The 70528-nt window shown below is 50.5% G+C and overlaps 2 protein-coding genes and 1 long non-coding RNA gene across 6 annotated transcripts in view; 2 read left to right on the plus strand and 1 right to left on the minus strand.

Annotated features, from left to right (window-relative positions):
• Positions 1–14783: 14783 nt before the first annotated feature.
• LOC106827081 (zinc finger protein 77-like) lies at positions 14784–36059 on the minus strand. 2 transcript variants are annotated; one of them, XM_070491687.1, is made up of 4 exons: positions 35598–36059; positions 18044–18170; positions 16824–17001; positions 14784–16416 (listed from the first exon to the last, which is right to left on the minus strand). In XM_070491687.1, exons 1-4 carry the CDS (start codon positions 36042–36044, stop codon positions 15222–15224), a joined length of 1947 nt encoding a protein of 648 aa, XP_070347788.1. In that variant the 5' UTR covers positions 36045–36059; the 3' UTR covers positions 14784–15221. The 2 variants fall into 2 exon arrangements, with proteins under 2 accessions (XP_070347788.1, XP_070347786.1); XM_070491685.1 differs by having other exon boundaries at positions 14784–16437.
• Positions 36060–40811: 4752 nt separating this feature from the next.
• LOC106827083 (zinc finger protein 57-like) lies at positions 40812–58492 on the plus strand. 2 transcript variants are annotated; one of them, XM_014834729.3, is made up of 4 exons: positions 40812–40980; positions 50518–50644; positions 51074–51209; positions 51807–58491. In XM_014834729.3, exons 1-4 carry the CDS (start codon positions 40978–40980, stop codon positions 53413–53415), a joined length of 1875 nt encoding a protein of 624 aa, XP_014690215.1. In that variant the 5' UTR covers positions 40812–40977; the 3' UTR covers positions 53416–58491. The 2 variants fall into 2 exon arrangements, with proteins under 2 accessions (XP_014690215.1, XP_070347789.1); XM_070491688.1 differs by lacking the exon at positions 50518–50644 and having other exon boundaries at positions 51807–58492.
• An 8896-nt stretch (positions 58493–67388) lies between these two features.
• Positions 67389–70528, plus strand: part of LOC106847653 (uncharacterized) — a 12673-nt gene continuing 9533 nt past the window's right edge. Inside the window, exon 1 of one of the 2 annotated variants that reach the window (XR_011496095.1) lies at positions 67389–67544. This is a non-coding gene — a long non-coding RNA (uncharacterized lncRNA). The remainder of the gene's footprint in view (positions 67545–70528) is intronic. The other variant, XR_011496094.1, reaches the window with a different exon arrangement.

Below are 70528 nucleotides of genomic sequence, written 5' to 3' on the forward strand. Positions count from 1 at the left end.
ATACCCAGAGAGTGTTTTCCTTGTGAAGTTGTGGTCCTCTCGTTTCCAGTGCCCATAGAATTTGAAGTTTGGAGGGACGCCCACTGAATGCTATTTGGAGTTGTGATGCTGCACCTGTCCTGTCGGCTTCTAGGGGATGACCAGTCACAAGGGGTTTCGGGAGGGTCAGGGAGATATTTTATCATACTCAGGTCCTAGAGAGTCACTGCAGCCCAGGAACGGGTGACAGGGGAGCATCAAGGGAATGGTCGTGACCAAGCAGGTGGGGGGCGGAGAGCATGAGGACCCAGGGGCAGGGGCCTGCAGGACCTGGATTAGTGTACAAAATAAGAGTCTGTTTTGAGCCTCGAGTGTGTAGCTGTGATGGATGCTCAACATTTAGCACCCGACGAAGATGGACTGTGAGAAAGGAAGGCCACATTTGAGTCATGATCTTTGGTTGGTCCCTTCTTATCTGTGGCCTCTGGTAAGTCACCTCCATCAAAGCCTCAGTGAACTCATCCAAGGAGATAAACGTGTCTGCCTTACAGAGTTTGCTGAGGAGGAGCTAGATTTATATGATAACTTAGTCACTTTACAAAAAACACTTAAAACAGTGCCACATGCATAGTGAGAAATACGTCAGCGTTCACATAGTCAGTGAGAAAGACAGAGGCAGCCCCAGACATCTGGAAGCTGGGCTGACACTGCTGGGCTGGGACTTACGTTGAGCAGAAACAATTTCACCAGCCCCACCGTCAGATGAGGCAAATCCGTGACTGCAATGGGTCAAGACAAAAGGAAGAGCAGGTTATAATCACGTCCACAAAATGCAACCAATGGAACAGAAGCCAAACCACACTATTGACCAAATTTTCCCGCTTCTTACTATTGTGACCTCTGCCTCTTTACCAACTAGTGTTAGCTACATGCCATCCTTTCTGATTTCTAGACAAGAACCGTTAAGATCTCCAATCATAAAGTTACATTTACCTCCTGACAGCATCGAATCAGAGCAAAGGAACTCTTGCTGGAACACTTACTCAAGTCACCTCACACAAGGCTGAATGTGTGATAGATTCTTGTCCAAATATGTCCTCACGTCACATGTGTCATATTCCCTCCTACTGACACGCCCACAGTCCTGCACGGTGTGTGCACCCCCAGTGCTCTAAGTCAGTGCACCCCACTTTCTGTGACTGCAGGTGTGATCCTGGAGGTCTTTGGCTAGAGAGCAGTGGCCCAATCACTATTTTACTTTCCTTATTGTATTACAAGTTAATTTAATGACAGAAGTTTCAAGTATATAGGAGTAAATGTTTACCTGAAAGAAAAAATTCTCTAAACTCGTATGCATGTGGTACTGTGGACTAAGAATGCATGAGAATACTGACTAAGAATTCTCAAGTTGAGAAAATTGCAAGGCTGATTGGACAACCCACAAATGCAGACATTTTAACATAATCTCTCAGCCAGGGAAAAGCACACAGTGACATTTGTTAATATACAACTGATTTGAAAACACCACTAAAGACTTTCCTGGGAAACGTGTGGAATCTTCTGAGTACACAAGTGTTTTATTCACACATAAATATGATAACTGAACACATCCTGAGGGCCTGCTCTCAGCCCCGAGTTCAGGACACTCCCACCATGTCCCTGACACATGAGGAAGGTGCTCACTTCTCACGTGGAAGGACAGGCAGTGCAGCCACTCAACGGTGCAGCAGGGAAACAAGCCCCCGTTTTCTTTGGCTGCACTGCTGTGTCCGTCGTGGAATTAGACCCCAGATCTTCTCAACATAAAGGGAATGGGTGTTCACCGTACAAGTAACATCTGGTACAAATAAGGCAAGATCCAGAGCAGAGGGGAGTCAGCGTCGGTCAAGCTCAACCACCGTGACAGCCTCCATGAGGGGCCTGGAGGGCACACCGGGGCTTTGCACAGCCCAGACCTGTGGGTCTCTGACCCTAGAGTCTGATCCACAATTGCAGAGAACAGGAGCACATGTGTGGAGGCCAGGGCCTCTAAGAAAATGGAAAGGGGAATTCGGTGTTTAGTTTGACTTGACTGACTGGGCCGGTGATCAGAAAAATAAGCTGGAAGCTGTTGCCCGTCAAGCCACTATGCATTGCTCCATCCGTATGGTGGCTCCAAACCCTGAGAGTAATGGCTGCTTCATGTGTACCTTCCAGTTGTGACATGAGTTAAGGAATTGGTGAATTCTAACCCAGAATCATAAAGACAGGGATTCTGGGACATATACCTCCATGCCTTACCAACAATGAAATGACACCATTCAGCAGAACCTCATCAACCTGTAGATTTCATTGACCTTTCATCAAACATGGGAAAAGTAGCACAGTGAGGGGATGAGAGGGAGATGGATAAGATGGATAGGGAGATTGCATGTGTATATGGGAATAATAAAGCAGAACAGTAAGATAAGTATTTCATATAACACTGGACATTAATACCTAAATTATAAAATATATACAAGGCACATAGAAACACATACACTGGGTTCAGGAGTCTGCCCCCGAATTTCATGTCTACCTGGAACCTCAGAATACAACCTTATTTGGAATAAGGTCTTTGCAGATGTAATTGTTACAGAACGCAAACACAGGTTTGTTACCCGATGAGCAGGAAAGCCAATAACTGAAATATCAGGCTTCTAGCAAGGAAAGAGGTTTCTTATCAAAAGAGCCAGATGAGGAGATAGGAGTTAAAGCTCCAATCTACCTCCTGGAAGGGAAAAAGGTAGAGGTTTTTATTTGGGGTTTTAGGAAGAGGAGGGGGCTGTGGGCTGGCGTTGTAGGTGGGCGATGGGGAGCAGGTAGCCTTGCTGGCTGGCCTCAGCCTGTGTTTTGTTTTGAAGGTTGAATCTTTCTTTCCTCAACCATCTGGACTTTTCTGGTTAGTTTTCATCCTCCGCCTACATTCGGCTTTGCGAGGCTGAATCTCCTTTCTTCTTGATGTCTGGACCTTGACTTCTTGGGGAAAACAGCTCACTCACGTGCTAAGGAGGGACACAAAGGCCGGGTTAGTTTTAAACAGCTGATTATGCTGAATCTGCACAGATGCAGTTAGCAGAGCTTAGCTCAAATTTTTCCTCTTTTAGCTCATTCATTCTTGGTTTCATAATCAAGATGAGGTCACAGTGGATTATATGAGGTCCTAGTATCCTTAGAAAAAGGGGAAAATTTGGACACAGGGCTGCACAGAAGACAGATATGTCTTCACCATGTGAAGACAGAGGCAAAGATTGGCGTGACCTGCCTACAGTCAAGGAAGGTAAAGGATTCTTGGCAACCACCAGAAGCTGCGAGTGGCTGGAACAGATGCTCCCTCTGAACCTCCAGAGGGAGCCAACCTGCTGACAACCTGATTTCAGAATGCTGCCTCCAGAACCCTGAGGGCATCACTTCCTGTTGTTTCAGCCCCCCCCCCCCCCGTGGACTTTATTCCGAGCAGACCAGTGCTGTTCCTAAGGAGGGCGTGGGCCTTGGATATTAGGGGCACAGCCAGAGGCCAGTGCACCTGGAGCAGAGAGAGGAGGAGAACGGCAGAGGAGCGTGATGGGCTGGTGCTCACATCGTGTCATGATTCACTGGCCATGGGAGACTGATGCTGGTTGTGAGTGACTTGGAGCCTACAAGTGGCCTGAGGAGGCAGCTTCACCGGATCCCTCTGTACCTTGAGAACAGACACGGGGATGATGCTGCCATTCAAGGTGCGGGTCAGACTGGGCTGGTACCTGTGACACTGATGTGCCAGGTTGGAGCCCTGATATAATCTGAAGTTAGAGCCGTCAGAATTTCTTGATGGCTTGAAGGTGGGGTGAGAGGAAGGGTGAGGAGTGACTCCATTGTTTTGTTCAGAAAAAACTGGCATGATGGAGTTGCCATCAGTTATATGTGGGTCATCACCCATGGAGAAGGAATTTGGTGAAGTGTGAGGAGTTCAACTTGGAGCCCGTCAAGATGGAGATGAGATGAGGACAAACCAAGGCAGAAGAGAAATGTATAAGGATGTCACTAGATTTTACTACAACTTACAAACTTACTACAAATTTTAAAGAATGTCACTAGAAACATTGGTTTTAATAGCAATAGCAGCCAAAAGAGCTGGCTGCCAGTAGTGGAAGGAGGACACTTAAATGGTGTCATCCTATAGGGTAACAATGGATGAATGAAGTGAACGAAGTGTGAAGGTATGGAAGACTAAACACTCTTGAACAAAAGACATTTGGTATAAAATGGTACATACCGTTTGATTCTACTTACATGCCATATAAAACAGGTGACATTGTGTACATAGGTGATGAAACTATAAAGAAACAAAAGGAAATCATCTTTTAAACGTTTGGGACGTTGGTCACTGTGAGAGGACAGGGTGGGGTCCTGACGGGCCCTCAACCTGAGTGGGATGTGGCTGGGACGGCAGCCTCTCCATCTTGTCCAGGTTGGGAGGTCATGGGTATTTATTCTGTAATGTTTCAGTCAAATGCACGTTTTATGCATCTTTCTGCAGATATATTTTACAGTAAAATGTTAGGATATCGACTAATATAACTCAGTACGATACCATGTTGAAAAAAATTATCTCAAATTATCTCAACAGATGGAGGAAAAGCATTTTATACATGTCAACATTCACCCATGCAAATATTTAGTAATTTAGGAATAGATGAGAACTTTCACCACCTTTTCAAGGGCATCTTTGAGAACATGTTTATGAAAGAACGCATGTGCAAGTGGTCAAAATTCACTCGTTCAATAATATTATGTACAAAACAAGAATGCCCCGGCCCCAGCCCCCTTCAGCATAGACTATTCATCCAGCCAGTGCCACGAGGAACAGGGGTACGCATTAGAAAGGAGGAAAAAGTCACTTGTGCCATAGCTGGAACAACTGTGTGTTTACAACCTCCAAAGTATCTAAGGGGAAGCAGAGAAAAAAGATGATCGACAGCTTGTCAGGATGCGAACCCAATAGAAACATAAACGTCATTCCATTTCTAATCACTGTCGAGAAGAAGTTGACCGATTTGAAAGACAACGTGTACGAAAGCACAAAGAAGTTATTAAGTACCAAGTAAGTCTAAGAAGGCTGTAGGAGAAGTGGACCTAAAAATTTTAAAATGAAACTGAATGACATCAAAGGAGGCTCAAAGAAAGGCAAACATGGAGCAGGTTCCACGAAAGGAGAGAGCGGCGTCAACACGGTGTCCGTATTTAATAGATGTATCGTTTTCACAAAATCCTGTTACTACTACAGTTCTTCTTAGAAAGGCCAGAAACCTTCTAAGCTTTATAAATAAGAACAAATGTTCAGTGACAGCCGTGCTGTTCTGAAGAACGAGGTGGAGGAGCCCTAAAAGGACAAAGCATTAAAACCTGTTATGCCGGGAGCATCATCATGAAAGCACAGAAGTATAGTGGGAGCACGTTCACAGAGGCAAGGACCATTATCACTGAAAGTGGAAACTGTTACTTTCAACTTCATGGCCTTTCATGTTAACACAGTGTCCAGGGACATGTGATTTATCAGAAGCTTCTTCCCAGGTGCAGGACTTGAAAGTGGCTCTGCTGAGAAGCCCCCCAGCAGACTGTCCTGGGGACCCAGTGAGGGAAGGAAACACGGACAAACCTTCACGAATTTGGATTTGTTAATGATTTCTTAAACATCACACCAAAAGCAAAAGCAACACAAGGAAAAACAGATCAATTGGACTTCTTCAAAATTAAAATCCTTTGTGCATTGAAGGACACTACACAGAGAGTAAAAGGACACCCCACAGAATGGGAAAGTCATATATGTGGTAAGGTTTTGTTTTCCAAAATACATAAATAACCCTGACATCCTCACAACAAAAATGCCAACAGCTCAGTTAAAAAATGGGCCGAGGACTTGAATTGACACTTCTCCAAAGAAGATAGACAAATGGCCAATAAACTCTTGAAAAGATTCTTGGCATACGAGTGCTCAGAGAAATGCAAATCAAAACCACCAGGAGATACCACTTCACACCCATGAGGAAGGCTAGAATAAAAAAATCAGGTAACTGGGGCCAGCCCCTGGGGCACAGCGGTCAAGTTTGCATGTTCCACTTCTCAGTGGCCCAGGGTTCGCAGGTTCGGATCCCGGGTGTGGACATGGCACCGCTTGGCACACCATGCTGTGGTAGGCGTCCCACGTATAAACTAGAGGAAGATGGGCACGGATGTTAGCTCAGGGCCAGGCTTCCTCAGCAAAAAAGAGGAGGATTGGCAGCACTTAGCTCAGGGCTAATCTTCCTCAAAAATAAAAGAAAAATCAGGTAACCACTGTTGCCAAGGATGTGTGGAAATTGGAACTCTTCTACTCGGCAGGTAGGAGTGTAAAATGGTGCAGCCACTGTGGAAAAGAGTTTAGTGGGTCCTCAAAAAGTTAAACATAGAATTTCCATATGACCCAACTATCCACTCCCACCTATGTTGAAACAGGCACTCACATTGTACATGAGTGTGCTGTGCATCACTGTTCAAATCAGCCACAAGGTGGAAACGTCCCAATGTCCATCAAGGGCTCAATGGAAGAACAAAGTGCAGCACATACAAAGGATGGAATATTATTCAGCCATGAAAAGGAGTGAAGCACTGCCACATGCTGCCCCATGGATGAACCTTGAAAACATTACGCTGTGTGAAAGAAGCCAGACACAGCAGGCCACGGAGGGTATGATTCCATTGATATGAAATAGCCAGAACAGGCAAATCCATAGTGACAGAACGCATTCTGGTGGTGGCCAGGAGGTAGGGTTATCACGGATATTATGGCCTTTAGATTTGTTTTTAGAAATGGAGAAATACACATACGATAATGTTCACAATTTTAAGTATAAAACTCAGTGATTTTTTGTACTTACACAAATCTGTGCAATATCACATTGTGAAAGCTGACCTGTGTGGAGTCACAGTGAAACAGCGGGAAGAGTCATGTCAGAGTAATTGCCTTGCATGGCTTGTTTTCTGTATCTTCAAAGTGGCCCAAACCATCACCGTTCCAAGAAGTCAGGAAGGACGAGAATACCGTGTCTGTAGGGGCTGATGAACTGGGCTTTGCTGTTGACCGAATCTCAGGCCAATCTATGAAGCAGAAACCCAGCCTTGCTCATCCAGCGCCAATGAACTCGTCTTCACTACAACTCACCTCGTCTTCCTCCCTTTTTCCCATAAAAACCCTGAGCCCGTGTCCTGTGCTCGGGACACAATTTGGGTTTCTACCTGAATCTGTGCTCCCTGAATTACAATTCTTTGATCCCCAAATAAACGCCTCTCTGCCTCTCACTTTGACTCTTGATTTTTAGGTTAACACTATACAATCTGAATAAGGAAACATAGCCTTTTACATTTCAAAATCCTCTGGGGACCAAGTGAAAACCTGATGTGACATCAGTTTCCTGGCAGTAAACGCACACGCGAGGATTCTAACATCTCACACCGTGGCTGTGCTGAGACGAGTCCTGGATGCAGCTGCGGCCGCGGGGTTCCAGCCCCAGCTCTTTCTCTTGGCAGTTTTCTCAGTTTTCGTTTCTAGTATTTTCACTCTGTTGTAAGGTGCATGCACACGAAGGATTGTTCGGTACTTTTGGAGAATTGGCCCCTTTGTCATTATGCAACACCCCTCTTTATCCCTGAGAGCTTTCCTTCCTCTGAAGTCGGCTCTGTGTGAAGTGTCATGTATCTTCATCCCTTTTCTTTTATGTGCCCTTTTATATTTACAATGAGTTCCTTGTAGACAACACACACTTGTGTCTTTTTTTTTTTTTTGAGGAAGATTAGCCCTGAGCTAACATCTGCTGCCAATCCTCCTCTTTTTGCTGAGGAAGACTGGCCCTGAGCTAACATCCGTGCCCATCTTCCTCTACTTTATATGTGGGACGCCTCCCATGGCATGGCTTGCCAAGTGGTGCCATGTCCACACCCAGGATCCAAACCAGCGAACCCTGGGCTGCCGAAGCAGAACATGTGCACTTAACTGCTGTGCCACTGGGCCGGCCCCTGGTCTTTTTTTTTTAATTAGTGAGGACGATTGGCCCCAAGCTAACATCCATTGCCAATCTTCTCTTTTTGCTTGAGGAAGCTCGTCCCTGAGCTAACATCTGTGACGGCGTTCCTCTATTTTGTATGTAGGATGCAGCCACAGCATGGCTTGATGAGCAGTGTGTGGGTCTGTGCCTGGGATCTGAACCCACAAACCCCAGGCTGCCAAAGCGGAGCGTGATAACTTAACCGCTATGCCACTCGGCCAACCTCCCTGGTCATCTTTTAATTATATGAGCTACAGTGATTGAATACATTATTGCTGTTACTACCGCAGACCATTTATTATGTTAGATCAGTCCAAAATAGTAAATACATAATTTGCTTCTTCATTCTCTTCCTTTATGCAGATCTGGGTTTCTGACTTCTATCATTTTCTCTCTTTGAAAAACTTCTAACATTTCTCGTGAGGCAGGTCTGCTGTCTACATATTCCCTCAGTGATCTGCCCAGGGGTAGTTTCATGACATTTATTCAGGTGGATGTCCTCTGAGCTTCCTGCATCTGGGGTTGGTGTCTGACTTTATGTAATTTTGTTGCGTTAACGTTTGTCAATTAGAGCCCCCAGGGTGTCAAATGGTTGGTGAATTCAAACCAGAATACCCTCTGTGGGGGTCCTGTCTAAGGGGCACACACAGGGAGGCCCTGGGACGAGGTTGATCACAGGGGCCTTTGGGAAGTTGCATCAGGAACTGACATTTGTGTGTGACTCTGGGGGTTGCTGTCTAGGGCACGTATTCCAGGAGGGGCTGGTGTCCCTTCGAGGCCCCCGGAGGCTGCTTGACCAAACAGAATGGGTGTCAAGGCAGCAATCCCATGGAGAAGTTGAGCCAAAATGTGGACAGTCCACCCCTGATGCCTTGGCACCAGGAATAGCAACCACTTGTGAAGTGAGATGTTGAAGGATGTCGCGACTGTTTCCTGAAGCCATGGGAAAGCACTTTTCATGAAGGCGGCAGTGACGAGGCCTGTGAACAGACTCAATGTTTCAAATCCCTCTCTCAGCCATTGCCCCTGGTGGAGGGCTAGAGCTGTGAGGACATCTTAGGGACCTCAGGGAGTGTGGGAATGAGCTGACATATTTTAGTGATATTCTGCCCGACCTGTATGTCTTGAGACATCTTCTGGAGGTTGGCCTGTAGCTGTCCTGAGTTCTTAATGTCCACGCAGCAAGAGGTTCCCTGCAGAGAACAGATTCCATGCCACCATAATGCCCGTGGATTCTTTTTGTGGACAGCGGCTTCACAAAGCAGAGATCACCCTGCTAAACTACGAGAGGATGCTTAGAGCGCAACCCTGCCAGGCACATGCGCTGACTTGGTTACAGCGGGATGGCCATTCAGCCTGGGATGGAATTTGAGGCGTGGTTTAAGGAGGGAGCTATTCATGTCAGTGTCACCTCCGCTGACACCATTTAATGTGGAGGGAGGTGAGCTCGGGGCCAGAATCTGTGCCCGGTGGCATGCTGGGACCTGGTGCTCGGCGTCCTGTACTGCGCTGGAGCATCTGGCTGATTTGTCCCAGTGCTTCTCCTGGGGCAGGGTTAGGGCCCAGGGGTCCAGTAGCAACCCTACTATCCGGATAAGAGGAAGAGCCACATCCAGGGAGAGTGTTTGCCTTTGTCTGGCTGGTGGGGCGTCCCTCGGGGTCAGCAGTCTGCACACTGACGTGGGGCCGAGCGTGGCCGCCGTGCAGGCTGACGTTCCTCACTCTGTCTCTGGCAGGTGGGGGGGCCTGGCCTGAGTCCGCTGATTGTGGCTGCTGGGCCCCAGGGTTTCTGTTTAGATGACATTTCCTAATGGGACTGGCATCCAGAGGTGGAGGGCGTCTCGTCCTCTCTCTGAGATGCACGTGGTTTTGCTAGTGGGTCCTGGTGCTATCATTTCAACTTCTGCAAAATTTTTGATGAATCTGCTAAAATTAGCTAGCTGTTATAATCCGAATGATGAGGCAGTGCTCCTGGCCTTAGCTTGGCGGCCGCTGCTGAGCCACCGTCTGGGACAATGAAATCCACGTAATCAAGATCTCTAAGCAATTTCATAGGGGAGTCCCCCTTGGCTATTATAACTGCTTCTATTGCACAGTCCGCCCTCCATCAGGTGGCCAGTGTGTGGAAGGTGGCGAGACAGGGGGCAAATCAAGATGAGAAGGGAGCGTTCGTCCAGGGACGGGATGTGAATGATGTCCTCCCTGGTGTTGGGAGATCCGGGATTGATGTGGGCGGTTCGGAGACCTGAGGGCTGCGAATTGAGTGCTATTAGAGACTGGGGTAACCCTCTGTCCACTCGGGGGACCACAGCTGTTTGAAGCCCGAGGAGCAGGTCTTGAGTGGGCCCGTGTGCTTCTCCACACATCCTGCCACTTGGGGCCCGTGAGTTGGGTGGGGATTACAAGGCGGCATGTTTTAGAGCCCAGGACTGAACTTGGGAGGTGAAATGAGTACCTTCATCTGAATCTGAAATGTCTGGTGGGCGAAAGGGGATGAGCACACACCCGGTCAAGAAGAGGACACGATGGGAAGCAGCGTTTCTGGAGGAGCGGCCCGCAGGAGTCCACTGAAGGTGTCCATGATGGTGCTTGCGTACCTCCTCGCTCCAGCAGAGGGTGGCAGCGGTCCAGTTCAATCCATTTCCCTTCCAGAATAAGGTCTGTCGCCCCAGGGCACATATCCTCACCTGGGAGACTTCCAGAATTTCATTTGGGAGCAAAGGAGGCCATTATCTGCCACCACTTTGGCTAAGCCAAGGTAAGGAGGACTGTCCGCCTGTGTACCCACTGAATGCTGTCACCCACTATGGTCTGATGTCACATGGACCACTCAGCTGAAGGGTGTGGTGTCTCTGGAATAGTTGAGACAAGAGCTGTGTTTGGTCCTCTGGGAGGTGGCTCACGTGGGGCCTTGGAGCAGATGCACGGTTTGGAATAAGGAGCCTATAACGTTATTATTGTCTGGTTCTGGTGTGTGGTGGCGTGTGTGTGCAGTCATGAGTGACCACAATCGGTGTGAGTTGGCCATCTCTTTCCAACTGGAGACACCCCAGACAGGCTTTCCCTGAATCATGAAATGATACCTTGGCCATTGTCCAGTCCACACTGCAAGCCCACTGGCTACTGCTCAGGGGTCCACAGAAACGTGTGCCCTTGGGAGCCTCCTTTTGATGACCTGTCGTACAGCCAGGCATACTGCCACCAGCTCTGCCAGTTGGGCCGAGCCAGGAGAGCCCTCCTCCACGAGGGATGTGCCGCCAGCATGGTGACATGCCCTGGGCTTCCAGTAGACTGCGCTGTGCACAGTGCTGGTGCTGTCATCGGGAAAGCACACCAACTCCCTTTCCACGTCAGGCAGTGGTCCCAAGGGCCTCCCCAAACTGTGAGAGGCCAGCAGTGGGGGCACCACAAGCCGCAGCTCCATGTCAGAGGGCAGGGGCTGAGCGTGGGGGGTGCCACATCCTCCTGTCACCCGGAAAGGCCCTGACGACAGGTTTAGCCTTTTCCTGGAGGTAGGACTTCCATTTTAAGTGCGAGGCCTTGTGGCCACGCCAAGCCTCTGCTGGGCTGAACCCCTGACCTAGGGCAGGATGGAGACTTGTCTGTGCAGCAGTACGGCCTGTTAATGCCTCTGTCTCTGAAAGGGCCCAGCAGGCTGCAAGATGTGGGGCTCGAGTGGGCTGTACCAGGCCGCTGTTGGGGCAGGTGTTTGGTCCAGAGCCCACGGACAGCCAGGTGGGGCCATGCTGAGTCCAGAGACTCTGTGAGGCATCATCAGGCATCGCCAATAACTCAACTCAGACGTCTGAGCCCAGAGGGACTGGGAGCGGGCTGCTGTGTGGCTTGCTGCACCTGCTGTCAGGCAGCTTCTTGAGGTCTCCCCAACAATAGAAATGAAGAAGCCAATTTGTGCGTAATGGCATAGATGGGCCTGAGTAGAATGCATAAGTGTGGCATGTGTTGCCTCCAAAAGGTAAAGAGACCTACTGGGTGCTGTGTCTGCCAGTGTTGTGGGCAGCCCGACTGGGAGGAGTTGATGTCTTTTTTTTGTTTTGCTGAGGAAGATTGGCCCTGAGCTAACATGTGTTGCCAATCTTTTTTTTATTTGTTTCTCCCCAAAGCCCCAGTACATAGTTGTACATCCTGGTTGTAGGTCATTCTAGTTCTATTATGTGGGGCACCATCACAGCCTGGCTTGATAAGAGGTGTGTAGGTCCATGCCCAGGATCCAGTGGACCCCGGGCTGCTGAAGCAGAGTTTGCAAACTTAACCACTCGGCCATGGAGCCGGCCCCCAGTAGATGTCTCATAGTGAGAGGAATTTCACGGCCCTCAGCTGACCACACAAGGCCAAGAAACTTGACAGAAGTGGCCGATCCTTGGATCTTATGTGGGGCAAGGGCCCCTCGTCTCTGCTGTAAATGTGTTATCAGGTATGTCTTTCTGGATGGCATCCTCACAGGGCCCCTGTAGTAGAATGTCATCTATATAATGTCAGTGGTGGCCATGGGCCAGCTGAGTGAATTTAGATCTTGGCCACATAGGTTACATGCGATGGGAGGCTGTTTAGATAACCATGGGAAGTGAGGAAACCCTGGGCTTCCCGAAAAGTGAGAGCAAACTGAGGTGGTCTTCAGTCATTGGGACCAAGTACAACATGTTGGCTAGATCTAGGACAGCAGTATAGGGGCCCTGAGCCTTCTGGGTGTCACCTGTCATCTCCCTAATATTGAGAATGGGAGCTGTAATGGTGGATCCTGTGCATTGAAGTTTCCAGTCGTTAATCTCCATGCATGGGTGGCTGGTTCCAGCAGTGGCAGACAGATGGGGCTACTGCAGGGCGAGATGGTGGGCCAGGGACTCCAGTGTCAAGCCTATCTTTAACCACACACCTTGCTCCACCTGACGCTGTGGCGTATTTCCTGTTTGTGCTGGAGGAAGCAGTTGGTCAGGTTCCCATTTGGCATTGCTCCTGGGCAACTGCAGGTGCAACTCAAGCCATCCTGTTGGTGATGCCAGTTGTTGTAATTTTGTTCAATCAACATTTAAGTGGAGCCCCAGGTCAATAAGAGAGCACAAGGGAACTGAATTAGGGAGGCTATTTAGTCCCATTAGGAGCTGGAGGGAGAGGGGCCCCACAGGAGGGCAGGGCAGGTGCATGCAGAGAGTGTCTCCTGCGGAGGGAACACAGCTTGTGTTCCATTCTGACCCTCTGCCTTTGGGGTGGGTTGGGATCCATCTCACTTCAGGTTGGTAGTGACGGTGGCACCTGCTCCCTTGGTGCTCCCCCAGTCACACCCTCTCATGTGCAGCAACTGTCTCTCTGGGATTTGGGTATAACACACTTTTCCAAGCCTTCCTGCGCCCCCTGTGGCTGCACAGACCTGGCCATCTGGTAAAGTAAACAGAACAGGTACAGAGTCACAGCCTCTAAGCAAATATTCAGTGAGCCTCCTTCCAACTTCATACATTCTGAAGAGCGCTGGAAGCAAAGAACTATAACTTCACAAGGAAAACATCCTCTGGGTATTTAGAAGGGAACTATTTGGAGAAAAGGTTTGAATTAAGGATTTCATGGTTCTGATATGAAAAAGCAAGAGTCCCATGGAAAATGTCAGGCAAGGGCTCTAAGCTATCCTCTCAGTTAATGAAAATGAAACATGACACTTGTAAGTAAAAAACAGATTTGAAAACCTAGGTAATGAGCTTGCTAAGAAACAACATAGGGAACTATATTTGACCAAAACTGCACATTGTTCTGAATCACATATACAAAAAGTGAAAAAACACTGAGTAATCACATATAAAAATGGAAAGCAAGAAAGCGTACATTCATCATTTAGACAGAAGTCAGCTGTAAGAGAAAACTATTACAAGCTGCCAAATATATTTACACTGTTGATTGCAACCATGGAAATATCCAGAAACAAGAAATGCAGGGTCAGTGCAACCAAAGAGGGTCCATGATGGGGGAGCTTGTGGGAAAGTCTGTGGAACCTGCTGCCTCAGAGAGAACCAACGTCAAACATGGTGTTTGGCTGGGGCTGTTCCAGATGGGCAGAGCCATAAGTCAGAAAAGTGTGCTGTGACGCAGGCCTCCGAGGGTCCCATGCACTTCTGTCTCCTGATGGGACAGGAGAACTGAGAATTGTGGCTTCTCTACTTCTGCTTTCCAAACCTCATGCGTCTTCCTCTGCTCGTGAATTTTAACTCAGAGCCACAAACAGAAGGACTCTGGGACACATGGTTTCCCACCTTCCCCAACGTGACAGCACAGTTCAGTAGAAGCATCTGGACTCCAGCTCCATCTTCATGCCACAACTCTCTCTCCTGAACTCAAGGCATTGTGACAATTTCCAAACAAGATCAAGGAGAATGACCACAGGTCAAATTATGAACAGAACCAGATGGGACTGTCGATCTTCCCACAGTTACAAACTTCTTTGAGGAACACAGATGAGGTATCCACTAACAACAAACAAATGTGGAAGAATCACCTTTCAATAATGAAGGAAGAGCAAATATTGAGTCAGAAAATTCCAGTATCAGCAGCAGACACTGTTAAAAGAGAATTCAACAATACAGGTCTCACATCACGATTGCATACTAGGAGCATAAAGTAAGAATGAAAACATAGTTCATCTAACATCATATCAAGTTGCACATGAATAAAAACAGAAAAAACAAAACCCACTTATCTCCCCTGGATCCAAAAGACACTGTAATGGAAATGAGACAAGTTTTATATAATTGTACAAATATTTAAAATCCAAGATGAGAACACATATGTAGGACAGATGAAGGGGACATAGATATGTATTACCTTCAGAGTTCAGATTAGCAACACGAACTGGCAGTCAACACACTGGTGATCCCTACTATGGATGACGAGACACTTACAAAGGCAGAGCCATATGTATATCAATTAAAAGACTTCCGTCCTGCAATGAGTCTTCATGTACAAAAGAACTGAAATGGTACATGTGACGGTTTCCCCACAGTTTTCCTATTTATAACATTTCTCTCTAGTGTGTCTGCTCACATCTACAGCAAGCTTTTAAGGCAGAATAAAGGTTTTCCCCCAGTCTTTGTATTTGGATTTTCTCTCCAGCATGTGTCCTCATAGGTTTCAGGGATACCTGTAAGCTCTGCACCTTGCTGACATTCATAGGGTGTGCCCTGTGTGTGTTCTCAAATGTACTTGAAGGTTGGAGGAAAACCTGAAGGCTTTCCTACACTGCTTACATTCATAGGGTTTCTCCCCACTGTGGATCCGCACGTGTCCTCGAAGGGAGGAGTGACCGGTGAAGGTTTTCCCACACTGCTGACATTCAAAGGGTCTCTCCCCAGTGTGCGTTCTCACATGTTCTCGTAAGGACAAGGAGTAACTGAAGGCTTTCCCACATTCCTTACATTCGTATGGTCTCTCTCCACTGTGGGTTCTCACATGATCTCGAAGGGCAGTGTGACGACTGAAGGATTTCCCACACTGCTGACACTCATAGGGTCTCTCCCCACTGTGGGTCCTCTCGTGGACTTGAAGGAAGAAGTGATGGCTGAAGGCTTTCCCACAGTGCTGACACGCATAGGGTCTCTCCCCAGTGTGCAGTCTCACGTGCACCTGCAGGGATGCAGAAGAGCTGAAGGCTTTGCCACACTCACTACACTCATAGGGTTTCACTCCACTGTGCACTCTCACGTGCCTTTGAAAATGGTGAGGCCTCTTGTAGGCTTTCCCACAGTGCTGACACTCATAGGGTCTCTCCTGACCGTGAGATCTCACATGTTGCTGAAGGGAGGAGTGACAACCGAAGGCTTTCCCACAGTGCTGACAAGCATAAGGTTTCTCTTTATTAGGAGTTCTTACATGTTCTGTACGACAGGAGTAAGACATAAAGACTTTCTCACATACGTCACACACCTTGGTTTTCTGTCCATGGTGACCTCTGTCATGTTCCTGTAAGGATGAGATATAAGTACAAACTTTTCCACGTTTCTTACACTCGAAAGATTTTTTACTACAAAGACTCTTCACGTGTCTCTCAGATGCTCTCCCAGTATCCCAATGTCTTCTACAGGGTTTCTCCACAATGTCTGTTTCCACATGAGTGCTAAGGCACGAGACACAACTGCAGGCCCGTCCACATTCCTCACATGGATGAGCTTTGTGTCCAGTGTGAGGTCTTTGCCGATTCTTTAGGAGACAACAATCTGTGAGGGCTTTTCCACACTTCGTGCATTCATCATGTTTAACTCTAGTCAGAGACTTCTCACACACAGGAAGGTCTGTAATCTGGTTCAGGGTTTCTCCACAGCCATCACCTCCACTACTTCCATGGAGACTCTCCAGCAAATGGCTCCTGTTCAAAATAGGAAGCACCCTGTGAGGGATTGATGGTTATAAGTGATTTCTTTATGATTGATTTATTGACGGTTGTTAATGATTCTTTTGATATGCATTTGTCATTTTCAGTGAAAAGGAAGGTTTTTGGCACTGTTTGCATTGTTACAAAGTAGAAAAGGTTAATACTCTGACTGAGGCCTCAAATACAGCAGTAACTTTCAGTGTTTACTACACACGGTGTTTCCTGATCACTGTTTCCAACTGAATTCTATTTCAGACGCTCAATATCTACATCTCATTTATGAAAATCTTTGTGAAAATTCTCTCAGGACACAATTGTTTAGCTGGTTCTACTTTTTCTTTCATTTCCAGTCAGTCTAACCCACTGCTGAGACCCCTTCCTCCTGTGGGAATGCCACTCACCTCACACGCCTCTCCTGGGTTTGCTGATCTCCAACATTCTGAAATGTCCAATTTCCTCCAAAAGCAGAGCAGAAATCATTTCTGATGAATTTTACTTTTTTCTTTTCACTGGATATTTTATTCTCCGAAATATTCCACTGAGGAACTGATCCACTGGTTTTAACTTGAGTGCAACAATCTGCAACAATGGGTAGCACAGTTTAATTTCTTGGGAAAGAAATGGATACAGGAAAGAAAAGAGACCATATGTGGATTTCTTTTCATACGCTGACCCAAAAATGTAAACAAATTTTATGAAGAAGAATGGACATGCCAGGAAAGAAAAACTCTGCGGACCTCGGCTATCTGGGACTTTGGGGAGAGCAGGGTCAAAATGGAATGAGTCAAAATGGCAGCCTGTTCACTAAGAAATACTTCAAAAGACATGGAGAGGGATGTGGAAATAAATATTATCAGAAAAGCAAGATAGCAAGGAACTGGGCAAAGGCAGACCCCCCAATGCTCCCTGTATAAGAGGAGATACAGAAGGTCTTCCCCGGGGGGCGAGGAGGGATGACAAGTCAGCAGGGAAGCCAGGTAATAACAAACGTCACCCTTCTCAAACAGTGACAGAGTGACCTTTCTAATGTACGTGTCCAAATGTCATTCCCTCCTCCAGAGCCTGTTCCTCCCAAGGGTGGCTGCTTTCCTGGTGTGCGCAGGCACACGGACCCAGAGGGAGCCTGTGTCCACTGCCCCAGCTGCCATGGGAAATGGATGGCGTGTGCAGCAGCTGATGCACGGGGAAGAGCTGACCGTGAGAGAGGACGGAGGGGAACAAACAGCCCATGAGACGGGGCCATACGTTGGTCTTCAAGGCCAGTGAGGATGGATGAGTGCCAGGTTAATTCAGCAAAATGACCATGTCAACTGTGTATTAACACAGTGTAACTGGCACAGGGGTGGAAACCATAGAGCTGCACCAAAGGGACACTGGAGACTATATTCATGCTCATAAATTCAGACACCTCTGACTTTTGTTCAAGAGTAATAAAAAGTCCACTTAATACACGAAACTTTGTTTTCCTGGAAAAGCTGTTTGACTCTAGGTGGTTCCATGGAGGCTTGGACAGTGTCTCTCTTTTTTCAAACATGTTCCCCTTTCATGGCCCCAATAAGAAAGAAGTGTGAGAAACACCTGTTCCCTCCCAGACTCAGTGAAGGCGTGAAGCCGTCCTCACCCACGGAGGCCAGGTTCCTGCAGGTCTCCAGCATCACGTCTCTGTAGAGCTTCCTCTGAGCACCATCCAGCAGAGCCCACTCCTCCGGGGTGAAGTTCACAGCCACGTCCTCAAAGACCAGCGAGTCCTGAAACAGCCCACACGTTCTACTTCAGCCAGGCCCCATCTGCACCAAGGGGTGTGGGAGGGTGACAGCCGGGGACCTGGACTCAACTCCTAGGACTCCTGAGCTCTCACTCTCGAGGGAAATGACAATGAACGAGCTACTCAAATGCAGCATGCTCAGTGGTGCTAAGTGCTTGGGAAGCTGCAGCAAAGTGCGTCCACAACAACTGATGTCGACCCATCCACACCCATGGTTATGAGAGTATTTCCTGAGACAGAGCAGACTCTTAGGTAAGGTGAAGACTGAAAAGTGAAATCACCTTTCAGAGAACGTGGAAATGGGTACGTGGATTGATCACAAGTTACATCCTTGTCAGCTCCAGAACTGCAACCAGAACGTCAGGATGTTCTGAACCCTGAGACGTGCAGTGCGGCTTGAGCTGAACACTCTCTCCTTGGAGGCAACAGCATTGAGGACCCTGGTCTGATCCCCTCACGTCTGACAAAGGCAGAGACACGACCCCTCCCCGGGTGAGGTGGACGCTGTGGGCGTAGACGTGGGCCAGGGCCTGGGACGCCTGACGGGTAAGAGGAGAGCCTGGTTCCTGAAGAATCTCCCAAGCTGCAGGGCCTCTCCAAGAAAGAACCGAGCACTCGGAATGCGAGGAAAATGACCCAACAAAGGAGTCTCTGAAAGATCTGAAGCCAACAGAGCCAAAGGGGTCTTTAAAGAGGAAAAATAAACCTAATTAATATCTTTACAACAATATGTGGTGACACCACATTCGTGGAATAACAAGCAAACCATGATGAAGTGAAATTCAGAGATTTTTTTAAAACAAAATATATGTTCTTATGCCGCAACTAGAAGGACCCACAACTAAAATATACAAGTATGTACTGGGGGTTTTGGGGAGAAAAAGCAAAAAATATATATATATATATATATGTTCTCAAAATCTAAAGAAAACAATTCTAACTACATCAGCTACAGAGACAATGAGGCCACGTCACCTGGGACAGCAACTGGGGTTTGCCAACCACACACCTGATAGCAGACTTGTGTTTTCACTGTATTTAAGAAACTCGGATGACAACAACAAAAAATAAAAGAGAACAATAGAAAGACAAATAATACAATTAAATAACGGGCAAAGAATGTGAGCCGACGTTTCTGCTAAGAAATACAAGTGGCCACTAACCCCGAACAGATGCCAGACATCACTCACCAGGGAAATGCAAAGGAAAACCACAAGCAGGCCCTCCCCACGCCCTCCAGGATGGCTGTAAGACGGACAAACAAGCACTGGCGGGACGTGAGGAAGGTGGAAGCTCGTCCATTGCTGATGGGAACGTAAACGGTGCAGCCACTTGGGAAGACAGTCTGGCGGGTCCTCAGGGATGAACACAGAGCTACCACATCACACAGCAATTCCATGCTAGGTATCCATCTCCCCAAGAAAAGCGACAACAAACATCAACACAAAAACTAATACAAAGGTGTTCCCAGCAGCATGAGTCATAACAGACAAAATGTGGCAACAGCTCAACAGTCCATCAAGTGATTTGGAGAAGCAACATGTGGAATATTCTTACAATGGAGCACGATGTCGCAATAGGAGGAACGAAGTACTGGCCCATGGCACCAATCTATGAACCTGAATAACGTGAATGGGCTTCAGAAAAGACCACACAGAGCACGATGGCATGTACGTGAAATGTACAGAATAGCCCAATCTATAGAGGTGGAAAGGAGAGTAATAAATTGTCCAGAACCCAGGGCGGGCTGGACTGGAACACGGAGTGACTGCTGGCACATACAAGTTTTCTTTTGGGGTGATAAAAACGTTCTAAAATTAGACTACTGGGATGCCCTTTAAATAAACTTTGTGGTATGTAAACTATCTCAATTACAGTTGCTTAAAAATACATTCAACATGCTAAACACACACCCTTCTTCAACCAATGGCAATTTTATTAAAAAAAAAAATAGAACTTGGGCAAATAACAGAAAGTGTGGAAAAGGAAGAAAATGACAGATGTTTCTGAGATTCAGCAGATTGCGGAGATGTTACAAACCACGTGTGGGAGAACTCCTTCGGATTAGACACAATGGGACAAGTGTAAGGAATCGGTAAACGTCCCTGAGATGACGCAGTGAACAGAGCATCTGAGGACGTCTGTGGGCATTAAAGAAACCTAACCCATAGAGCCAGGTGTCCCCACCATCTAAATGCCAGGTTCCCGCCATTCCCAGCCCAGGGAGCAAACATTCAACAATCGGCGACTCCACACTGTAGAAACTGCAGAGCGTTACCAAGACCAGAAAGGGACAATCCTAACAATATTCACAGACGATGACATCCACACTTATACAGGTGAAAGGCTTTTTAAAAGAAATCTAACACATAAGCGCATAAACAGCACAACGCGTCAAAATCAGGTTCAGGACCAGCCTCGGCGGCCTTGTGGTGGAGTTCGGCGCGCTCCGCTTTGGTGGCCCGGGCTCAGTTCCCAGGTGCAGACATACAGCACTCCTCTGGGAGGGGCCATGCTGTGGTGGCCCACATCCAAAAACAGAAAAAACATCAAGTTCATTTTATCCAGAAAGGCAAGATGGACGAAATGTTGACTCTTCAGTGGGTATACTGTGTCCCAGCAATGGAAAGACATGCCTGTCCCCGTCAGTGTTCATCTGTGACAAGACGTGAGAGACTAGAAGGGAACACGCATTATCAGGAAAAAATGGCATCTAGAGAGACCCAGAGCCAACGTCCTACTTAACGCGAAATGTGACAGCTGTTCCCTCCGAGACCAGGAAGGAGGGGAGGCGGTGCCTGTGTGCAGCTCTGCCCCGCGAGGCCAGGCCAGCGCTGCAGCGGGGACAGGAAACGGGTAAAAGCTCTGCAAAGGGGAGAATCGACACTGCGTGGTTAGAGGGCAAGATCGGTAGGGAGAAATCCCCAAGTGCTAAGGACACATTATTAACACTTGTAACGGGCTTAGCGAGGGCGCTGGGGAGAAGTCTCACATTCACAGGTCACTTTCAGCTCCGCGTGCAGTGACAGGAGGAAAATGACCTTTTAAAGGAGATGATTTAGTCTGTTTCTCCCACTCTCCCGGGCACCCAACCTGCCGTGGCCACCAACTGTCAGGATGTGACATGTGCTAAGAAGGACCCGCAGATGGAACTGGAAGCCTTACGTGCTATTTCTCCAGGAGAGGGCAGTTTCTGGGAATTCAGTCCAGTTTCCTTTCAATATGGGGTGAAAATGGTGCTCCCAAGGCCTGAGGAACAGACATTTCCTGGGCAGAAACAGTCCAGACGCGCCCACCGCGTGTCGCCGGCGGAGCAGAGCGCGGCGGCTCCTCTCGGAACTGACACAACCCAGGGACTGTCTGAGCTGCCAAGGACAGTTCCTGAAGGGCCACCCCACTAATCCTGCGATGCGTACACGCAGCATCTCAGATGCGACTCCTAACGCGGCCCCACCACGTGAGAACAAAGGCAAAAAGAAGAGCTTCTCGAAGTGCAGAATCGTAAGACGGCAGATAGAACCGGGGGAACTGGAAGGACGGCCGGGCTGACGAAGCCTCGTAAGCACAGTTTTTCCTTTTCTGTGTTGGGAACAACCCAGCCCTTCCCTCCTGCGAGTTGTCCTGTGTGTGTCTCCTCCGCCTCCTCAGGGAACACTTCACTGCTGACTTCTGCTCACCCACGTGCGGAGGTTTGCCCCACATGAAGCAGTTCTCTGCGACACCAGCGGAGTGTCCTACACGTTAACTCAGTTCTGACACCATGTACCCGGAGATAGCGTCAGATCCCACAGGTAAGGGCTCAGGACCAGGAGGCCCCCAACCTCCCCAACGCACACTTCAGAGGCCAGTCACGAGCCTAGGTTGTCACCTGTGCTTATGACCAACGGGCTAAAGATCAGAGGTTCCAAGGACCCCTCCTTGGCTTTCATTAATTTGCTAGAGCGGCTCGCAGAACTCCGGGAAACATTACTTACATGCAGCAGTTTATTAAAGGAAGTGATGAAGGATGCAGACACACATCCAGATGGAGGGCGTGGAGCTTCCATGCCCCGTCCAGGCTCAGCACCCTCCCTCCACCTCCACCCCTCACCAACCTGGAAGCTCCCTGAACCCACACTATTGGGATTTTTATAGAGGTTCATCATGTAGGCAAGATCGACCATTAACTCCACTCTCAGCCCTTCTCCCCTCTTAGGAGAATGAGGGCAGTGCTGAAAATCCCAACCTTGTATTCGTCACTTGGTCTTTTCCGGTGATCGCACCTCATCCAGGAACCAGCCGGGAGCCCACCCAGAGTCACCTTATTAGAACGAAGGACACGCCTATCACCCGGGAAATTACAAAGGTGTCAAGAGCCGCGTGGGAGGAGCTGGGGGCAGAGACCAATATGTATTTTCTATTTTCTCACAAGCCTTTCAACACCAACTGGCTCTAAAGGTGGTGAATTGTGTTCAGATCTGGGGACAAGGAAAGAACATCCTTTAAAAAGTAACTAGTTCATAATCCTTCATGACTGTTTCCTAGTAGGGAGGGGGCTTTCTAGAAAATACGATTCTTGGTATATTTCTCAGGTAAAAACTGTTGTAAGCTGACAGTTCATAGAGAGACGTGATTTTATTAAATTATTTTCACAAACCTGCGTCATCAAAGGTGACCCTGTCGTGTGCGAGAGTACTTTATAAAGGCTGCTGAGCTCTGAAAATGGACATATATGAGGAATAATTAATAATCTGTGTTAATATATAAGATCTTATTCTACTGGGTCTATTTCTTTAAAGGCATAGGGAGCCTTTTGCAAACATTCATCCCAAAGCAGCAAAATACTGAGTTTACAGTTATCCCACCGCATGGTCCCTGGTGATGGACTCTCATCTTAAGTCAAGTCTCCATCTCGTCTTTCTCTTTATCACGGAAGCAGAAATTGCCCCAAGAAATTTAAATATTGGTACTGGAACTTTATACATTAGTCTCTTTGTCCCTCCTTTTCATTTTTCAGAAGTAAATCGCTCCTCTATAGTGAATATCTGCTTCTATTTTCTCTAGGTTTGGGTCAAGAGGTGCTTGGTGATAAGAGCTTTCAATGGCATGTGGAAGAGGAGACTATAAACGCGAATCTGCCCGATGAGCAGAGAAGTGCTGGCTCCGATTTAAAACACATCTTTCGGGGCTGGCCCCGTGGCCGAGTGGTTAGGTTCGTGCGCTCCGCTGCAGGCGACCCAGTGTTTCGCTGGTTCGAATCCTGGGCGCGGACATGGCACTGCTCATCAAACCACGCTGAGGCAGCATCACACATGCCACAACTAGAAGGACCCACAACGAAGAATATACAACTATGTACCGGGGGGCTTTGGGGAGAAAAAGGAAAAAAATAAAATCTTTAAAAAAAAAGTCATTAATGGAAGAAAATAATGGTGTATTTTGATCAGGAAAAAAATATCGTAAGAAAATAAAACGTTTGCCTTTATTCATAGGGCAAATGATCGTGTGTGGCACACCCCAGAAGACTATGAAGATCATCATAGAATCAGATTTTTAGTAAGTTTCTAGAATACAAACTCACAAAAGTTAATCTCAGAGCATTCTGAATCACTCAAAACAGTTGAAAAGTAAAATCTTAATTAGATTTTTAAACATACACTTTTAAAGCTAATTGCTATTACAACTAATTTCCTTTAAGTCCTAAAATGTGTCTAATGAAGGAGATAAAACAATTTAATGGGAAAACTCCAAAACGTTCCTGGATGACACCAGAGTGGAGTGAAATCAATGGAGGGACGGCGCGTGTCCTCGGGAAGGAGCCCTTGACATCAGCTCTCAAACAGGGGAAGAGCTTTAAGAAAATTCCATTAAATCTATGACCAGGTTTGTTTTGGGGTTTGTTTGTTTCTGTTTTGTTTAAAGTTAAGAAAACTACTTCTAAAAGCTGAAACGGAAGATAAATGGCTAAGAACATCTGATGTTTCCCATAGAAGGAGGTGGGAATTTTCCTAACAGACATCGAAGTTTTTTAAACTCCAGGGGTCAGGACAGGATGGCGACCGGAGGGACGGACAAGGACACCAATGGAGAAAACGGATGCCCTGAAACAGGCCCCCGATGTGGGCAAGTGGACCTGCCCCAGAGCAGGCGCTGCTGGGCGGTGGAGAGATGTGGACATGCTGACACGTGGGGCAGTGACGACTGGTGATCTACAGGCGAATAAGGGACCGTTTCCTGATCAACCTCACGGACAATAACCAGCTCGCTGCAGATTTAACTGTGGCAGACGAGAGGAGGACGCTGACAAGAACTTACAGGTAAATGAATTTATGACTTCAGAGTTAGGAGACTATTCTTATAGAAGAAAAAAACAGTCAGCTACAAGGAAGAGACTGAGAAAGCCGAGTCTATTATAAGTAAGAAGTGTCCACCACAGTGTAAAACAGAGTGAGAGAGATGATAAACCACGACCTGGGAGGAAATATTTGCACCACCTAGAAATGAAAAAGGATGACTGTCCAGACCATGGAAAGAAAACGTGAGAAATCAGTAAACACACAAATGAATGAGAGGTGAGAAAATGACAGAAATCCATCTGACAGAAGATGAATGTCACACGAGCAATGCGCACCCCGAGGGGAATCAGTAGAGAGCAATTTGGAATCAAAAGGAGATCCCGTTTCACACACTCGAGATGGACAAAAGTTTTAACTCCAAGTGCCGGAAATGACAGGGAATAAACACACGTGTGTGACAGTGAGTCCAGGCGCTCGGGCGCCCTGGGGTCACAGGGCGCAGACCCGGTCAAGGACACACCGGGAGGAGCAGCGCGGTGGGAGCAGCGCAGAGCAGCACCTGCTCCACAGCGACAGGGACACGGAAGGCACGAGGTGGAACCTGGTCCTGAGCTGGGCGGGGTCCCCCTGCGGGGAGGTGGGCAGGCGGCCCCTCCCACGGCGGGAGGGACAGAACCCGGGGCTGCGCTCAGCCCGGCTCCCTCCTCAGGGCGGACGCGCCCCTCCTCCCGGGCCTCCTTCTCAGCAAAGAGGAGCCGCTCCGAGCTCCCGCTCCGCCCCGTATAGACGCTCCTTTCACAGACCCTCTCACCAGCAGGGACCCCCGGGAGCCCGCCCCACGTGTGACCTTCACAGACTCACTCAGCGCGCGGCACACTCGGCTCCACCCACCCCACGCGCGATGCCGCCCGCCCGCCTGCTCCCCTCCTGCCCGGCAGAGGAAAGCCCTTTGCTGGGGGGTTCGGGGCTGGAGGACCTGAGAGGCGCCCTCGGCCCCGTCCCACCGTCTTCGGATCAGAGTCTCCGGCCCCCAGTCCGGACGGGGCTCAGCGTCAGGTCAGGGCGGGCCCACCCCGCGGCCGCCCCGCCGCCCCAGCCCTGACCGCCGGCCGGGGTCGTCCCGTCCCAGGACGCAGGTGGAACCCGGGACCCCCGACACGGACCCGGGACAAGACCCCGGGACCCACCCCGCGGCCGAGAACGGGGACTCGGGGGGACCCCGGGGGGCGCGGGGAGACCCGGGCCCGCGGCCGCTTCCAGCCGGTTCCCGCCGGTTCGAACCAGCCTCTCCCGGTCTCGGACCGGCCCGCGCACTCACCATCTCCGCCCGCACAGACCCTCCGCGCGTGCTCCCCGCGGCCCCGGCAGGTGACAGCGACGGGACGGGACACCTGGGGCCGCGCGGGCAGGTGAGCAAGGGGACGCGGCCGGACGAGAGCGACGTCCACGCGGATCGGAGCGCGCCCGCCCCCGGGCCTGATTGGACGGTGTTTCAGAGCCCGCGCACTCTGATTGGACGGTGCTCCCGGCACTCCCCCTTCTGGTGACCCTGATTGGACAGTGCCCGCCGCTAAGGCCCCTGATTAAAGTTCTCCAAGAGCCCGCCCCCTGCATCTTGAGTGACAGGCCGTCCAGACACCTGTAGCTGACCCGCCTGCCGGGGACACTGGCTCTGAGCAGAACCCAAGCGGGTAGATCTGGGATCTGCCTGCAGCTCGGCGGCTCCTCCCCTTCCTGCGTCCTCTTCCTGGTCCGGAAAGTCAGACTAACTTCCCCGGGGTGGCCAATGTGTGACTGGGAACCAGGCAAGGAAAGGGTTACTGAGAATCTGATCGATAACCAACACGGTCTGTCAAATGTTTTCCAGAGAACGAGAAACTAAATGTTCTGTTTTTCAGAAGTTGATGTCCCGGTTTTTTGCAGATGTTGCCATCTGCCAGTGAAACTTACAAGGTTGCAGCAAGACGCCTGCAAATCGCTCCAGCCCCAAGTTTCCAGAAGTTACCTCGCGCTCGCTATGGAATGGCCGGTTCCTTGCACTCGCTATGGAATGGCCCGTTTACCTGCTGCACCCGCGCCCCGACTGAGCACAACTGTTACACAGGTGTAACAAAGAAACCTGTTGGCCCCCGCAGTCTTAGGTGTAAACTCTCCACTGGCACTGGGGCCGGGGAGACACTGCTTTTGGGAAATGCCCCAGGACTCCTTCTTTGCTTGTGCAGGCAATAAACCTTTTCTTCCCCTTCTTGGGCCTTGGTCATGCTTTTCGGCTCCGCACTCACCAAGAAACGAACCCACTGAGTTCGGTCACAAATCTGGCGACACGGATCCCTGTCCCTCAGCTTCCAACAGGGGAAGCCATGGGCAGCGGCAGCTCCCTCAGGCTAAGTCCGCCACAATGCTGGGGTGGGACCTGCTGCAGGGTGCAGGGAGAGGCTCCTCTCGGCGCCTGGCTTGCCTGCCCTGCACGGCTGCTGCCCTGGACAGACTCGCGGCTGCACCGGGCCGTTTTGTCCGGGAGTTCCCCTGGAGCGGTGAGCAGCGCCGGACCCACGACTTGGCTGTAAGAGTCTCTCTGAATTGGGTGAAGAATGGTTTCGGGTATGAACTGCACAGATTTCTGGTTCCTGGGTTTGGTTCCCGTTCTGGCTGAACCAGCTAAGGTCTAGCGGACTGGCGACACCGGCATCCTGCCTGAAGGGGAGGCTGGTTGGGGATGCCTGAGGGAGAAAAACCCGCTGACCTGGGGAGAGCCCTCCACAGGCAGCTCCGAGTTCCCGGGAGGGAGGGTCACCTGCACATCCCGGAGCCCCCGTGGGGGCGTGATATTGCTAGACAGCTCCAACGGTGGTAGGAAAGTAAAGTAATGTAATGGCGTCTAGGTTAGAACTGTAGGATTTGCGTGTTTACTAACCGCCCCTTACCTGTAAGGCCAATATGGGAAATACAGCGTCCACAGCGAAGGAGAGCCCACTGGGGTGCGTCCTCCGTCACTGGCAATTGTTTGGCTGTACTCCCAGGACCAAGAAGACAATGACATCCTTCTGTAATACACCTTGGCCCCAATATAACTTGGGAAATCAGGAAAGGTGGCCAGAAAATGGGTCGCTGAAATATACCACTATCTCACACTCGGACTTTTTATGCAAGAGGGGAGGGAAATGGGAAGAAATTCCCGGCGTAGAACGCTTTATGGCTTTATATCAAAATGAAGGGCTCCTGCAAAAATATGAATTGGGCAAACTGAAGAAGAAATCTTCTGTCCCAGGAGAGAATACCTTCCCAGTGCTACGATGCCCTCCAGATGAGGAGGACCTGTTCTATCCTGCTAGGGGACGGGGCAGGAAGCCAGGCCATCCGCTCCCGCTCCCGTGGACGCATATGGCAGCCCCCTCCTGACCCTCCTAATGGAAGTCCCCCCCAGGGGCCACACCCATCCACTGCCACTCCCAACCCTGGCCCCTCCCTTGCCCGACAGCACTACCAGACACGGACGTGCTACAATCCAGGGAAGAGGCGAATTTCTTCCTGACGCCAGGTCCCGCGCGGGGGTGGGAACATTGTAAACATGCACGTGCCCTTCACCACCTCTGACCTTTACAACTGCAGGGCACATTCTCAGGGCCTGCGGGCGGACCCTGGGGAGTTCTTTAACTTGACGGGCAGATGTTCTCTACCCATAACCCCACTTGGGCTAACACACAGACGCTCCTGTCAACCCTCCTAAGAAAAAGCAGGAGGTTTAGCTGAAGCCCGAAAAGAGGCAGATAAACAGCATGGCAGTCGGCCTGATCACCAGTGTGGGGACCGGCTGAACAGTCAGTGCCTGTCGCAGATCCGGACTGGGATCCCAATAGAGTGGGGGACGAGGCAGCCTTAGGGCACCACAGAAACAGGCTCCTGAAGGGGATGCACACACTGGGAAAACCCCGTTAAAAATTAAGAGGAATTCAGCAAAGGCCGGATGAGAATCTGTCAGCCTTTCTGCAAAGACTGAGGGAATGCCTTCCAAAATATACTCCTGGCACCTGACGGGGAAGGTAGGCCAGCAGTGCTGGGACGCTATCTCCTGTCTCAGGGGGCCCCTGATGTCCGCAGGACACTCCAAAAATTGGCCAGTGGTCCTGAGACCAACCCCTCCCGGTTGGTGGAGACTGCCTTTAAGGTCTTCAACAGCCAAGATGTGGCAGGAGAGGAAAAAGAAGAGATGAAAAAGCAAACCACCTTGTTAGCAGTGGTATTGCAGTCGGTCCCAGGTAACTCAGGAGGAAGGAAGAAATCGCCATGGGTGAGTGCCCCCCGTTCCCAGGATGGGACCAAAAGGGTGGCTGTAGGGGTTGGGCCTAGTCAGTGTGCCTACTGCAGGCTGGGCGGACACTGGAAGAGGGAACGCCCACATCGTCCCAAGGACGAGTCCACTGCCTTCCAGGTACCCCTGACAACTGGTGAGGCCAAGGGGCTCCCCACTCAGCTCTCAAAATCTCCTCCCAGGCGCCCCGGGTTAGACATTGCAGGAGAGGAAATCGAGTTCCTGCTGGAGACGGGAGCCACATACTCTCTGTTGACCACTACAAAGGGCGCTGTACCCCAGAGGCGAGGTAACATCCAAGGGCTATACGGAAAAGGACAAAGGAAGCGCTTCCTGGGGCCTCTGACCCCTGAAACATATTCTAAAGTGTTAAAACACTCTTTGAATAGGTTCCAGAGCATGCAGTTCCCTTGCTGGGGAGACATCTGTTGGCACAGTTGGGGCCACCATCGGTCTACAGCAGGATGAAAGGGAAATTTGGGGTCCTCGGAACAGAGGAGCAGACTTTGTGGCGCTCCTTCAGGAGCCAAACGAGCAGCTGAGGTCACCCCAGAAAACGTTCTAACTCAAGCTGACCCCAATGTTTGCGCACAAGGGCTGGTGGGACGGGCTGTTAACGCCCAGCCTGTCAGGGTGGACTCGAGGCAGAATGACCACTGGCTGGGGTAAAACCAGACCCTTTAAGACCTGAGGCTTTAGCTGGGACCCAGCCTGTCGGAATCAGGCCGTGCAGATGCCCCTGCAACACGCCCATCCCGCCCCCTGGGAAATCCGGGAGCGGAGGAGGCCGGTTTGTACGAGCCCTCAGAGCTGTCACGAGGCTGTCAGGGACCTTCACCCGGCCGTCCCCAACCCATACGCCCTCCTAGCAGACCTTCCTAGAGATAATATCACGCCGTCTGGACCTAAAGGCTGCTTCCTTATGCACTCTTTGGGTCCCGAGTCCCAGGAATTACTCGCTTTGAATGGCAAGACCCTGAGACTCGTCAAAAACAGCAATACCGTTGGACGGTACTGCCGCAAGGCTTCAAAAATTCCCCACGCACTTCTGGAGAAATCCTGGGTAGAGACTCAAAGTTAAGCTGTGGGGCTTTTTTGCAACATGTAGATGGCATCCTTATTGCCAGCCCCACAGAGGAGGACTCGGACGGGAACACGGTTGTGGCCCTGAACTTTCTAGCTGAAAGGGGGTATAGAGTCTCTAGAGAAAAGGGGCAACTGTTAGGTATTTGGGGTTCAGGATGTCACGGGGCGCACAGCCTCCCCCAAGAAAGGAAGTTAGCCATTTACCAAGTGGCCCCTCCAACCACCGGGAAACCATTACGAGAGTTTCCGGGGATGGCAGGTTTCCGCCGCGTTTGGGTTTTTAATTTTGGATTAATAGCAAAACCCTTATATGGTGAGTTGTAGGGGCAAGAACCGATCCTAACCCTGTGAGTAGGACGAGCGATGGGAGCAGGCTTTCCAGACTCAAAGAGCTCCTGATGAGAGCTCCCGCCTCGGGGTCCCCTGATTTCACTCATCTATATGTGCATGAAAAACCAGGAGTGGTCTTGGAGTATAAACCCAAATGCTTGGACCTCTTAAGAGAGCGGTGGCCTATTTTTCAAAACAATTGGATATCACATCCAGAGGCTGGCCGCCTTGCCTGTTAATTAAAGAAGCAGAAAAACTCACTACGGGACAGCCCCTAAGTGTGTGGACCCCACATCAGGTTTCAAGTGTTTCAGAGAGGAGACGACACCACTGGCTCAGGAGTGGCAGAAGGTTGCGGTATCAGGCGACACTCCCGGACACCCCTTAGCTACTCTTAAAGCCTCGCCAGGTCCGGAATCCGCCACCTGCCTCCTGCGTCACAGGAGCCTCTGGTGCGAGACTGTTCTGAGCTGCTGGGTCAGGAGCACCGAGCAGGAGAGCCGGCCAGCATGGGGAGGTGCGGCTCGTGGACGGAATGGTCAGCGCCGGGAGGGCTGTGCCGTGGTCTCCCCTCCACGCGACCATGCCACCATGCCACCGTGGATGCAAAGGCGCTCTCCCCGGGAACACCAGCACAAAAGGCAGAACTCACTGCCCTGACGAGGGCATCAGAATTAGCAAAAGGGAAAACTGTGACCATCTATGCTGCCTCCAAATATGCCTTCTCTGTTATTCATGCTCATGGGCCTAAGCTCAGTAGACAGTAAAGAAATTAAATATGGAAGGGCCGCTCCCAGGCCCTTGTATACTGCAAAGGATGTCAGGAGGGAGACTCAGAAAAAATGAAAAGAAATCACTTGGCTGACGCAGCTGCCAAATGAGCAGCCTTAACAGAGGAAGATTTCCAGTTGGGGTTCTTCCCTCTTTACCCCTCTATAAATTTACCCCCAAATACACCCCAGAAGAAACAGAGACAGCTAAGAGGGCGGGCTTCCAGACTCTCCTGCCTCGGGGGAGGGACAATGGACAGCAAAGGAAAGGTCTGGTGGCCTAGAAACACAGCCTGGGCGAGAATGAAGTCTGCACGAGGGAAAGGAGACCCTGCGCAACTGGCTCCTGGGCATGGTGAGGACCCCGGGTTTAAAGGCGACAATAGACAAGCTAACAGAACAATGTGTCCACAGCCAACAAAATAATGTACACACCGGGCCACCGATACCGCCTCTGGGGAGAGCCGTGCCGTCCAGGGGAACCTGCCGGGGGAGGACTGGCAGGCAGGCTTTGCGGTTCTGCCAACCGCACCAGGAGGGTTTAGGCATCTTGTGGTTTTTGTGGACACCCTTACAGGATGGGGTGAAGCCTTTCCTTGTAGACAGAAAAGGCAGGGGAAGTGACAAAGGCCTTTCCCTTTATCGACTGATAAAAGCACGCATCCCAAGGTCTGGACCGCCTAGGTCAGTCCAAAGTGACAACGGCCTGGCCTACGTGTCAAGAATAGTTGCCAGAGTTTCTCCAATACTGGGAGTACAATGCAAACTGTGTGTGGCCTGGAGACCTCAGTCTTCGGGGAAAATGGAAAGAACCAACCGCACCCTGAAGGTCACTTTGGCCAAACTCGGCCAGGAGGCACAGGACAACCGGCTGAAGCTCTCGCCCATCGCGCCACCCTGCATCAAGGCTGCTCCCAAAGGAAAGCTTAAGCGGAGCCCTTTTGCGATGTTGTATGAAGGGCCCCTCTGGGCGATACAGGGTTAATAATGCCCCCGATAAGGAGGTCGAATGAGCTGTAAAGCACATAATTAACCTGGGGAGAGCGATGTCTCACCTTCACAAACACTTCCATCTGAATCCGCCTTCTCCTCCTCATCTGGGTTAAGCCGCATCCCCACGAGGTGGCAGAACGGGTGGACTTCAAAACCTGGATGCCCAGGCCCCCCAGGACCAGCTTGAGCCCACTGGGACAGGACCTTATTTGGCTTTACTAACCACTCAGTCTTCTCTCAAGATGTGACCCTTTGGATCCACCACACTTGGGTTAAAAGAGCTCAAGAGCCGGAAACCGTCACGAATCCCACCGACTCCTATTCCTATGAGCCACGATCAGACTGGAAGTTCCTGCTTGGGAAGGGTGCCAAGGATCCAGAGATAAGAAATGCCTGAGTCTGGGGGTGTATTGCAGCTTATATCCTTGTCTACCTTCCCTCACAACGGGCATCAACACAGACCCCCTTAATTCCTTGGGAAACTAACACAATTGTAAACCTTTCTAGGATTGCAGCGAAAGGTAATGAATTAACCCAATGTGGACATGCCATAGGCATCCCCAAACAAAAGTGGGTCACCTGTCACATACCCCATACAATCAGAACCCAACATGAGCCTCTTGAAAGGGTCCCCAAGGCTTTTAGCAGACCCCTGTCAACTGCAGTAGAGTTGGGCTTCTCAAGTATAAACCTAAAATGTTTAACTCTCACCCCAGTAACAAATCGCACCAGCCGTGAGGGGATAATGTGTGCGAACGGCACTTCCATCCGTGAAACCGTCTCCAATGTTCCCCAGCCACGGGCAACGGAAACCCATTTGCCATCGGCCCCATCACTCTCAGTGTCACCCATTCCTGCCGCCCCAATGAAACTCACTGGTGCCCTAAGACCAAAGGACAACCTTCTACCCCAATGCAAGTTCGGGACAGGAAGACAAAAGCAAAAGCCGCCTGGATACTGGGGGCTTCTCATCTGTCTCCCCAGGAGCTGGCAGGGGACCCACAGGCCCCAGAAAAGACAGCTTCACTCACGGGGACCGTCATCTCCCCGCTGCAGAGACAGCGCCCCCTGCTGGGGCATTGCGTTACTCAACTGGTGTGACAGCACTACACCCACAGGCCTGTGCACCCCCAGGGCGCGTCCCTCTCTGCGGCTCCCCACCCCACAGGCTCCCTGACCATCATTCCCACTCTGTGTCTTCCTTTCCCCAACCCCTGCAACAGCCCATCCGTGCTGGGATAACGTGGAATATGTGGGACGATGTCCAATGGGAGGGATGGGACCCACAGGTCTGACAACAAACAGCCACGCCCAACTCCATCCCCGGGAGAAGAGGCTGTGGGATTGATTCCGGCAGGAACCGGGCTCACAGCAGGTCTGGCTGCACCCTGGGGAGGTGACCCTAAGGAACCTAACTAAATCTCTTGAAATATCAGATACAGGACAAGCACTCTACAACATCCGGGTATCCTTCTAACTGTACCCACACTCACTGGGCTTGTCTCTCTTGATGGCGGAGCTGAAAAGCACAACCAAAGCTGAAGAAAGAGGTTGCTTGTTTGCACAAACAATGGAGAACACCCAGGATAGCTCCCAAAGCGGCGCCCCCTGCCCCAGCCTCGTGCTGGTGGAGACTTTATACCCAAGGGTGCAGAAGATGTGTTACAGCTGTGTGACAACTGGGCGCCATCAGGGCGCGTGTGCAGGCCATCACAGGCCCAGTTCACGGTATGGTTACAGAAGGAGTTCAATGCAACATGCCCATTACATAATGAGGGCAAGGAGCCCTTGCATAACGGGGTCAGCGATGCACCATCTGCAAAAACGGGACAACCACCTCTGAGAAACCGCACATTTCCTTATCTCCTTGTCTGGAAAACATCTGACAGCCCATGTTAGTTATCGATCAGGTTCTCAGTAACCCTTCCTTGCCTGGTTCCCAGTCACACACTCACTAGCCAGCGTGGTGCCAGATAACGGAAGGGCCTTCGAGCTCCTCCTGGCCGTGCAAGGAGGCGTATGTGCGATGACTAGAGGTGAATATTAAGAAAATATTTGGCCAAGCTACACACCTTCAACCAGAAAGCCAATAATACAGCTACCGAGGTATGGGACACTGGAAATGGGGCCATTCCGTCTGTAACCCGGTTCTTGCCTTTGACAGGCCCTCTTGTACTTCTGTTATTATTAATTTTTGCCCAGGCATCTTTAATATGCTAGTGAGGTTTGTTAGCTCTCCGTTGGAACAGTTCAAGTTACAAATGACAGCTCTGCCACGACGGTACCAACTGTTGCAAAACTCCTCAGGTAGGGGCCCGCCTGGTGGAGCAGCGATTAAGTTCGCACGTTCTGCTTCTGGGCAGCCCCGGGTTCACCAGTTCGGATCCCAGGTGCGGACATGGCACCACTTGGCAAGCCATGCTGTGGTAGGCGTCCCACATATAAAGCAGAGGAAGATGGGCACGGATGTTAGCTCAGGGCCAGGCTTCCTCAGCAAAAAAGAGGAGGATTGGCAGTAGTTAGCTCAGGGCTAATCTTCCTCAAGGAAAAAAAAACAACTCCTCAGGTAGCCCTGAAACCGATCTTAGCCTGGCAGAATGACAGTTTTACTCTAACTCGCCTACAACGACCCGGATCAGCAGGAAGCACTTACAGAAGACAGAACGCCAACCCTTCTCTCTCCAGAACGAGGAGTAAAATATCTCAAGGGGAGTTTGTGCCTGGGAACCAGGCAAGGAAAGAGTTACTGAGAATGATCACTGACTGACAGGGCTGTCAAGTGTTTTCCAGACAAGGAAAAACTAAACGTTCTGTTTTTCAGAAGCTGATGTTTCTGTTTTGCAGATGTTGCCATCTTGCAGAAGAAACTTGCATGCTCGCGGCAAGACCCCTGCAAACGGCTGCAGCTCCCAGCAACCAGAAGTTCCCCCGGACGCCTTACGCAACGGCGTCAGGTAACGGCATGTTCCGAATGGGTTATATAACGGCCTGCTCACCTGCTACACAGGCGCCCTGATGCACCACAGTTGTCACACAGTTGTCACAAACCTGTTATCCCCGCACTCTTGTGCATAAAGTCCACACCTGCACAGAGCTGCGGGAGACACAGCTCTGGGAGCTATCCCCAGGGCGCTCCACTGCTCGTGCAAGCAATAAATCTCTTCTTCCCCCACTTCAGCCCTGGTTGTGCTTTTCAGCTCCCACTCACCCAAGAGACCAACCCAGTGAGTTCGGTTACACTTCCCCGGCAGAGAAAAGCCCTTTTCTGGGGGGTTCGGGGCTGGAGGGCCTGAGACCCGCCCTCGGCCCCGTCCCACCGTCTTCGGAACCGAGTCTCCGGCCCCCAGTCCGGACGGGGCTCAGCGTCAGGTCAGGGCGGGCCCACCCCGCGGCCGCCCCGCCGCCCCAGCCCTGACCGCCGGCCGGGGTCGTCCCGCCTCCTCAGACCCCCCCCGGACAAGGACTCGGGTGGGAGAGGGACCCCCAGGCGCGCTCGGGACACGACGCCGGGACCCAGCCCGCGGCCGAGGGCGGGGAGTCGGGGGACCCCGGGGGGCGCGGGGAGACCCGGGGCCGCGGCAGCTTCCAGCCGGTTCCCGCCGGTTCGAACCAGCCTCTCCCGGTCTCTGCCCGGCCCGCGCACTCACCATATCCGCCGGCTTCGACTCTCCGCGCGTCCTCCCCGCGGCCCCGGCAGGTGACAGCGACGGGACGGGACACCTGGGGCCGCGCGAGGCAGGTGCGCGCGGGGACTCAACGGGACCAGAGCGACGTCCACACGCGGAAGCGAGCGCGCCCGCCCCCGGATCTGATTGGACGAGACTCCGGGAACCCGCGCTCTGATTGGACGGTGCTCCCGGCACTCCCACTCCTGGTGACCCTGATTGGACAGTGCCCCGGCCTGGCCCTGTTGGGCCCTGGAGCCCGCTGCTAATGCCCGAGATTGAACTTCTCCGAGACCCCGACCCGTGGCTGACCCGCCGGCCTGGGACGAGCTCCCCGGAGAACCAGCCCGGGAGGGTAGATCCGGGGTCAGCCTGCGCCGCGGCGGCCCCTGCTGCATCCTCTTCCCGGACCGGGAAGATCAGACTCATTTCCCTGCGGGCCCGCGGTGGATCCGTGCCCTATGTTTACTAACAAAGACATCGAGTCACGTCACCGCGTGCAAGGCAGGGTCCGGCTCTGTTTTCACACGTGACCTTTGGGGCAGGAAGCCCCGCGCGCCCTCCCCACCTCAGGGCCTTAGGGTCAGCAACCCCGGCTCCAGGACCTTGGCACGTGTGGGAATGGGAGTCCGCGGCCCCAGCCTGCAGATAGGACTGATCTCAGCAGAGCCACAGTGTGAGATGTTAGGATTCGCAGATGTGCGTTTTACTCAAGGAAATTTGTGTCACATCAGATTTTTAGTCTCAGAGAACTTTGAAAATGTGAAAGGCTGTATTTCCGGATTCAGATTATATGCTGATGGTGACACAGCTTTGGGAGTGTAAAAAAAACCCCTGCGTGTCACACTTAAAGGGGGAACATCAACGGCACGTGAATTATATCTCCATTTTAAAAACAAATTTAACGGCCATAATAGCCATGATAACCCTACCTTCTGGCCACCACCAGAATGCGTTCTGTCTCTATGGATTTGCCTGTTCTGGCTATTTCACATCAATGGAATCATACTCTCCGTGGCCTGTTGTGTCTGGCTTCTTTCACACAGCGTAATGTTTTCAAGGTTCATCCATGTGGCAGCATGTGGCAGCGCTTCACTCCTTTTTATGGCTGAATAATATTCCATCCTTTGTATGTGCTGCACTTCGTTCTTCCATTCAGCCCTTGATGGCCTTTGGCGACTTTTCCACCTTTTGGCTGTTTTGAACAGTGTCTCAACTGTGTGTACACATATGTGACGATCTGATTCAATGTGGGTGGCCATGGAATAGTTGGGTCACGTGGTGATTCTGTGTGTCACTTTTTGAGGTCCTGCCAGGCTGTTTTCCACAGTGGCCGCACCCTTTTACATTCCCGCCAGCAGCGTACAAGGGTTCCAGTTCCCCACAAACGCCTTGACACTTGTTTTCTGATTTCTTCATTCTAGCCTTCCTCATGGGTGTGAAGTGGTTGGTCTCTCCTGGTGCTTTTGACTTGCATTTGCCTGATGACTTGTGATGTGTTTATTTCGTGTGTTTATTGGCCATTTGTCGATCATCTTTGGGGAAATGTCTATTTAAGTCCTTTGCTCATATATTCATTGGGTCATTTGCCTTTTTGTTGTGGAGATGGGAGGGTTCTTTGTGTATTCTGGAGAAGAAAACCTTGTCACATATGTGACTTACAGATATGTTCTTCCGTTCTGTGGGGTGTCCTTTTACTCTCTGTGTAGTGTCCTTCGATGCACAAAAGATTTTAATTTTGAAGAAGTCCAATTGATCTGTTTTTTCCTCGTGTTGCTTTTGCTTTTGGTGTGATGTTTAAGAAATCATTAACAAATCCAAGTTCGTGAAGGTTTATCCGTGTGTTTCCTTCCCTCACTGGGTCCCCAGGACAGTCTGCTGGGGGGCTTCTCAGCAGAGCCACTTTCAAGTCCTGCACCTGGGAAGAAGCTTCTGATAAATCACGTGTCCCTGGACAATGTGTTAACATGAAAGGCCATGAAGTTGAAAGTAGCAGAGTTTCCGTTTTCAGTGATAATGGTCCTTGCCTCTGTGAACGTGCTCCCACTATACTTCTGTGCTTTCACGATGATGCTCCCGGCACAGCAGGTTTTAATGCCTGGTCCTTTTAGGGCCCCTCCACCTCGTTCTTCAGAACAGCACGGCTGTCACTGAACATTTGTTCTTATTTATAAAACTTAGAAGCAAGGTTGTGAGGTTTCCAAGAAGGACTGGTGGTAGTATTAATGGAATTTTGTGAAAACGATACATCTATTAAATACGGACACCGTGTTGACACCGCTCTCTCCTTTCGTGGAACCTGCCCCACGTTTGCCTTTCTTTGAGCCTCCTTTGATGTCATTCAGTCTAATTTCACAATTTTTACGCTCGCTTCTCCCTATAGCCTTCATTAGGCTTATTTGGTACTTAATAACTTCTTTGTGCTTTCGTACACGTTGTCTTTCAAATCGGTCAACTTCTTTTCAACAGTGATTAGAAATGGAATGACGTTTATGTTTCTCTTGGGTTCACATCCTGACAAGCTGTCGATCATCTTTTTTCTCTGCTTCCCCTTAGATACTTTGAAGGTTGTAAACACACAGTTGTTCCAGCTATGGCACAAGTGACTTTTTCCTCCTTTCTAATGCGTACCCCTGTTCCTCGTGGCACTGGCTGGATGAATAGTCTATGCTGAAGGGGGCTGGGGCCGGGGCATTCTTGTTTTGTACATAATATTATTGAACGAGTGAATTTTGACCACTTGCACATGCGTTCTTTCATAAACATGTTTTTGAAGATGCCCTTAAAAAGGGGGTGAAAGTTCTCATCTATTCCTAAATTACCAAATATTTGCATGGGTGAATGTTGACGTGTATAAAATGCTTTCCTCCATCTATTGTGATACTTTGAGATGATTTTTTTCAACATGGCATTTGGTGAGTTATATTAGTCGATATCCTAACATTTTACTGTAAAATATATCTGCAGAAAGATGCATAAAACGTACATTTGACAGAAACATTACAGACTAAACATCTATGACCTCCCAACCTGGACAAGGCTGCCGTCACAGACACAGCCCACTCGGGTTGAGGGCCCATCAGAGGCCCCACCCCGTCCTCTCGCTGCCAACAATATCCCAATCTTTTAAAAGATAATTTCCTTTTATTTCTTTATAGTTTCATCACCTATGTATGCGATAATGTCGCCTGTTTTAATTACATGTAAACAGAATCAAACTGTGTGTACCATTTATATCAAATATCTTTTGTTCAGAAATGTTTCGAATCTTCCATAGCTTTGCACTTCATTCACTTTATTCACCTATCGTTACCCCTGTGACCACACCATTTTTGTGTTGTGTTGATTCAACAGCTAGCCCCAATTTGGCGGTTCCACATTTTGGCTGTTGGGACCGATCATTCTAATAACATTCTATTTAAAAACTTTTTAAATCTAATAACATTCTTACATGGTTTTTTTTCTGCTTTAGTTTTTCCTACTCTCATCTCTATCTCAACACGCTCCAAGTTGAACCCTGCCCCACCAACACCCTTCTCCGTGTGTCACAAGTGTCAAAGACAACATGAGTGGCGCCACATTAAAATAGAGCCAGAGCAGCCATTTCAGGGGAACTGCCTTGCCCAGCTTGTTTTCTCTGCTTTTTTTAAAAGATTGGCATCTGAGCTACCATCTGTTGCCAATTTTCCTTTTTTTCCCCCTCTTCTCCCCAACGCCCCTCATCACATAGTCGTATATTCCAGTTGTAGGTCCTGCTGGCTCTGCTATGTGGGACGCCTCAGCACAGCCTGATGAGCCGTGCTAGGTCCTGGCCCAGGATCCGAACCAACGAAACCCTGGGCGGCTGAATCAGAGTGCACGAACCTAACCACCTGGCCACGGGGCTGGCCCCATCTTGTTTTCTTTATCTTCCAAACTGGACCAAACCACCAACATTCTAAGAAGTCAGGAAGGACAAGAATGTCCTGTTTGTAAGGACTGATGAAACTGGACTTTGCTGTTGACCAAATGGATAACCAATCAATGAAGGACAAACCTGGCCTAACTCGTCTAGCACCAATGAACTCTACAACTCGCCTCATCTTCCTCCCTTTTTTCTGTAAATCCTGTGCCCTTCTTATGTAATTGGGACAGTCTTTGGGTTTCGACCTGAATCTGTGCTCCTGGAATTGCAATTCTCTGATCCCCAAATAAATGCCTTTCTGCCCCTCCTTTTGGCTCTTTATTCTCAGGTTAACACCACCTACATCTCAGCTGATGGCGACATAAATTTCCTTGAAATAAAGGTACACATGACAATTCTAACATCTCACCCAGTGGCTGTGCTTAAATGAGTCCTGCGCAGGCTGGGGCCGCGGGGACCCCCTTCCCACGGGGGGCAGAGGACCCGGGACCGCGGTGTTCTGAACTCTAAACTGGAGGAGGGGACAGAAGGCGGGCCCCTCGGAGTCAAAGGTCACATGTCAAAACCCAGCCAGACCCTGCCTCGCATGCGGCAACGTCACTGTTAAGGGTCTGTTCTTAAAGGGCACCGATCTACGGTGATTCTGCCCCCAGGCCGACCCCTGACCCTGCCGGTCACCAGTCCCCCATCCCATCCTGTCCAGGCTCCGGACAAGGGGCGCTCCAGGGAAACTGAGTCAGGACTTCCCAGTCCAGGAGGAGGAAGCAGATGGGGCTGCCGAGCTGCGGGCCGAGACTGGGTCCACCCAGCCGGCAGCGGCTTCTGCTCAGAGCCCACGACCCGAGCGGTCGAGTCCGAGCGCTGTGAGGAGCCGGGCAGACAACCGCGCAGGAAACCGCTGAGGCCGAGAACCCGCGCTTCCGCCCGGCCCTGCCACGTGACCACCGCCAGGACCTGTCAGGCACGCCCCCGAGTTGTAACACTGTCCAATCAGGGAGGACAGGGGGCGGGACCGGAGAGCAACGGGGCGAGTAGGGGCGGCCCAGCAACCGCTCAATCAAGGGACAGGGGCGGGTCTTTGGGAGCTGTCCAATAAGAGGCGACGGGGGCGGGACCCGGAGAAAAATAGGCCGCGCTGGGGCCGCCCGGGATCTGTTCAATCAACGGACAACTTATTAATCAGGCCCCGGTGGGGGGGGGGGGGTGAGTCAGAGCACTGTCCAATCGGAGTCTCTGGCAGGGGGAGTGGCTGGAATTTCATCCAATCAAGATGTTGAGGGCTGCAGCACCGGCCAATCAGGCCCGGGGGCGGGCGCGCTTGCACCCGCTTGGACGTCGCTCTAGTCCGGCCGCGTCCCCTTGCTCACCTGCCTCGCGCGGCCCCAGGTGCCCCGTTCTGGTCATTGTCACCTGCCGGGGCCGCGGGGAGGACGCGCGGAGAGTCCGGACCTGGCGGAGATGGTGAGTGCGCGGGCCAGGCCGAGACCCGGAGCGACTGGTTCGAACCGGCGGGAACCGGCTGGAAGCGGCCGCGGGCCTGGGTCTCCCCGCGAGTCCCCGCCCTCGGCCGCGGGGTGGGTCCCGGCGTCGTGTCCCGACCGCGCCTGGGGGTCCCGCTCCCACCCAAGTCCTTGGCTGGGCGGGGTCCGAGGGGCACGGGACGACCCCGGCCGGCGGTCAGGGCTGGGGCGGCGGGGCGGCCGCGGGGTGGGACCGCCCTGACCTGAGAGCGGGTCCCAGCGCAGCGCTGATGGTCCCGCTTCCCTGGGGCCTCAGGTTTCAGGAAACGGAAAGTTTTTCTTCTAGTTAGAATAGTTTTTCAGGTTTGCTCGTTGCCCCCAGATGCTGACTCGTGTTGTTCCGGGGCTCAGTGTGGGAATGCCCTCTGTTCCACATTAGTGATGGGGTGAAAGGCAGGAAGATGCACGCAGCCCTGCCAGACAGCCCAAGTGACCCTCCGTGTAAGGAGGGCCAGGCCAAGGCCTGGAAGGAGCCTTCGCGGCAGACGCCCCGCTTGAAATGACTCCAAAGACAGGCCTCCTCTCTGCGGGCGAATTAGAAGCCTGTGACTCCCCAAGTCAGTGCATTTAATTTTGCATGTTTTCTTTTGAGTGCAAAGGGCATCGCACTGTGTGCAATTGGATGTCGGTTTTCCTCCGTGCAGATATGTTAGTTTGCCATGGAGTGGTAGTTGCATTCACTGTTGTTGCTCTGTCGTGTCTGTCCCCTGATAGGACTGGACCATTTTCCTTTCTTGATTCTCTTGCTAGTGGCCATGTGATGGCTTCAGAGTTTTCTATTCTAAGTGCTTCTAAAACCGTTATTGGATCTCTCTTCCACTCATCTTCTCCAGATTTCCCATCCTCGGCCCTGTTCCTCACACCAAAAACATGTTCCACGTGTGTCCTTCTGTTTTGTGGTTGCCCTTTGGGGATGAAATCAAACCTTCTCCCCGCACCCCTCTGACCCAAAATAGGTTTGGATGTTTTGGGGGAGCAAGAAACTTTGTCTGCTGTTGGAGGTTTTTCTGGCCGGTCTAAGAAACAGATCAACACGAGACAGATTAACAGGAGAAAAACCTGATTTGATTTCGTACGTACAGGGACCCCACATGCATAAGAGATTCAAAGACCCCATGCACATGAGAGGTTCAGAGACACAAAGGAGGTATATATGCCCTTCTGAGCTAAGGAATGGGATAGGGGCCTGGGGCTTCTGACCAGAGAAGGGTGACTCATAGGACGAGGAGAAGAACAGACACTCAGTAATTAGAGGTTTGCTCTGCCGTACATATAGGTCATAAAAAGTTATTTGTGGTGGTAACTCTTCCTATGGGCAAGATCCCCAACTTAAATTCTTTAAGGGAGAGGTAAAAATTTCTCTTGCTCCCACAGGGTCTCCGGTGCCTTCAGCTCAAAGTAATTCACATACCAATGTGGCGCATCTTAGGGAGGCCAGTTCTGAACCCCTTCAGTGTAAAGACTCATGCCACACACACCAAGAGGATCAGAAAATAGTTGGCAATCTGGGGAGATCGTGGCAGGTGTCAGCTCTTGCAAATGACCAGAGACAGTGGATGGGGCCTCTGCAGTGGCCAGGGCTGGGACTGGGCGTTCATGAGGTTTCACCCTCCCACCCGCGAGGATCACAGGACGTGTGGCACTCCTAGGCCTCTTTATTGGGTTGCCGGAAGTTGACCAGGCAGGGAAGAGGGGTGGGGGTGTCAAAGCTGTTACCTGTCAGACCACAGATCAAATCACAAGTGAAGCCAGCCTCTCGTATATAATTGATCAGTGGCTCACATATGCCTCATCTCTTTTAATTTAGTGTGGATTTGTCTGAGTGTGAATTTTAAAAGTCAAGTGCCCTAGCGACATGAGTTAGTTAATGGGGGGCGGGTGTTGGAATCCGTTTTCCCCAGGGCAGTGGAGAGAGGAAGGAAACGTGGTGGGGAAATGGGGCTCTATTCAAATAGTCTGCACCTTTGTTGACTGTTTTCAGGGTTGTCTCATTGTTGAGTTTTTAGTGTGGGCCTGTCAGGTTGGTGTACCCCAGTGCATAATGCCCTCTCGATGGCTGGCAAATAAAGAGTCCACAGCCAGCGTCCTCAGCTCCGTGGCTGGCACGAGAGTTGTCTTCGTGGAGAGCTCTAAGCAGGAGCCGTGTGCGGTTAGAGTGTTTTGCACACTTCCTCAGCGCCGTCTGTGTCGTGGGTCTTGAGTTGCCTGAGTCTCATGGTCCCCCTCTGGCTCTCCCCGGGCTCATGTGCTCCTGCCCTGTGCACCACCTGTGCTGCTCCTGGGTTGTCTGGGGTGCTGGGTTCCTGGGTGTCACCGTTGCTGTCAGGGGCCTGGGTTCTTTTTTTTTTTTTTAAGATTTTTATTTTTTCCTTTTTCTCCCCAAAGCCCCCCTGTACATAGTTGTGTATTCTTCGTTGTGGGTCCTTCTAGTTGTGGCATGTGGGACGCTGCCTCAGCGTGGTTTGATGAGCAGTGCCATGTCCGCGCCCAGGATTCGAACCCACGAAACACTGGGCCACCTGCAGTGGAGCGTGCGAACTTAATCGCTTGGCCACGGGGCCAGCCCCAGGGGGCCTGGGTTCTTATATGCAGTCCTCACTGCTGATAGAGCTGGTGTCAGGCGTGCCACCGCTGGGGGCTGGGTCTTAGGTTCTGCTGTGGTTCCTGAAGCCTCAGGTCACAGGTGCCACCTGCCACTGCTGGAGGAGTGGCAGTGGCTAAGCCACAAGTGTTGGTGGCCCTGCAGTCTGGTCACTGGCACATGCCAGTGTGCTCTTTGGGACCTCAGGTCAGGGCAGCCTGCTCCTGCCGGTGAAATCTATGTCTTGCTCCTGTCCCTACTGCTGGAAAGCCTGGTGCCACTGTCAGGGGAGAAGGAAGGGGCCGGGTTGCTGGCCTCGCTCTGTGTCCTGAAGCCTCAGGACATGTGCACCACCTGCCACCACTGCAAGGTGGGGTGGTCAGGGGCCAATCCACGAGTGCTGTTTGCCCTTGCAGCCTGTGGTGGATGGCGACTGTGCCAGTGTCAGGGTCTGCGTTTCAGATTGCCGTCGCCAGGGGAGGGGGAAAGGCCTGCTGCCTAGTTCCGCTGCCCCTGGAGGTGCAGTCCAGCCACATTCAGATGTGTAGATGCATGGATCTCAGCCGTGCTGGTGTGCTGTGCAGGGAGCTGGTTTAAACTTAGAGGGGAGAGACAAAGGGAACGACTCACTCCGCCATGATGCTGGTGTCACTCCTCCAGTCATCTTTATGTTACTCATTTCCAATTTAATTCCATGGTGGCCTAAGAGTGTACGTTGTATGACTTCTGTTCCATTTTATGTTGTTAAGGTGTGTTTTATGGCCCAGAATGAGGTCCATGTTGGTGGATGTCCTGTGCGCGCTTGAGAAGGATGTGTGTTCTGCTGTCGTTGGATGAAGCAGTCCGTAGATGTCGATTGTATCTAGCTGCTGCGTGGTGCTGTGGAGTTCCGCTATGTTCGTACTCACTTTTTGCCTCCCGGGCCTGTCCGTTTCTGATATGGATGTGTTGAAGTCTCCAATTTTAATAGTGGGTTCCTCTATTTCTCCTTGTGTTTCTGTCAGTTCTTGTCTTGTATTTTTTTTGTGTGTGAGGAAGATCCGCCCTCAGCTAACATTTGTTGCCAATCCTCTTCTTTTGCTTGAGGAACATTAGCCCTGAGCTAACATCTGTGCCGGTCTTCCTCCACTTTGCATGTGGGGTGCCTCCACAGCATGGCTGGTGAGTGGAGCAGGTCTGCACGTGGGATCCAAACCAGTGAACCCTGGGCCGCCAAAGCAGAGTGCATGGAACATTAGCCACTCGGCCACGGGGCCAGCCCCGTCTCTTGTATTTTGACTCTCGTTAGGTGCATACACATTAAGAATTGTCCTGTCTTCTTGGAGAAATGACCCCTTTGTCATTATGTAATGCCCCTCTCTACCCCTGAGGATTGTCCTTCTGAAGTCTGCTCAGTGAAATCAATGTGACTACTGCAGCTTCCTTTTGATTAGTGTTAGCGTGGCGTATCTTTGTCTCTCTCTTTACTTTTAATTTATTTGCATCTTTGTATTTAAAGTGGGTTTCTTATAGGCAGCATCTAATTGGGCCTTGTTTTCCCGATCTACTCGGACAGTCTTTGTCACAAGAGCAACTTGTCCAAGGGGCACACAGGGAGAAGTGGGGGCAACTGTTGATCACAGGGGCCTTTGAGGGGTTCATATCGGGGACTTGCATTTGCTTGTGAATCTGGGGGCTGCTGTCGGGGGCACACACTCCTGGAAGGGACGAGTGGCAGTTCAAGGACCCCCCACAGGCAGCTTGGCTAAACAGAATGGATGCTGAGGCAGCAGTACCGTGGAGCAGCTTAGCTAAAGGCTCAGCACTCCATCCTGTGATGCTGCGACTTCAGGAACGGCAGTTGCTTGAGTGGCAGATGTTAATGGACGTACATGGTTTTCTGTCGTAAAGCACATTGAACCAAGGCAGTAAGGATGGAACCTGTGATGAGCAGACTCCCTGTCTCAGCCGTTGCCCCCAGGTGGACGGCTAAAGCCATGAGAACAAATCAGCGACCTCAGGGAGTGGGGGACAGTAGGGGTTGACCTGTTCTGTCTTGAGCTGCTGATGTGCATGCAGCAAGAGGTGCCCTGTACAGGACAGTCTCCACCCTGTTTAGCCAGTAGGACTCTGACTCCGACTGACTGTCCGTCATCTGTGTTAGTCACTGTTGCAGCATCAGACCCAGAGTGTGTGGTGGTGTTTATCTGTGGTTGTTTAGGGTTGCTGATAATTGCTTGATTTCTTTTAATATTCGATCTTTTGGGGCTAGGGCTAACACACCCGTCCCTGTGCCTGCCAGCCCACTGGTGATGGCCAGTCCCAACAGGACAGGGATAAGAATGGCCCTTTTGGTCCTCAAGTAGGATGTCTCTTGTGGAAAAGTGCTGGGAGGGAGTAGGGGGGTGGGATATTAAGGTAACAACACTGTAATCACGGGGACATCCCCATGGGTACCTCGTGGACTGGCAGGCTCAAGTGGACCTGCTCCTGCCCCGCCGTTAGGTCCACTGTAGAATCTGAGTGAAGTGTTATTCATTTGGGGGCGGTGCGTACAGAGGGTGAGGGCTGGCCTTTGTGTTGGAGTATACTTGGCAGCCTTAAGAAGGTACCACCATTTGAGGTTCATTATTTGGATGCTTATCCACAGGTGCCCTGTTTGGGGTCCTGGTTAGGGATTCGGTTTAGCCTCAATGAGACTTAGGGTAGTTTGGAGGGAACTAGTGCAAGGGGCTGACCACCGGGAAGAACGGCAGGATAGGTAGTGACGTGGGACTGGAGGTCTGGCGCTGTGTGGACACAGATCCAACATCATTTTACTTGCAAGGTTTGGGCTGCTGTCAGAGTTTTGTCTGAATGTATTTGTTGTGTCGGGTCTGGCCCACTTGGTTGTGGCATGGGAGAGGATCGTGTGTATAACGGGGAGGAGCTTATGGGTAAGACGTGGAGAGGAGTGGAGGAGGTGCCAGCAGTGGTGGTGGGAACAGTAAGAGAGTAGGGTCTGTCGTGGATACACTGGGGAGAAAGCAAAAGCTGTAATCTAGTACCCAGGGCAGGGAACACAGAAGACAGACGTCCCTGACCGTGGGGTCTAGGCAGGTCAAGGCAGGGTGACGTGAAGAAGTGCCCTGTTGTGACTAGTGTGGTTTCGGCCACATCATTTGGCTTGCCATCAAGGTGAAATGACATCTAGTGGTGCCATATGGTTGGCAGGGGACCTCCTAAGCGTTTTGATTGAGGCAAGGTTCATGAGGCAGGCCATTAGCTGTTTCAGCAGCACAGTCTCCCTAGACTTCTCAGGGCCAATCGGCTGGAGACATGTTTGCAACATGGCCTTGGGGCTGACAGGCACCCCAGTCATTTCCTTTCAGAAGTGGAGGCGATCTGGGAGGGGAAAGTCCCACTGTCCAGTGAGGTTGGGGAGCGTTGTCTCCCTCCCACTTCTCTTGGGCTGTGGCATCTGTGTCTGAGGCCTCGTCATCTCCAACATTGAGCTCCTGGGCTGGGGCAGTGTTAGCTAAGGCATTGGTGAGCTTGGAGGTGGCCTTCCCAGATGGGCACCCACGAAGAGCAGGAGTGGCTGGCAGGTGTTAAATTATCAGTATCTATGCTGGAGGCCTCGCTTATGACTGAACTTGAGAAGTGAAACGAGTACCTTGATCTGAATCTGGCGAAGATTGAAATGTCTGGTAGGTCAAAGGGGATGAGCACACACCTGGTCAAGAAGAGGACACGATGGGAAGCAGCGTTTCTGGAGGAGTGGCCCGCAGGAGTCCACTGAAGGTGTCCATGATGGTGCTTGCATACCTCCTCGCTCCAGCAGAGGGTGGCAGCGGTCCAGTTCAATCCATTTCCCTTCTAGAATAAGGTCTGTCGCCCCAAGGCACATATCCTCACTTGCGGGACTTCCAAAATTTCATTTGGGAGCAAAGGAGGCCATTATCTGCCACTACTTTGGCTAAGCCAAGGTAAGGGGGACTGTCCACTTGTGTCCCCACTCAGTGAGTCCTGTTCCCCCCCCATGGCCTGATGTCAGTGGGCCACTCAGCTGGTGGGTGTGGTGTCTCTGGAGGGCTAGTTGAGTCTGGGGCTTGTCTGGTCCTCTGGGAGGTGGCTCACCTGGGGCCTTGGAGCAGATGCACGGTTTGCATAAGGAGTCGGTAATGTTCTCGTTACCTGCTTCTGGTGTGTGGGGGCGTGTGTGTGCAGTCATGAGTGCCCACAGTCAGCATGTGTGACTTGGCCTTCTCTTTCCAGCCGGCGACACCCGAGTGAGGCTTTCCCTGAATCATGAAATGATGCCTTCAGGAGGCTGTTTAGATAACCATGGGCAGCTGAGGAGAGGTACCCTGGGCTTCCTGAAAAGTGAGAGCAAGTTGAGGTTGAATAGTCAGTTATCGGGACTGAGTGCAACATGTTGGCTAGATCTAGGACGGCAGAGTAGGGGCCCCAAGACTCTTGGGTGTCATCTGTCATCTCCCTAATTTTGGGAATGGGAACCTTAATGGTGGACCCTGTGCATTTCTTAATCTCCACTCACTGGTGGCTGGTTGTAGAGTGGCAGATAGATGGGGCAAGATGGTGGGCCAGGGACCCCAACGTGAAGCCTGTGTCTAATCACATACCTCGCTCCAGCCGACACCGTGGCATATTTCCTGCTTGTACTGGAGGAAGCAGTTGGTCAGCTTCCCATTTGGCATTGCTCCTGGACAGCTCCAGGTGCAACTCAGTCCATGCTGTTTGTGATGCCAGTTGTTGTGGTTTTGTTAAATCAACATTGAAGTGGAGCCCCAGGTCAACAAGAGAGCAGGAGGGAACTGAATGAGCGGAGTTAATGGCTCACAGGTCCTGGAGGGACAGGGCCCACTCCAGGGGCCCCACGGGAGGGCAGGGCAGGTGCGTGGACATAATGTCTCCTGCGGAGGGAACACAGCTTGTGTTCCCTTCTGACCCTCTGCCTTTGGGGGAGTTGTGATCCATCACATCTCGCGTTGGTATTGACAGGTCTGACACTCGCTCGCTGTTTCCATTCTGTTTGTGTGTCTCCAGTCTGTCTGTGTTCCTGCCCTCCTCCTCTGCTACTTTGTGTTGCATTAAGTGAATATTTTCTAGTAAAGTATTTCAGTTGGCTTAATGATTTTTTTGGTATTTTTTGCTTTTAAGAAGTTGATTGCATGAGAGTCACCACCTACATCTAATCAGACCAGCTCCAGATTTACAGTCGCTTCCTTCCAGTGACATGCAGAAGTGGTGCTCCCGTGTCACTCTCTGCCCCCTTTCTGTGGTGCTGTTACATAAATCGTATTTGTCCATGTCACCCGGCCCACACTGCGTGTGTCAATACTTTACCGTCTCTCATCGTTCCCTTTCCTTCCACATCCAGCTCTGCTGCCATCCCCTCCTTTGGGCTGTTATTGGAAAATAGATTACAAATATGTGACATCTTACATGAGATACACCCAAAAATACATTATAAACAATATTTTACACAACTGCTTTTTAAATCATTTAAGAAAATAAAGGAGAAAAACATGCATTCATATAATTACCTTTACTAGTGTGCTTTGTTTTTTCATGTGAATTCGAGTCACTGTCTGGGGACAATTGCAGTTAGTTTAAAGAATGTCCTTAGTATTTTATATAATGTGCTTCTCCTGGTCAAAAAAATTAGTTTTCCTTTATCTGGGAATGTTTTCATTTCACCTTTATTTTTAAAAAATAGCTTTCTGGATGTAGGTCCCTTGTTGACAATTGCTCTTTCTCTCCATGTGGTTTGGTGTCTTTCAATAAATTTAAGGTGATTTCAGCCATTATTTCTTCGAGTGTTTGTCCTGCTCCTTTCTCTCCTGTCCTTGTGCTGCCATCACACGGGTGTCCGTGCCCCAAATGGTGCCCACCTTTCCCCGAGGTTCTGTCCTTAAATCTTGCTTCTCCCTGTCCTTCAGATTGCGTAATCTATCAGACTGTCCTCAAATTTGCTAATTCCTTATTCTGCCACTTCCAGTCCACTGACAGCCACTCTAGTGAATTACTTTTTACCACAAGGAGTTGATGGTCTTCTGTGTCAGTGTCTCCAGGACCACTCTCGGGTGTTGGGGATTCACTCCAAAGGCTCACAGAAGCGTTTATTTCACAGAAGGACTTTTTTGGGAAAGTGGTTGTACACAGTGTTGGGGTTTATTAAGGGAAAGGATGCATATTAAAATTAATGAAGAAAAAAGACACATAGGGCAGAATTCAGGACAAACAGGCCCAAACTCAAATTATCCCCTCTCAGTGGAGCTGCACAGACAGAGCACCATGTGTGGCAACATGTGAGAAATCGAGCTCACCCACACCTGGGACTCCAGGGTTTTATCGAGTGTTAGCCACATAGGCATGGGGTGCCCCTCTGAGTGCCCTTGGCTACTCCGCGTCCAGCTCCTCCAGAAGTTGAACTGATGCAGTGGGCCCAGGGCCCCCAGTGGAGCAAATAGGCAGGCATTCTAAATCACATGGTTGGCGTAAACTTGGGCATGGCCCAAGGCCCCAGCTCTACAGCACTCCTGTCAGGTGGTGTATTCCAAGGGCTTACAGACTTTCCCCCAGGAGCCGGCCACGGGCTGGTCCTGAAGAAGGTGTGGCATCTGGGCAGCTGAGGCCTGCTGCACATTCTCCAGTTGAAGCATTTATTTCATTCGCGTAGCATCTCCCTCCCGACCCTGCTGGTAGAAAGGAATAAGGTGAATAATCCCAGCCAAGTGTGGAGTTAAGTTCCGAGCGTTAGTGCTGCTGCTAAATCCATTAGGAAGTGAGGGTGAGAGAGTCAGAGCAGATGTGGGGGACCACAGACTCCCGCGTGAACCTCCTGTGGGTTGACTTCAGCTCCCCAGGGCTCTCAGGCTCACCCATCCTCCTGCACACATTCTGACGTTCTAGGACACGGTGGTCTTTGAGGACGTGGCTGTGGACTTCACCCCAGAGGAGTGGGCTCTGCTGGATGGTGCTCAGAGGAAGCTCTACAGAGACGTGATGCTGGAGACCTGCAGGAACCTGGCCTCTGTGGGTGAGGACGACAGCATCATCTCACTTACTTAGTGAACAAGCGTGTCTCATCGGTGCTGTGCCAAGATTTGAAAAGTGGACAAGGAATACATGGGCAAATAAGACAGAGATGGTCACAGCCATTGTGGACCTAGACGATAATAATATTTCTATGACAATGGAAATCTATGTATGAAACTGTGTCTTGTATCTTTGTTTTTGTTTAAAATACTTGAAGCTCCTTCAGTGTCATCAGTGTGGGTTTTGCTTTGTGGGTCCGTTGGGTTCACAAGAGAGATTTCTTGTTTGAAAACTTGGTTGGTCTTTAGGGAATTGCCTAAGATTTTGACCCCTCATGCCTGTCCTTGGTGAAGTCCCCAAAGTGCTCAAGTCTTTCTTTGCTCAGAAATGCCTTCTCCCTTCGTCTGTTTACTTACTTCTTTTGTTTCAGATTGTGAGACACCATTTAAAGCCAGTGGGCCAGTTTCTGAACAGGATATGTATGAGGAAGAAATACCTAATAAACAGAAAAACTGGGAGGACCATAGTATTGAAGTTCAGCACAAAAATCATGGGAGAGATCTGAGGTGAGTTGCTCTCGCAGATGTCTCAGGAGAGAATCTTAGTGTGCCATGAAATTTAAAAAAAGAAAATTATGGGGCCGGCCCTGTGGCCTAGTGGTTAAGTTCAGCGCACTCTGCTTTTGTGGCCCCAGTTCAGATCCCAGCTGTGGACCCACACCACTTGTTGGCAGCCATGCTGTGGCAGTGACTCATGTACAAAATAGAGGAAGATTGGTACAGATGTTAGCTCAGGGCAAATCTTCCTCACCAAAAAAAGGAGAGAAAGAAAGAGAATTATAATCCTAGCTCCAAATTTGTTTATTCACAAGAATTTTAACAAAGAAAAAATTTTAATTTAATTAGACATTGAGTATTTAGAATATAATTCAGTTAGAAACAATTAGGGAGCAACTTCTATATAATAAACAGTGTATGAATAGTGAACACGCCTGAGCCCTCTGCTAGAGCATTTAGTTAGTTCTTTCAAACAATTCAAAGGAGTAGAAAAACTTCCTGTCGACTGAAATGCAGTCACACATGGCGTTTTTAAGACTCATTAATCTGGAAAAAAAAACCTGTTAATGAATATACTGTTAATAAAGCACTTCTTACTCTTAATAGAAACCGCGTGGTGGACAGATTCTGTGAACGTAATGAAGGAAATCCATGCAGAGAAGCCTGCAGTCACGTGCCCAGCCTTAATCTGTACCAGACTGTTTCTCCCGGAGTCAAACCGTACGAATGCACCAAGTGTGGACAGGGCTTCCTGCATCTCTCCTCCCTGAAGAGGCACGTCCGGTCTCGCCGTGGACATAAACCGTACCGGTGTCAGCAATGCAGGCAGAGCTGCTTTTGTCCCTCACACCCAAGAACTCACCCCGGGGAGAAGCCTTATGGATGCAAATTATGCGGGAAAACCTTTCCTTATTTCTACTCCCTCACTCAACACATCAGGGCTCACGCTACAGAGAAAAACTATGGATGTGAGCAATGTGGGAAAGCCTTCAGTGAGTTCTGCAGCCTGACTAGGCACATGAGGACTCATGCTGGGGAGAAGCCATATAAATGTAAGGAATGTGGGAAAGCCTTCATTTATCCATCCATCTTCCAAAGACACGTGATAACACACACTGGGGAGAAGCCCTATGAATGTAAATTATGTCAGAAAGCCTTTCACCATTCCTACTCCCTCCGGCAACATATGAAGATTCACACCTCAGAGAAAACCTATGAATGCAAGCAATGTAGGCAAACCTTCAGTCAGTTCTCTAGTTTTACTAGGCATGTGCGAAACCACACTGGAGAAAAGCCGTATAAATGTAAGGAATGTGGGAAAGTCTTTGTTTATCCCTCAGTCTTTCAAAGGCACATGATCACACACACTGGGGAGAAGCCCTACGAATGTAAAGTATGTGGGAAGTCTTTTCGTCACCCTTACTCCCTCACTCAACATCTGAAGATGCACACGGCCGAGAAGAGCTATGAGTGCAAGCAATGCAGCCTAGCCTTTAATGCGTCTTCCAGTCTTACTCGACATGTGAAAACCCACTCCGGAGAGAAGCCTTATCAATGTCAGGACTGTGGGAAAGCTTTCATTTATCCCTCCACCTTTCAAAGGCACATGATCACACACACTGGGGAGAAGCCCTACGAATGTAAACAGTGTGGGAAAACCTTCAGTTATCCCCAGTCTTTTCAAAGACATGAAAAGACTCACACTGGAGAGAAACCCTATGAATGCAAGGAATGTGGGAAAGCCTTCAGTTGGCCTGAGACCTTCCGAGTGCACATGAGAATGCACACTGGAGAGAAACTCTACACCTGTGAAACCTGTGGGAAGACTTTCAGTTCCCCCAAGTCCTTTCAAGGTCACGTGAGAACTCACACCGGAGAGAAGCCTTACAAATGTAAACAGTGTGGAAAGGCCTTCAGTTGGCCCTCAACCTTTCGAGAACACGTGAGAATTCACACCGAAGAGAAACTGTATAAATGTGAAAAGTGCGGCAAAGCTTTCACTTCTTCCAGGTCCTTTCAAGGCCACGTGAGGACTCACACTGGAGAAAAACCGTATGAATGTCCTCACTGTGGGAAGGCCTTCAGTTGGCCGTCATCCTTACAGAAGCACGTGAGAATGCACACTGGAGAGAAGCCCCATAAATGTGAGCAGTGTGGGAAAGCATTCAAGTGGCCCTCATCCTTTCGAAACCACGTGAGAATGCACACTGGATAGCAACTCCATGGATGTGTGAGAGATTCAAAAGCTTTTAGAAAGCCCTGCTTTCTCTGGAGGAATCCTATAGCTGTAAGGAATGTTGGAACACCTCACGCAAGTTACTGTGTAATGCCCCAGGAAATTCGCACCAGGAGAGAAGTATTACAGACGTTACAAATGAGGTCTGTCCTTGTCACTACCTCACTTCAAAACTGGGTTACTAAGTGAATTTCTAGTTCTTTCACAATACATATTTATGTCAGAAATACTTCTGTAAGTCCTTTGGGCTCTAGTGCATAAGTTTGAATAGCACTTTTTTCTGATTTTTCAGTTAATACATGTTTTCCCTTTTCCTTTTGAAGTTTATTGGGCCATGGTGATTACAAGTGTGCTTTTAATATGACAATGTATTTAAATTTTTCTTTTCTTTTGAGGAAGATTGGCCCTGAGCTAACATCTGTGCTGATCTTCCTCTATTTTATGTGTGGGACACTGCCACAGCATGGCTGATGTGTGGTGTGTAGGTCCCTGTCCGGGATCTGAACCTGTGAACCCCGGGCCACAGAAGTGGAGCATGCGAACTTAGCCACTGCTTCACCGGGCTGGCCTCAAGTTTAACTTTTATATAACATTGCAATTTAAGGGTCAGATGATAAGCTTTGTTCACTGGAGCGTAAGTGCCTTACAGTAAGCTTCTGAATGCTGAGGCCTCCATCTCAAAGACACATCTTGAACCAACATTGCCAGCGCTCTCACACAGCTGCTGCCAGAGCAACTAGATAAGGAACCAGGCTGCCTCCTACCCACGAAGTTCCCCTTCCCAAAGCCCTGGGTGCCCTGGAGAACTGACTGCTTGAGGGACTGCGCTTTTTCCTTTCCTCGCCCGAATCCCCACCTTTACATTTTAAATTCACCAATAAAGAGTGAACCTCTGAAAGCCTCGGCCCCCCACCCTCCTCCTGAATAAAGGCAGAGCCCAATTCTGTTCTCTCTCTCCCCCTGACCTCGCCATGCTGCCCTCAGGCATGCTGTGTGCTCTCCAGGATTTGTGAGCAATAAATTTTTTTCTTCTAAATTCCTTGCTGGGTTTTTTTTTTTTTTTCTGAGGTGTGTCTTACAATCATGGTAAGAACTATAGGAGCCAGCCGAGCCACAACATTGGGTCCAGCCGGGGAAATAGCCGGGGGGCTTACTGCAAGGAGTACAGCTGCAGGCAACTGGCTGGGACGTTTGCAGCTGACAGGATCCCTGCAACAGGCTGAGGCCGACAGAACAACCAGTTAAAGTTTGTGAGTAAAGTATCAGGACAACGATGCTGTTTCCCTCGCCTTTCCCCTGACACACAGCTGATGAAGGCGGTTCTCCCCAGAAACACATTGGTCTTTTCTGGGCCCTTCACTAGTGGCCTACCTTGCTTTATTGTACTTCACTGTGCTTTGCAGATACTGTGTTTTCCACAAGACCCTCCACCAGCAAAAAGGTTACAACTCGCTAAAGGCTTAGATGATGGTTAGCGTATTATCAGCAAGAAAGTTTTTTTGTATGTGTGAGGAAGATGGGCCCTGAGCTAACATCTGTGCCAATCTTCCTCTGTTTCATGTGGGACGCTGCCACAGTGTGGCTTGAGCGGTGCTAGGTCTGTACCTGGGATCCGAACCTGTGAACCCCGGGCTGCCGAACCTTAGTGCATGAACTTAACCTCTACACCACCAGGCCAGCCCCAACAGTCAAGTTTTTAAAAACTAAGATATGTACATTGTTTTCTTTAGAGATAATGCTATTGCACGCTTATTAGACTACACTGTAGTGCAAACATAACTTTTATATGCACCGGGAAACAAAAAAACTGATGTAACTCACTTTACCACAATATTTGCTTTGTTGCAGTGGTCTGAAACCACATCTGCAATATCTCTGAGATATGCCTGTGTGTAAATGATCAGGACCACTGGGGTGGGAGGTTATGAAAAGCATTTTGGAAATTTCTGAAAACTTAGGATTTCATCCTGAACAATTCCTAAAGATGAATTGTTCTGGGTAACTCATATTGAAATGTTCTTCTGTGGAAACACTTTCATTCCTCATCTGTACATCTTCCAAAAGAAAGGTCTGGATGAGAATAGGGGATGATTTTTCTTTCTTTTTTTTTTTTTTTTTGAGGAAGTTTAGCCCTGAGCTAACTACTGCCAGTCCTCCTCTTTTTGCTGAGGAAGACTGGCCCTGAGCTAACATCCGTGCCCATCTTCCTCTGCTTTATATGTGGGATGCCTACCACAGCATGGCTTGCCAAGCGGTGCCATGTCCACACCCGGGATCCTAAGCGGCGAACCCCGGGCCACCGAGAAGTGGACCATGTGCACTTAACCAGTGTGCCACAAGGCCAGCCCCCTAGGGGATGACTTTTGAAAATGTAATGTTATGATTGCTAAATGGCACACTACAAGTCTGACATTTGGGAGATGACCAGGGCAGAAGGCAGAGGCTATTGTTAATTTTATAGTTCAGAATCCTTTCTGCAAACTTTTCCCTCTTCCTGAAGGAAATCTCTGCCTCCTGCCTTTCCAAACTATTATGAGTGCAAGCTGACATACTGAACCTAGATCACACTGGAATTAGAAAAAGAACAAGTTAAACCCAAAAGTAGCACAAGGAAATTATAATAAAGATGAGAGCGGAGATGTGCAGAAGAGAGAATAGAAAGACAATAGAGAAAGTCAATAAAACCAAGAGTTGGTTCTTTGAAAAGATCAAAATTGACAAACCTTTATCTAGATGGACTAAGAAAAAAGACCCAAATTGCTAAAATCAGAAATGAAAGTGGGAACACTGCTACTGATTCTACAGAAATAAAAAGGACAAGGAGATTACTATGAACAATCGTATGTTAACAAATCAGATAACTGATGTGAAACAGACAAATTCCTATAAGCAAACCAAAAAAAATAGACAATCCGAATAGTCCTATAACAAGTAAGGAGATGGGGTCAGTAATAAAAAAAACCTCACTACAAAGAAAAGCCCAAGACCTGATGGCTTCACTGGTGAATTCTACCAAACATTCAAAGAAGAACTAGTACGAAGGCTTCTCAAACTTTCCCCCCAAAAATTGAAGAGCAAGGAACACTTCTTAATTCATTCTGAGCCAGGCAAAGACTCGACCACAAGAAAAAGCTACAGACAAACATTCCGAAATGTGCTGCGTAAATCCTCAGCAAAATACTAGCAAATCGAATTTAGTGCTACAGTCAGCACCACGTAATGACATTTCCGTCAATGATGGACCACATATAGGACAGTGGTTCCATAAGAGCGTAATGGAGCTGAAAAATTCCTATCACTTAGTGATGTCGCAGCAGAACACCTCACTCGTGTTTGTGGTGATGCTGGCGTCAACAAATCCACTGCACTGCCACTCTGATGAAAGTATGGCACATACAACTATGTACAGTACATCATACTTGATAATGGTAATAAATAGCTATGTTACTGGTTTATGTATTTACTATACTAATTATCTTAAAAGTGTGTCCTTTCTACTTAAAAAAAGTTAAAGGGAAAACAGTATGCTGTGTTATGCTGGCAGCAGCCTCATACATCTCGATTTTGCCACATCTCTTGATTGGATTGTTTTCTCTTGTGCCTGACTTAATCTCATGTTGTTTTGTTCACCTTGGCCCCTAAGCGTACAAAATCCACTGCAAATATTGCCAGTAAGAGGCCACATCAAGTGACTGATCTGGAAATGCAATTCAAAGTGATTAAGGACTATGAAGGTGCAAAATCAGTGCTAGTTATTGCTCGGCAGTCAGGTATGTCCCATTCCGTCAAAGCTACGATCCTGAAGAGCAAACTGAGAGAAGCTGTTAAATGATCTGCTGCATCGAAGGCCAAGAGGCTAACGAAAATTCAAGGACCTACGTGTGACATGGAGAAACTTCTAATGACCTAGATTGAAGACGAGACACGGAAGGATGGCCCTCTCAGCACCGGGATGATAACAGGCAAAGCAAAATGTTTGCTATGTTGAAAGAAAAGGCTGGACCTGCCCATGATGTTGAATTTACTGCTAGCTCTGAGTGGCTGAAACAATTCAAGAATCGTTATTCCTTACATCAGGTGGAAGCGAGCGGTGAGTCTGTGAGTGCTGGTGTGAAGGCAGCTGAAGAATTTTTGGAAACTCTAGATAAGCTGATTGTGGAGGAAAATGACTTGCCCGAGCAAATATCCAATAGGAATGAATCCTCCCTATTATGGAAATAGATGCCTAACAGGACTATCCCCAGGCATAATAGGGAAGATACACAAGGGGTGCAATGCCGGGGGACGTCCCCATCGCCTCTTGCTATAGGAACCTCAGAGGCAGAACAATGGGTAGGACGCTGCCCTAGGTTCAGGGGGGATTTTCAAGGTAATGGACCCTTTTCTTTCATCTCTCTTCATCTTTTTGCTTCCTAGGACCATAGAAGCTTCTCATTCTGTTCTTAAGGACTCACCTTGGGGTTGCCTTTTAAATAACTGGGCAAATTTGATCTACAAGATCTAAAGAAAAGGAGACATCTTTTACTGTAATACTGTTTGGCCTCAATATACTCTGAGTGAGGAAAAATGGCCCATGAACGGCACCCTAAATTTTAATACTACTTTTCAACTAGACTTATTTTGCCGTTGCCTGGGGAAATGGTCTGAAATTCCTTAAATTCAAGCATCCATGTCCCTAAATCAAGATCCTGGACTCAGAGCAGCTTGTTGCCTGTGTCTCGTGATTAATAGAGGGGGTGAAGAAGGGATTTACAAAGCCAGTGAATTTTGACAAACTCCGGGAAATAACTCAGGGAACAGAGGAAAACCCTGCCCCTTTTCAAGGGAGATTAGCTGAAGCCATTCGAACAGACACTAATGTAGACCCTCCTTCTCCGGAAGGGACGGCTATGCTAAACATCGCTTCATTAGTCAGTCGGCCCCAGACACATGCAGAAAAGAGACTACATGGGCCTTGGGTCCTCAAACACCTGCACAGAGACCTTTGGGGGTTGCTACTCAGGTGTTTAATGATCGGGACTTGACTCTTAAACAGGGTAAGGACAGGGGCCAGCCCGGTGGTGCAGCAATTAAGTTCGCCGGTTTGGATCCCGGTGCAGACATGGCACCACTTGGCAAGCCATGCTGTGGTAGGCGACCCACATAAAAAGTAGAGGAAGATGGGCTTGGATGTGAGCTCAGGGCCAGTCTTCCTCAGCAAAAAATAAATAAATAAATAAAAGAGGAGGACTGGCAGCAGACGTTAGCTCAGGGCTAATCTTCCTCAAAAAGAAAAAAGAAAAACAACAGGGTAAGGACAGAAGGGCAAAGTTACAGGGTAAGGCACAGGCTCACATTTCAGCAGCTGCCATTGCAGAAATGCCACAGATACAGGCTAACCAGTGGCCCAAGTCTCAAACTACCGATGCCAGAGGCCCAGGTGAGTCCCCTTGCTACCGTTGCCATCACCTTGGACCCTGGAGGAAACAGTGCCCCAGAAAGGAGCTTCCTCCTGGGCCTTGTCCTCTCTGCAAGTGAGAGGGACATTGGAAGCACGATTGTCCTTGCCTCCAGAGTGAGGAGGGGCCAAGAACACACTTCCCTGCCCAGGGGTGTGACACTGAGGACTCCGCCTGAAGGGGCCCAGAGGCCAGTCCGGCTTCCGTCACCATCGAACAGACTGAGCCCCAGGTGACTCTGGATGTGGAGGGGAAGCAGATCAACTTTCTTATTGACACAGGAGCCACTTACTCTGCACTTGTTTCTCACTCTGGCCCAACTCGGGAGTCCCATCAAAATATTGTCGGAATAGAGGGCGACTCTAAGTTTTGTTATCAGACTCTTCCTGTATCTTGCCAATACGGGACTCAGGTGGTTTCCCATACTTTTCTAGACCTACCTGCTTGTCCAATTCCACTATTAGGGCAGGGCTCAATGAAAAAGTTAGGAAGCTGATTTATTCTAACACGAGAGGAGGATGGCTTGTTTGCTGCACTCTCTCCAAGCTCTGTTGTTTCCCAGATCCCCTCTAATATTGCACCCCATATATGTGAAGAGCTGATCCCCAGGTTTGGGACTGCTCCCTTCCAGGAAGGGCTCTAACAGCACAGCCGGTCTCTATGACCCTGCAGGACGCTTCTCTTCTCCCCAGAAGAAGCAAAACCCTTCAAAACCAGAGGCAAAGGATCACAACCCCTCTTATTAAAATTCCTCAGTCACGGCCTCCTTCAATGACATCAATCTCCCTATAACACTCCTGTCTCGCCTGTGAAGAAGCCAAGTGGAGATTATCGTTTGCTCCAGGACCTCTGCATAACTAATGAGGCCACTGTTCCTGTCCCCCCATCGAGCCTACCCCAGATACTACACTTTCCCAGCTCCCGGAAATCTCTGATTGGTTTAAGTCCTGGACTTAAAGGATGCTTTCCTCTGGATTCTTCTGGATGCAACTTCCCAACCTTGATTCTCCTTTGAATGAAAGTTTCCTAATGAAGCTCTTCCCACCCAATTGACAGGACAGCCCTCCGGCAAGGTTTTCGGGGTGGCCCCCATTTGTTCGGAAGTGCCCCAGGCAAGGAGCTGCGGGATGCTGAACTCCCTGTTGCCGGCTTCATACAATATGTTGATGGTGTTCTTGTTTGTAGTCCCACAAAGGAGGATTCTGATCACAACACTGTCCTTGTCCTTAATTTCTTAGCCCAATGGGGATATCGAGTGTCCCCACAAAAGGCACAAATTTCACAACAGCAGGTGTCCTATTTGGGCTACGATTTAACCCCAGGACATGGGGCAGTTTCTGTGAATAGGAAAACGACTATCCTCGAACGCGGACCACCAAAGACAAAATGACACTTGGCACTTTCCTGGGTGTGGCAGGACTCTCTCGTTCATGGCTTCCTCAGTTCAAGGTAACAGCAAAGCCCTCACATGAAGCAACCAGGGGACCTGATCGGGAACCTCTGGAATGGACAGAAATCAAGGACAAGGCCTTTTGGTCCATTCAACAACTGTCTTCTGCCCCAGCCCCAGCTCTGCCTAGTGAAAAGCAGGGCCAGGCCCTCGGTACCCTCACTCAAGGACCAGGCCTAGAGACCCGAATTGTTGGCTATTTCTCAAGAACTCGAGACTCGGTGGCTTTGGGATGGCCAGCCTGCTTCAGGGCCGTGGTAGCTACAGCTCCGTTAGTTGAGGAGGCCTCTCAATTAACTATGGGACAAGCTTGAACAGTCACGACTCGCCATCAAGTACAAGCCGTCTTACAACCTAAGGGACATCAATGGATGACCAGAGGACGTCTAACTAAATATCGGGCCATCCTCCTAGACTCCCCTGATGCCATCCTCAGGGTCTGTCAAGATTAATCTGGCAGACATTGTGCCCGGTCCTGATTACCCAGCCCAGGATTCAAGCACATGCTCTGAAGTCATAGGACAAGGGTGCTCTCGCAGGCCTGACTTGACCTGCTGGACTCCCCCATGGATAACGCGGATGACACCTGCTGTATAGACGGCAGTAGCTTCACAGAACAGGGCATCCACGAGGCCGGCTGCGCCATAGTAAACGCCTTCCCGTCCTCAAGGCACAAGCCCTTCTGGCCAATACGTCTGCCCAAGAGGCTGAACTCACTGCTCTCACCCGAGCTCTTTGCCTGGCGAAGGACATGGTTCTTAATATTTACACTGACTCACAACATGCCTTCTCGGTGCTGCATGCACACGGGGCCACATGGAAGGAAAGGGGTTAACTCAACGTGAAGACCTCCCCTATCAAACACGGAGCAGAGGTCTCTGCTCTTTTAAACTCTGTGCTTCTTCCAGAGCAAGTAGCTCTGTCCATTGCTGGGGACACCGGAAGGACTTAGCCCTTGAGAGCAAGGGGAATAACTTCACTGACTGGGAAACTAAACAGGCAGCTAAACAAAGTAGTCTTTTAAGCTGACTTCCCCTTCCCCCTGCTTTGGGCCTCATTAGTCCTATTTGTACAAATCGAGAAATAACCCTGGCTCAAGAAAAGGGAAACACCCAGGAAACAAAGCAGTCTTGGCTAATTAACGATCAGGGAAAATTTTCTCACCTAAAAGCCTCCAGTGGACATCAGTTAATGGAATTCATCAGGCTGCCCATTTCCGCAAACGATCTTTGACTCAACCACTTTCCAAATCCTTCGATGGCCATACTCTCCAGGCCACCATTAGGCAGCTCTGCCGCTCTTGCGCCACTTCTGCTCAAGTCAATCCAGAGCGGGCAGCTAGAGCACCTCCTCTGTTACGGCCTGTACGACGCCGGGGCCCCTATCCGGGCAAGACTGGCAAGTGGACTTTACTCAAGTGCCTCCACGTCATGGCCATAAACATCTTTCGGTGTGTGTCGATACCTTTACAGGCTGGACTGAGGCCTTTCCTTGTCGAAGTGAACGGGCAATCACAGTAACAAAGGCCCTTCTGAGGGAGATCGTCCCACGCTTTGCCTTCCCCCAGACCTTACAGAGTGACAACGTCCCTCTTTGTAGCTCAAATAACACAACGCGTCTCTTCAGCCTTACAAATTAAATACTCCTGCATTTGGGCTGGCACCCACAATCCTCTGGGAAAGTGGAGAAGGCAAACCACACTCTAAACGACATCTCTCCAAACTAAGTCTCGAAACCCAGGAAACTTGGATTACACTCTGACCTACTGGCCTCCCACGGACGAGAACGGCCCCTCAGAACAGGTTGGGGTTAGGTCCTTAGGAAATCCTTCCCATCCACCGACATAGTATTGGACTCTGATTACCACCAGCTGGCCTGATATTCCACTGAGGCGGGCCTCATACGAAAGGAACTGGATGAGTGTGTTGATAATCATGTACCCAAGGCGGAACCAGTCAGCCGATAGACCGTGCCAGGTAAGTCCTGGAGATGTTACCAGCCAAGTGGGCTCGTCTGCTCACCGCAAGACACGACAATAATCAGGAGGCAAGGTGGCAGGACAGAGAGGACTTCATTACGGCTTGCTAGTGTAGGGACCTGAAATTGGCCACCCCAAGATATGTCTCTTTGGCATCAGGATTGTTTGAGGCTGATTGCTTTTGATAAACTGGAACAGGAAAGGAGGCTTTGAGGAATGGAACTTGCCCTTTGTTAGGACACATTTACATTTGTAAGGTAAATCTCTATCTGTACAGGTGCCTCCCTCTCTGTACCAGGAAGAAGAAAGGAGATGATCTTCTCTCTAGAAACTCTTAATCAATACCAAAGGCAAGGACTTAAATCTCCATTTTATTGTGCTAGTCTGGTAACCTCCTGTAACTGACTTCCCTCCCCCTCCCAACCTTGGCATTTCTTTAAGGATTAAGCATCTTTTCTTAGGCTAGGAACTGATTGCTGCGCTCACCTGTGACCGCCCACCTCCAGACAATCAACTTGCCTCCTGCTACGCCCACCGAGACAGCAGACCACTACCTGCTGTGTCCATCAAGCACTGTGCTGACGGGGCAATCTTGTGACTATTGTGGGAGGGACATTTCAATCACATGTGAAACACCCTGTTTGGGGGTATATAACCACTATGTGCACCCCACTTCTTTGGTGCCCTTTCTTCCTTCAGGAAGAAAGGCCCCGGGCCATGGTTCCTCATAAATCTTTAATTTTCTCATGTGAGTCTAATTCGTTCTCCGGCCAGACGAACCCCCATTTGGGAAGAGGGAATGTCTTCCTCCCCTACACTAGCAAGAAGGAAGATGGCTGACTCTTGTCCAAAATAACCATCTCCCAGAACAGAGACTACAGGTGAGTTATATACGGGGCTGGTCTCCAGGAGGGGGAGGTGGCTGGGCCCTGGGTGGGGCAGACATCTGGTCCCAGTTCCTGAGAGTCCTTTGTTTCTCCGGATTTGCAGCAGAGAGTGGAGCAACTGCCCTATACTCTGCTCTTTCAGTTGTCATTGATGATGGCTATCAGCATGGCTCTCTGCCCAGAGGTCATGACATTCCCAGAGAGCTCAAAAGAACAAAGTTATCTTAAAGCCACTGGGAGGGGCCACCAAATCTACAGAGCACATCTGGGCTAGTGAGTCAGAGGTCCGTTCAAGTTACAATATGGTTTCTTTTCTACAATATGGCTTCCCTCATGTCAACCTTGTGTTGAGCCGGTATTAGAGACATGGTGTATTTAAAGGATTGGAAAACACATGCTGATGGGCTGAACCCAAAACGGAAAGGACCTTATCAAGTCGTTCATTTTTTTTAACATTTTGTTTTTTACAATTTTACTTTTCCTTTCTCTCCCCCAAGTCCCCTGGCACATAGTTGTACATGTTTACTTGTGGGTCCTTCTAGTTGTGGCATGTGGGACGCCACCTCAGCATGGCATGACGAGCAGTGCCATGTGCACACCCAGGATCCAAACTGGCGAAACCCTGAGCCGTCAAAGCAGAGAGCACGAACTCAACCCCTCGGCTGCCAGCAGGCCCCTCAAGTCATTCTAAGGACCCTCACAGCTGTCAAGTTAAAAGACCATACTTCTTGGACTCATGTTTCCCAATATGACTTCTTTATAGGACAAAGCTGATCCAGATCCTGCTGTTGAACCGGACTACTCTTGTGAACAAACCGGTGATTTAGAACTACTTTTTAGAACAAAACGAGCCCTATCTTGATTATTTTCCTCTGTTGATGAAAATAATCCATAACCAATCTGTAAATGAAAATTTGGGTGAGTTTATTCTGAGCTGAACTCTGAGGACCATGGCCCGGGGACTTTCTTCCCAAAGGAAGAAAGGGCACTGAAGAAGTGGGGTGCACAGAGTGGTTATATCCCCCCAAACAGGGTGTTTCACATATGATTGAAATGTCCCTCCCACAATAGTCACAAGATTGCCCTGTCAGCACAGCACTTGATGGACACAGCAGGTAGTGCGTCTGCTGTCTCAGCGGCCGTAGCAGGAGGCAAGTCTGTTGTCTGGAGCTGGGTGGTCACAGGTGAGCACAGCAATCAGTTCCTAGCCTAAGGAAAGATGCTTAATCCTTAATGAGACGCCAACGTTGGGAGGGGGAGGGAAGTTGCACCTTTATCTCAAGGGCCTTTGCTCTTGCCATGGGGAATATCTAAAGCAGATATACAATGCATGCTCAACAGCCAGGTCAGGCCCTTTTGGAAAGACAAGGTCAGGCCGAATTAGGTTTACACAAAATGGCTTCCTCATATTCTCCAATATATCCTATTGCTTGCCATTTTTATTTGTCACCTCTTATCTCCTTTTGTAATGACAGACAATTCTTTTTAAAAATGGGCTCAACATTATGCTGAGCTCCATAACAAAACCACGTGTTGGGTTTGCAGACCCTTGCCTCTGACTAGGGCTTCCGGGCTCCCCTGGTGGGTCACTCCCCTCCAGGGCACTGACTGGCGTGCAATGCTTCCCTTTACTACACCAGGTATTTCTAGCTCTTCTCTTCTACAAGATTCAGCTGTTACTAATCATAATGTCTCCTTGTGGCCATCCGTCTCTGTCACCTGGGAGTTCCCTGGCCACAATCAAACCTTTTCCTTCAACTCTATTGCCCACATACTAACTAGACTCGCCTGGTCCCAGGGGGATCATAGACGAATTCCTAAGGTAAAGCCCCCACCCATTGATACACAGGATGGACTATAGCAAACTTGGGATGAATATACTTGGCTCACACCTACTAGTGGTCACCTCAGTCAAAAGGCCACTCTATGTTGGGAACAAACCAATCACACTTGTGATACTCCATGTAATAGCACCCGACCTATGGGACAAATGCCCCGTTATGTGTGTTCTCATATCATAGCCTTAAAAAATACTGATTGATCTGGGACTGACTGGGACAGATGGCCCAGCACACATTGGCTAGCCCCTAACGGCACTCGGTGGTTATGTGGCTCCAACTTATGGCCTTGGCTGCCTCCTGGATGGACTGGACGATGCACCCTAGGCTTTGTCTGGATGCAAGGAAGAACTCCATTTACTATATCTCCCCTGCTGACCTACCCACCCTGCAACAGCGCTGGACCCGCTCTGGCTTCCACTGGGATGACCACCTTGCCTCAATTTTCCTTCCCCAATTAGGAATCGAAAGTGTCATCCGGCACATGGAAGCCCTAAACAAATTTACCACGAAGGCATTGAATGATACACAACATAGCCTTCTGCTGCTGGATTTAGAAGTATCCCAAATGCGTAAGGGGGTTCTGCAAAACCAGATGGCACTGGGGGGCACTTATGCCACTATAGAAACTAAATGTTGTGTCTGTATTCCTGAATACCATCAAAATATCTCTGGCCTCCTATCTGATATGAGCCACCAAATTAAATCCATGCCCGACCCCACCCTCATTGGTTGGACTCCTGGTCAGGTCCAGGCCCCTGGACTACTATCAAAGCCTTATTCACTGGGCTGATCATACTGCTTGTATTTCTTATCATAATTTGTCATCTATTTCATTGTTTGTCTTGCGCATGTCAACAAAATTTTGCCTCCTGAAGCACTTCTCATCAAATGATTCTCCCGTCTCCAGAGGATCTGCATACCTTGTCTGCCTTAGACTCCATGGGCACAACCTTCCGGTCCACTGAACTTCCTGCCTGAACCCCTGTGGCCCCATTTAGGGACAGCTCTGCGATCACGTACAGCTGGAAGTAGTCACAGAAGACTGACCACCCTCCATGTCCCCAAAGGATTTCAGGGCCTAATGGATTCAAGGGGATTTTGTGATGTGGATCAAGGCTCCCCAGGGAGAGAAGCCCAAGGCATCCTGGCCCACACGCCAATTGAAACGAGCCTCTGGGAAGTATAGGGCGTCCTGACCTCATTCATATCTAACGTTATACGACCACACGATAACCAGACCCCACCTGCACTGACACCATTTTAACAGCTTTTTAAACATGATGTTTCCTTTGTCTAGTAAAAAACAACGCACTTGCCTGTGCCTTATAAATTTATCCCTATCCTCAACCCATTGCAGCTCTTCCCTGCCCAGGGGCCTGTCCCCATGGTACTCTCTGGGTAAAAGAGCATGACACCAGATCTTGAGAGTCCCAGAAATCTCCCTGACTCCTGGGCTCACTGAGCTCGCATCAAATGTGATGCCTGGAGCCTGTCTCGCCTGGAGCCCACATCCCTGAGCCCCTCCTCACCGCCCCCTTTCCCTACACAGCTGCCTCGAGATTCCGTAATCCTTGAAGAGGAATCTTTGAGACTTAGTGACCCGTCTTCCGAATAGCCCCCTAATCTAATCTAACTAAACTTCCTTTCTCCATCTAACTCATTGGGATTAATTGGCTCAGATCGCGGAGAGCAGAGCGAGCCCGTTGCTCAGTATCAGGTAGGGGGCGGGTGTCCCAGCGTCAGCGGTCACACAGGTAATCCGAGCGCGACCCAGGCTCGTATGTGGTGACATCACTGTTGCGCGTCTGTTTTTAAAGGGCACCGATCCACGGTGACTCCTCCCCGACGGCGTCTGACCCCGGAGCTCACCAGGCCCCCTGTCCCAGCTCCAGATGGGGGTACTCCAGGGAAACTGAGTCAGGACTTCCCGGTCCAACATAAGGACGAGCTGCAGGATGACGCCAGGTCCGCCAGCCGGCAGCGGCTTCTGCTCGAAGCCCACGACCACAGCGGGCGGTCCCAGTCCGGGGAGGAAGCCGGGCAGGAAGCCGCTGAGGCCGAAGGCCCGCGCTTCCGCCCGGCCCTGCCACGTGACCGGCGCCAGCGCCTGTCAGGCACGCCCTGGATTGTAACGCTGTCCAATCAGGGAGGACGGGGGCGGGACCATAGGGGAGCGCTGCCGCGACCCGGGAGCGGCTCCATCAAGTGACAGGGGCGGGTCTTGGACATCTGTCCATTCAGGACCCGGTGCGTGCCAGAACCCTGTCCAATCAGAGTGCGTGGCAGAATGAGTGACGAAGATACCATCCAATCACCACACAGGAGCCTGCAGCTGCGTCCATAAGAGACGCGGGCGGGGGCGCTCGCATCCTTTTGGAAGTCACTGTGGTCCCGCTGCATCCCCGTGCGCACCGGCCCCGCGCGGCCCGAGAAGTCCCGTCTCCGTCGCTCTCACCTGCCGGGGCCGCGGGGCCGCGAGGAGGACGCCCGGAGGGTCCGGAGCGGGCGGTGATGGTGAGTGCGCGGGCCGTGCGGAGACCGGGAGGGGCTGGTTGGAACCGGCGGGAACTGGCTGGAAGCGGCCACGGGCCCGGGTCTCCCTGCGTCCCCCGGGGTCGCGCTCAAGTACCCAAACTTGGGTGCGGGTTGCGTCCTGGCGTCTTGTCCCAGCCCCGCGTGGGGGTCCTGGTCCCACCTGAGTCCCCACTGTGGGCGCAAACAATCCGTAAGGGATCCGTAGATCAAAGCTGGGGTGAGTTTGTCACCCAGATCTGAGGACCGGCCTGGGGCCCTGCGTCCCCACGAAGGACGGACACCAAAGAAGTGAGTGTGCACAGTGGTCATATACGTCAGAGAGCAGGTGTCACAGATGATCGGAATGTCCCTTTTACAGCGGTCACCAGGTCGCCCAGCCGGCAGAGCGATCGCACAGCAGGGAGCAGGTCTGTGGTCTCCAGCTGGGGGGTCGCAGGGCGGGCGCAGCAAGCAGTTCCTGGCCTGGGGAGAGACGCTTATCCGAGGGGGAGGTTACATCTTCCTTCATCTTCAAGGGCATTGTTCTCGTCTCTGGACGGAGAAGATGGTGAGGGCAGAAATACAGGGCGTGCTCCGTGGGCACGGCAGGCGCTTTGGGAAACAAGGTGAGGCCGAATTAGTTTTACAAGTAGCTTCCTCGTGTCCGCCAGTATAGCCTACTGCTCCCCACTTATTTATCACCGCCCTGGTCGTGGGGTGGATCCTGACATCTTATCCCAGCTCCTTGTCGGGGGCTCTGGGTCCCAGCCCAGTCCTTGGCTGGGCAGGCGTCAGAGGGGGATGGGTGGACCCCAGCTGGGCAGTCAGGGCCGAGGATCGTGGGGTTCCGTCCGGACTGGGGGCCGGAGACGGTGGGACGGGGCCGAGGGCGGATCTCAGATGCCGCAGCTCGGAACTCACCGGAAAAGGGCTTTTTTCTGCCGGGCAGGAGGGGAGCAGGAAGACGGGTGTCAGGACCCCCGCCCCGTGGTCGCGCAGCTCGGGCTCGGGTCCAGGCCCGTCCGCATCTCAGCGCTCGTTCCGACCGGCGGGGGTCGGGCCTGCGGGGCGCGCGGAGGCCTAGAGCGTCTGGGAAGGAGGGGCGATGGTGCGCAGGGGTCAGGCGGTGGAGACGAAGCATCCGAGCTCAGTGAGCACACTTTCCTGCCGGAGAGGGACCGCAGGGGCGGGAGGAGGGACGCGCCCGGGGCAGGGGCTCCGCGAGAGGGGGCGCTGTGGCCGGAGGACCCGCAGGAGCTGGGCGGCGTTTGTCTGGAGCGGAGAGGAATGGACAGAGCAGGAGGCCGGGTGTGTTGCTGATGGCAGGTCCCCGAGCGCAGCCCGTCCTCGGAGGGGCCGTCTGCGGGCCCGGGCTGCGGGCGGCCCAGGGCGGGGTCTGCGGAGGAGAGGCTGAAGCAGCGTGGCCGACACGCGTTGGTTCTGCTGGTCGGTGGGGACGAGCCGTGGGGCTGCTTCCTGGGGGTCTGTGTAGCTGAGTGTGCCGCGCGCTGAGTGAGTCTGTGAAGGTCACACGTGGGGCGGGCTCCCGGGGGTCCCTGCTGGTGAGAGGGTCTGTGAAAGGAGCGTCTATACGGGGCGGAGCGGGAGCTCGGAGCGGCTCCTCTTTGCTGAGAAGGAGGCCCGGGAGGAGGGGCGCGTCCGCCCTGAGGAGGGAGCCGGGCTGAGCGCAGCTCTAGATTTAACTGCCCTGGTTCCTTGGTGCCCCCTCACTCCTTCCCTGGGAGGGGCCACTCTGGGTACCTCCCCGCGGGTGAGCCCGGCCCCAGCTCACGACCAGGTTGGACCTTCCCTGTGGGAGCAGGTGCTGCTCTTCCTGTGGTTTCCTTGACGGAATCTGCTCCCAGCGTGCTGCCACCCCAACCCCCCCCAACCCCGGGTGACCACCGTCCTGCTTCTTTGTGTTTCTCTTTGTCGCTTTACATCTGTTCTCAGTCACCAAGCAGGGTTCTGTGTGGTTCCGCCTCTGCTGAATTTGCAGGGAGTGAATGTCATCAGGAACACAGCATCCATGTCACACGGAGGGCCTCTCTGTGCTTCCTCAGCCCCAGTCTGTGTCACACGTGCTGGTGGCTGAGGCTCGAGGCACTCTGTTCTCTCATCCATTCCAGTCCTCAGAGGGGCTGTGTTGCCTCTCGTTTATGTTTCCCTTTTCTTGGCAGAGCTGCTGCAGGCATTCTTGTTTTTATCTCCAAGTGCAAATGGATCATAAATGTTTTTCGTGTTGGGGAAGAATGTCAGGGGTGTGGATTATGGGTAAGTTCAAATTCACTAGGAAATGCTGATGGAGGAGTGTTTGGATCTAGTGTCTTACTGTCACACGTGTGTTTATTTCACCTCATTTCCTGCACTTGCAGTTAACCCACGTTGGTCCATCTTGAGTGTGTGGAATGGGATCTCCTTTTGATGCCATATTGTACTGGTTCCCATTGGGGTTGAGCATTTCTTGTGTGGCGTTTTAAACGTATCGGACAGTTAGCCCTTAATGATTATGTAGCTAGTGACTAGTCTTTTTTTTTTTTTCTATCAGTGATTATAGCGTTTAGTTGTTTGCATGTCTATGGTTCATGGTGCTGCTTAGGAAATTTATTATTGGACTCCCACTAGGTTCTTCCCAGATAACATCTCCCTGACACCTGGGTCACCATGGTAACAGAAGCCAGAGTTATTTTTCAGGAACTAAGGCTCGACCCCTATCCGGCTAAGGCCGGTGGAGACCAGCAAACGACCAGTTGGGGCTGCGCAGGTGTCCGATACATGAACTCCTGAAATCAGGGAGCCAAACACTACACCCTCAGGTCATGTTAAGGCCACCGTTTGGTGACCGTGCGTCCTATGAGGAGCCATGAGGATTCCCTACGTTTGCGCAGATCGTCAATTACCTGCCTTCTCCTTACCTCCCATCGCCTGTCTCCACACTTCAGACCACCCCACCCCTCCATAAATATCCTTAGTCCCCATTTTTG

This window comes from Equus asinus, chromosome 20 (genome assembly GCF_041296235.1).
Source record: "Equus asinus isolate D_3611 breed Donkey chromosome 20, EquAss-T2T_v2, whole genome shotgun sequence".
Taxonomy (NCBI): domain Eukaryota; kingdom Metazoa; phylum Chordata; class Mammalia; order Perissodactyla; family Equidae; genus Equus; species Equus asinus.

Excerpts from the sequence above, each read along its gene's own strand:
- LOC106827081 (XM_070491685.1), bottom strand. The coding sequence starts at position 36,044 with ATGAGTCTGATCTTCCCGGTCCGGGAAGAGGATGCAGCAGGGGCCGCC. Across the intron at positions 18,171-35,597 it reads AGTCGAAGCCGGCGGATATG|GACTCGCTGGTCTTTGAGGA; the intron begins GTGAGTGCGCGG and ends GGGCTGTTTCAG. Across the intron at positions 17,002-18,043 it reads CAGGAACCTGGCCTCCGTGG|ATTGTTGCACTCAAGTTAAA; the intron begins GTGAGGACGGCT and ends CCATTGTTGCAG.
- LOC106827083 (XM_014834729.3), top strand. Across the intron at positions 50,645-51,073 it reads CAGGAACCTGGCCTCTGTGG|ATTGTGAGACACCATTTAAA; the intron begins GTGAGGACGACA and ends CTTTTGTTTCAG. Across the intron at positions 51,210-51,806 it reads AATCATGGGAGAGATCTGAG|AAACCGCGTGGTGGACAGAT; the intron begins GTGAGTTGCTCT and ends TACTCTTAATAG.